The sequence below is a fragment of the Quercus suber genome, unplaced genomic scaffold (assembly GCF_002906115.3).
Source record: "Quercus suber isolate HL8 unplaced genomic scaffold, Cork oak 2.0 scaffold_56, whole genome shotgun sequence".
Lineage (NCBI taxonomy): Eukaryota > Viridiplantae > Streptophyta > Magnoliopsida > Fagales > Fagaceae > Quercus > Quercus suber.
This window is the reverse complement of record NW_027069521.1, coordinates 1,300,951-1,373,039: the sequence shown is the minus strand read 5'-3', so window position 1 is coordinate 1,373,039 and position 72,089 is coordinate 1,300,951. Positions and strand designations below refer to the sequence as shown.

The following is a 72,089-nucleotide window of genomic DNA, read 5'->3' as shown; positions in this document are numbered from 1 at the left end:
GAGCGCGTGTGATGAGACTAATTAAGGTTAATGTTGTGGATTCTTTAAACTTATTAATTTACATTGTATTTTTCATCAAATTTGGTTGAATTTGTGGTTAGATTTCATGACGTTTGCCTATAGGAGTTTTCAAATGGAGTGGTTGGTTACTACTAATTTCTGTTAACAATTTCAAAGTTACAAAATATTACTTTGTAATATGATTTAATAAATTCATATTAGTTGTCAATGTCATTTGGTGTGGTGGCAGAGTCAGATAATTTTATCCTAATTCTAATTTTCTTTTTATTTTATTATTATTATTATTATTTTTTTATCCAGCACTAAGAAATGGGGAAAGAAAAGCCAAAATGAGGAGGAGGGAGAAAATAAAGTGTGTTTATCTCCAAAAAAAAAAAAAAAAAGGCTTGAACTCCACGCTAATCTTTGGTATAAAGGGATTTTTTATGTTAGAACACAAGGACAAAATGAAACTTCAAAAAATAAAAAATAGATAATGAAAATAAAAAAAGGGGATAATCTGATAATCTCACACACACACACATAATATCTTCTAGGCTTCATCTTTCCGTTCTCTTCTTGTACCCAAATTTCATTATATATTTTTTTATTACGGTTGTTTACCATTTATATGAAAAGTCCTATAGTCTTTTTAATTATGATGAGCAAAATTAGTGTTTATGAGGGTATTGAAAGTTTGGGCTCTATTTTTTTTTGGAGGAAAAGATAGAAAAGGTTTGGGCATTTTTTGAATGCATTACATAGAATCTTTGGATTCGATCTTATCATAGCGAAAACTTTTCTTGTAACTCAAATCTCATCGATTCAGTAGAATAAAAGCATCTAATTATCTTAAAAATTAGTAGAGGCTCATCGCCACATACCTTTGGTGCGATGGTTACTTCACAAGTATAACTATTTGTGGAGTGTGGGGGGTAAGGGTCAAGGTTCAAGTCTCTAGGAAGGAGCTTTACATACATATACACTTATATTATTCTAGAATAAAATTTTTATCTTTGTATATATATATAAATTAGTAGAGGCTCATTTCATTGTCAGAGAAGTGACACAATAACACATCTTGAACCCACCAAATTTATCTCCTCCTTTCAAGTTTTGTCATAGACTCGTAATTTTCGATTATCAACTAGGACTTGTTGATGGGGAGTACTAGGTTAAAACTAGCAACTATATAATGCTAAAGTACTAACTAACCAATACAAATCTTCTGTGGTTTTTTGGTGTACCACATTATAGTTTACCGATTAAATACAAATTTTTGTACTATTTTTTTTTTTTTTTTTGTATTTTATTTTATGTTCTATCAATCATAACTTGGATATTTGATAAGGATAGTAAATAATATATATATATATGTGTGTGTGTGTGTGTGTGTGAGAAACACGGTGAATAATGTTTCTTTATCTCATATTCACGGTGAGAAGTGAAATTATCATTTTATTATATTCTAGAAGTAAATGTAGTAAAAAAGATTTTATCAATTAAGTTTCCAAACCTTTCATGCTAAAAAAAAAAAAAGAAAAAAAAAGAAAAAAAAAATAGAAGTCATTAAAACTCAAATCATTCCTAAAGAAAAGGAGAAGAATTTATTGGCCATAAGTTGTGATTTTTGACTTCTATTTTTAAAGACCAAGATGCAAGATACCAACAAAATTAGACACAGCAGGTGTTTTTTGTTTTTTGATAATCAGACACAACAGGTGTTACCTTGAAAGAACCATTAAAGCTTATCAAGTAGGACGTCAAGGTTTCGGTGATGCTTACCGTTTACATATGGAAATAATATTTCAAGTGGGTTTGCTTGCGTGACAAAAGGAAAGGTCCCACATTCTTTAGTCTTCTTCTAGTTCTTCTTCTCTTTGCTCTCTCTCAGATCTAAAACGCAATCCATGGTTTAACCTTATATAGTTTTAGCAGTAAAAAACCTCCACCCAAAGCAGCTTCTGGGTCTGTCTTGTTTTTCTGTTTTCTGGTTGAAAAACAGGCAGAGAAACAAATAAAAGTGAGATGGGGTTGGTGGGTGTTCAAGAAAATGGGAATGGAGAAATGGGGTTGTCTGGTCTTCCATTGGGGAGTAAGAATAAGTATAGGAGGATGAACTCTGAGCTCACAGAGGATTACGATGATGCTTCACACCAACAACATCAAGAGGACAGGAATAACAGTACCAGGAAATATGTTTTGGCTTGTGCTGTCTTTGCTTCTCTCAACTCCGTTCTTCTTGGCTATGGTATATATGCCTTTATCTCTGACTCTGAGTAGTTTTTATTTTATATTTTATTTTTGTTCTCAGTTCTTTATATAGTCAAGTTTTTATTTTTATTAGAAATTCAGCACAACCATTTTTTGCTGTGAAAATTTCGCATAACTTTGCAGCATCGCTTTTGGTAAGGTTTAGTTTGACATTGTTTTTGTTGTTGTTTCTTTTATGAATTCTCTCTATGATCTGCTATTTTTGGTTGACCGTCTCTCTTATTTGGCCATAGACTCGTCTATAACATGTAAATTTAATTAGAATCAGTCATATGTGCTTTGTTTGATTTTCTTTTTAATATATTTCGTAAAAGATTAAATAATATTTGTGGTGGGAGATCTTATTGCCATTGATGTAGGGGATAATGGCAGTTATCCAGGAGAGATAATTTGAGGGAGTAAGAATGGGGGAAGGATGAGACATAATAGTTGAATTTGTTGCAGAAGTAGAAGACATATTTGACTTGAATCTATGGCTCTGATACCATAAGAGAATAAATAAGATTTTGTGTTTTGGTTTTGCTTCCTATCCAGACAGTGCAGATAAGATTTGTTTTACAGAAAAGAGATAACTATGCTAATGTATTTGAATTACATGACAAAATTCTAAATGCTGTCAAATCCTTTTGGAGGGAGATCTGGCTTCTGTTGTAGACTGTTGATAATGATAATCAGCTAGTGGCGTGGATGAGGTTGGCTCAACGTTTCGCTTTTGATTTTTGGATTATTAAAAGAGAAATTATCGATTAGCAGAGAACGTTGACTTTGGTATCCTACGATGATAAATCCAAAGATAACATCTTTATATGATTCCAATGTTTATATCATATCTTTTGCTCTTTTGCCAATCAATTTAAGGAACACTGAGAGGGCTCTTTATCACGTTTTGCTCTGTATCACGTTTTGTGTAAATTTGAAATTATTAAGGTTGTTTTTGATGGTTCTTTGTTCTTAATTAAACATAACTGCGTGCATCAAAATGAAAAAAAAAAAAAATCGTTAGCTTTTGGATTCATTTAGAATTCTCAATCAGGGCTAGTGGTGGAATGCGACTGACCACCAACCCTTGAAATTTTTTCATTTTAACTAGTGATAATCTGGAACATATTATATAGGTGAGTAGTGAAAATTAATCTGGTATTTTGCATGAGCCATGCTTTCTATGGATTTCAGAAATAAATTGCAGCATGTTTATAGACCTTGATGCCCATGGGAATAAGAACCTTTTGAAGTGACTAGATATAACAGGAGTGGAAAATGATCAAGCCCAAATATATATATATATATATATAATTTATTTTATATAGGACAATACAATTAAATTACTTGCATATATTCTTTTTTTGGTAAATAAATATAAGATTCAATCCAAGTTTTGCTTTAAGTTATGTTATGCTTTTCATGATGATTACAATTTTGTGGTAAAGTGCAAGAAGCAATTAGGGACTTTGCAGATAGTATTGTCCCATTCATACAATTGATGGCATGTATTTATGCATTGTTTTTGTCAATATGTAGATGTAGGGGTCATGAGTGGAGCAATTATATTTATTCAAGAAGATCTAAAGATAACTGAGGTGCAGGAGGAAGTACTTGTTGGAATTTTGAGCATTGTTTCACTTTTTGGAAGTTTAGCTGGTGGTAGAACATCAGATGCTATTGGTAGAAAATGGACAATGGCTTTAGCTGCTGTCATCTTTCAAATTGGAGCGGTCATAATGACTCTTGCTCCTTCATTTGAAGTACTAATGATTGGAAGACTCCTGGCTGGGATTGGGATTGGCTTTGGAGTCATGATTGCCCCCGTCTATATTGCTGAGATATCGCCCACCATCGCTAGAGGCTCCCTAACTTCATTCCCAGAGGTTTTTATAAACTTTGGAATTCTACTTGGTTATGTCTCGAACTATGCATTTTCTGGGCTTCCGGCACACATAAATTGGAGGATAATGCTTGCTGTGGGAATCCTGCCTTCAGTCTTCATTGGGTTTGCACTTTTCGTAATTCCTGAGTCACCAAGGTGGTTGGTGATTCAGAACCGAGTTGAAGAAGCAAGATCAGTGTTGCAAAAGACTAATGACAATGAGAAAGAGGTGGAGGAGAGGCTTGCAGAAATACAACTAGCTGCTGGAACTGCTGAAGAAAATCTTGAAGAGAAAGCTGTATGGCGTGAACTGTTGAGCCCTTCTCCTTCAGTTTGCCGGATGCTGGTCACTGGTTTTGGGATCCAGTGTTTCCAACAAATCACAGGAATTGATGCAACTGTGTATTACAGTCCTGAAATCTTCAAAGATGCTGGAGTTGATGGGAACACAAATCTCCTTGCTGCTACTGTTGCTGTTGGTGTTACAAAAACTCTTTTTATATTGGTTGCTATTTTTCTTATTGACAAACTTGGTAGGAAGCCCCTGCTCTATGTGAGCACAATTGGAATGACTATTTGTTTGTTTAGTTTGGGACTCTCTCTCTCTTTACTGGGGCAAGGACAGGTTGGGATTGCCTTGTCAATTTTGTCTGTTTGTGGGAATGTAGCTTTCTTTTCAGTGGGAATTGGCCCTATTTGCTGGGTTTTGACAACTGAAATCTTCCCTTTAAGACTACGTTCCCAAGCAGCTGCACTTGGGGCTGTGGGAAATAGGGTGTGCAGTGGCGTGGTTGCCATGTCTTTCCTCTCTGTTTCCCGTGCAATTTCTGTGGCCGGAGTCTTCTTCATCTTTTCTGCAATTTCTTCTCTTGCTGTTCTCTTTGTCTACACTTGTGTTCCAGAAACTAAAGGAAAATCATTGGAGCAGATTGAGTTGCTATTTAAGGATAAACATGAATGGCAAGTAAGTGAAGTGGAGATGGGAGATGCTGAGAATCTTGTGCAGAAAGAACAAGGAAGTGAAGTGGAGATGGGAGATGCTGAGAATCTTGTGCAGAAAGAATGACTGGTTGAGGAGGTTTACAAGATGATCCAAAATCTTTGAGGTCTATTGACTAACTGGTTTGAATGAGGATGAGGAGCGATTTCCATGTGATTGGAATCTTCCTATGACTACTGGAATTGTTGCTGTGTTAATTTGTGCAGGATGTGGGTTTTCAAAGTGGAACCTTTTCTGGCATGAATAAGCCTCTGCAACAAAAGAAATTCAGTATCTATTAGTTAGCAACCGAAGGGAATACATACCACACTATATAAATTTATTCTTCTTGTTCTGCTGAAGAGTGTATTGAGAGCTTATGAATTGGTCATCTATTCTTGTTTGATTAATTTACCTTAGAAACCATGAGATAATTGTATTCAGATTTGGGAGATTAAGCTGATCTGATTTTGCTGCCTTTATTACTAATACTAGAAATATATACATAAATCTTAATAAAGTGTACCCTCCAAGGGATGAAAGGTAAGGAGGGATCGTGCAGCAGAAGTAAATTACTACTACTATTGTTTATCTACCTGCAAGATCTCCAGTTTGCTATTTTTATGGGCCTGTTCTTACACTTTAATTTTTTAGTTTTTGCTCAATAAACATTTGAGGAAAAAAAAAAAAATCATAATGTATCACTGGGATTATTTGGTTTCTGTATTTAGTGAGAACCTAGTTGGCTTCCTCAAGTTTAGGAACTTGCCACCTGGCTTTCTTTTCAGATTTTGGGGAATCAAACTATCAATCCTAGAGCATTCAACAAAACAAGTCTCAAAACAATATGGTATTTTAATAATGTACCGTTGATTCTCGGTATAGAAGCAGATTTATGGACAATTTCCGGGGCAGCCTAATTACCTAAAGCCATATATGTTCTTTGCCAAGAAAATGATAGCAGTTGCAACTGAGTAAAGTTATATGTGTGGTTCTTTAGTTCCTAGTTTTTGAGTTTTTCCATTTTTTTCAATAAATTAGATCTTTCATTCAAAACAAAGAACAAGAAACACATTTGTCAATAAAAGCAACTCGAGCTGCAAGACTACAAAGATCTCTGTTTTGAATGGAGTTCTTAACCTTCTAGCAACAAGTCTACATTTGACATCCATTTTTAGGTGTTAACGACTTGACTTGAAGCAAGCCTTGTACTGTCTTGGCGTGCCTTAAATTACATACCTATCTAACCACAGGTGGTAATTGGTATTAATCCAAAAAAAAAAAAAAAAAAAAAACTTAATATGACTTATTTTAAGTTACAATTATAAACAACTCTTCAACTAAATAAAGCTTATTTTAGGGAATCATATAGCATTTTGCCTGCCTTAATTAAACCAGTGCATTTTCCTCCATCTTAAATCATATTGTTATATGATTGAGTATAATTATTATATAAGCTACATTTAAAATGTCTCATTTTTATTTGCTAGAATCTATTTTCGTTCTATGACTTGTCTTCTCCATAAAATCAAAATTTGGACAATAAATTCCACATAATATTCTGATCATATATGTTATAATTTCATAAATGAGTAGTAGGACAATTTGAACTGGATATAATCTAATAAAACATGTTTGTCATGGTTTTCAAAGCATACTATTATGACGATTAGATCACCCTTCCTCATATGTTCACATTTTGAACTCTTTTGAGTATACTTGAGTTTTGTGAACAATCACACATTTAAATAAAATTTATAATGAAACTTTCTGACCTTAGCTAAAAGACATTACTTAAAGTAACTTAAATGTTCTTATACCTCAAAAATTGACAATTCTTAAACCACACCTTTTGTGAAAAAAAAAAAAAAAGAAGGTTTTTAAGAATAAATTAGTTTATATATTGAATTATATTTACTATAAAGGTGTCTAATCATTCAATTTTATATAAGGCACAAGGGTTTAAACGTAAATTTTTATTCTGAATTTAACTTAAATATGAAAAACTTTCTAATGCGGAACAAAATTGATGTTTAGGAGATTTTTTGAGAAAATTTATGGCGATGATGATAAAGTTGGTTATCCTTATTCTTGTTGCATTGCATGCTAATAATCTTGCAATTACCTATAGCCATCCCTCTAAACTCGATATTGTTCGAATAACATTTATATATTGCCTTGTACTAAAATTTGAGTATTGTCATGAATTTTAGAGGGAACACTTGTTTTCCCCTTATTGATTGTGCTTATCGGAAACTTGAGGACTGCAAGTATGAGCACGAGTTGTCTTTTGACCACCCACTGGTCAATGTAGCAATAGGGTGCATAAAATCTTGCATCAATAAGAGTCGTTTAAAACCTTTTCGTTTGGAGGCTTGTTTCATTCATAATTTGTTATGAAGAACATATGAAACATCATGGAATGCACGAAGAGCAAACCAAAAATCATGGAGAGTATGCCAAACAACATTGAGATTTCTATTATATGCAAAATCCAGAGCTAGCTCTGAATTTAGATTTGGTAAACTGATCATATACTCTCTCTCCCTGCAAGAATGTGCATACAAAAGAAAAAAAAGAAAAAGAAAAAAACTATTCTGAGCAACCATGACCATTTCATAGGTCTAAATCTTTTTTCTAAGTCACTCAATTTGGTACACAATAAATACATATCAATTTTCTTATATATAGAAAAATAATACACTTAAATTTTCTATTATTAGGTTAGCCATAAAAGATTAACTGTGAATCACTAAAGCAAGGCCTAGTTTTCATTCGCCATAGTTGAACATTGTTTCTTCTACAAGAATCTTAGTATTGCAATAACAATTTATATGTAAGTAGTCATTTCAAAATTAGAAAAAAAAAAGAAGATGCTAAAAAATTTGTACCACTTTTATAAAATACTGATTTCTCTTTTTTAAGTTAACTAAAAAAAATCTCTAAACATTTTTCCCATTTTTTGGCCAGTTCAGCTATGTAAGGATTTTTCAGGTAGTCTGACCTATTACTAACAACCTTAGTTTTTACTTTTTAGGGAAACTAAAATTTTAATTTTTAATTTTTTTTTATCTCTACCCTAATTATAGTTGGATTAAATAACCTTTTAGCTTCTTTTTATTTGCTAGTGCCTAGTGGTTTCAATTTGACGCTTATTTTACTATCCTCAATAAGCTTTCATATATTGTTGTAAACCATTACAATGTAATCCAAGTAAGGTTCTTAAATTTGACAAGGTGTCATCTATCTATATAATACTAAAAGTTGAAGCATGACATTTAATGTTGTTATGCTCACGTTGAGCCACGCCAGTGGGCATGTCATTTTCATCATATTTTTGTATTTGTCCAACAATTTAAAAATAATTTCTATAAATTTTAAAATACTAAAAAATATAAAATAAATCCCACCCCTATCTCCACCATAAAGCCCACTCCTTATCTATATCTCTCTCTCTCAACTCATCATCTTCCTCTTCTCCAAAAAAAAAAAAAAAAAAAAAAAAAACACATCATCTTCCACCAACCAAATTGCTAATTTTCTCCAATTAATGACTTTCACCATTAAATTCATTCCTAAATTCACCATTCACCAAAATCTCAATCCTAAATTCAATCAACCTCTCTCTCTCTCTCTCTCTTCTCTCTCTCTCTCTCTCTCTCTTCTCTCTCTCTCTCTCTCTCTCCTTTTCTCCCTCCCTCTATCATCTCCTTATCTACACCATAAAACCCAATTCTTATCTATATCTCTCTCTCAACTCATCATCTTCCTTTTCTCAAACAAAAAAAAAAAAAATCATCTTCCCACCAAACAAATTGCAAATGTTCTCTTATTAATGACTTCACCATTAAATCTCAATTGCCTTAAATTCAACAATCAATCCTCTCACTCTCTCTCTCTTTTTGACTTGTCATCTCCTTATTTTATGGTTTGTGCTAGATTTTTTTTAACGATGTTGTAATACAGTGTTCCTTTTTTTTTTTTTTTTTTTTTTTTTTTTTTTTTTTTCACTTTTCAAATTTTTAGTCTTTTTTCTTTATATTCATGTTTACAATTTTCTATACATAATTGCATTTTAACCATTGAAATTGTTTGTGTCTAAAAATTGGAATGCATTTTATTGATTTAGTACATGTGAAACAATTACTCTTTTTTTTTTTTGGTTTGGTAATGGTTTGTATTGTTGTTACTATGTCTGGATTCCATAGATAGAAAATAAGAGTATAGTTTTAATGGTTCCATTTTTTTTTTTAATCTATGGCAAACTAAACCTTTCTCCTAGCCTCCTCCACTATAAAATCATTTAATGCATGATGTTATGTTATGGTATCTGTTCTATCAATATTAGCCCAATTGAAGGAACTTTCTTACGGACTAGCTAATAAGAGTTTTTTTTTTTTTTTTAATTAAAAAAAAAAAGAGAAGAGGCAAATAAAGAAGTTAATAATTGATTATGGTAAGGGAGTCATAAATTAACACATGGCAGCCATTTTAAAACGGCTTCTCTCCCCATCAAAACATTCATTTGCCTTCTTTTGTATTTAAAACTCACTAATTTAATTTTTTTATATATAAATTTTGAATTGCTCTCTTTGCACCCGATAAGTCACCAAATTTCATATAGAATTGGAAACTCCCTTTGAGTTTAGTTTTTTCTTTTCTTCCTCCTCAACTTCTTTTCTTTTCAGTTGCAAATTTTATGGTTTGTGCTATATATATATATATAGGACTATCTGGGCTTTTGCCCTTATTATTATTATTTTTTATTTAGCAATTTGCCCTTGTTTGCAAACTATATAGGAATATGCCCCTGTTTCAATACTCGATAATCTTAAAATCGAGTTTCTATGAAATACTCGATCTATAGAAAATCGAGTTATGCCCGATCAAATTAAAAATTAAAAATTAAAAGAAAAAAAAGAGCATGGAACTCGATTTTAGGGAAATCGAGTTTAAAAACGCCACTATAAGGCTTTAAAATGTCACTATAGGGCTTAAAAACGCCACTATAGGACTTACTGATGGGGTAATCACACTTACAAAATTTTTTGCAGGAAAACGCTGCTATAGAGCATTAAAACGTCACTATAGGGCTTAAAAACGCCACTATAAGGCTTCCTAAATGGTATCACACTTGTAAAAAATTTTTGCAAGAAAAATCACAGTTATAAGAAATTTTTGCATAAAAATGCCGCTATAGGGCTTTAAAACGTCACCATAGGGCTTAAAAACGCCACTATAGGGTGCTTGGACCACTATGGCGCGATCCCACCTATAAAAATTTTGCAGGAAAACGCCGTTATAGGGCTTTAAAACGTCACTATAGGGCATAAAAACGCCACTATAGGGCTCCCAATTATAATTTTTTTTTTCATGGAACTCGATTTTCTTATATTCGAGTTCCATGCAAATTTTATTTTTTATTTTTTATTTTTTATTTTTATTTTTTATGTTTAANACAATAGCAAGTCTGAATAGAGAACTTTTGGACTACCATATTGGTTTATGGAAAATTAGAGACTTTCCATATTCATTATATTTTTCCCAAATTTTTTTATGTGAGAATGAGATCACATCGAGGTATATGCTTCAAGTAAGAGTAATGGATATTAGTATTATCATGGAAAATATAAAGCAATAGTTAAACATTGTAAGCATCCCAGAGTTGTTTCCTTAAAAATTATAATTGGTAAGAATTTGTTTTTTTGAGATGATAAATAGTAAGAATTAGAGATTAGATCTTTAAAAAAAAATAAAATACATTAGTATGTATGACTTGCCGTAAAGTTATTTACATCATAAAATTAATGAGAAAACAATACAAAGCTAAGTTATAATCTCAAACACAAAGAAAAAGAGGAACACCATATGCTCCATACCTATCGATCATAATATGTAGAAGATCTTGTTTCTTCTTCCAAAGTGTTGATGCTCATTTTGGGAAGCCCAATAGAAAGGAAAAAGCCCAACAACATGGGCAAAAAGGAGTTAGTGATTGGATAGAATAGCCATTAGCCCAAGCGACAGGAATAATGAATCATAGGCCCATAAGATAAACAAATAGGCCTTGAGGAAGCAAATGGGCCTAAAGGAGCCCAGAAAGAGAGAAGTAGCAAACCCATGAGCAGTATATGATGTAGAAAAGTGAGAATGGGCCACAGCAAGCCCGAAGTAATGAAAGCAAAAAAGTAAAGGGCTGATGGGAAGTTCATGAGCCTCAAGGATGAAGGATAAAGTAATTGGGCTATGGAAGCCCAAACGAGTTAGTAAAAATCCATGAGAATGCAGAGTTAGAAAGAGCCAAGAATGCCCAAGGAAAGTAAATGGACCAAGGATGCCCAAGAGGAAATAAATGGGACACAGGAGCCCACAAGTAATGTAATAAAATGCCCAACAACCATACTGAGTCATTAAGAGAAGAATAAGCACTAGGCCCAAAAAAGCCCAACAGGCTTGGGTTAAATGATATCACAGCAGGAATGACAGAGTGGTGCTACAGGAAATGGTAGCAAGATTGTAGAAAGAGCAAAAGAGTGGGTTGAATGAAGAAAAGCCCATAATCAAACAAAGCCCATCCCCTAAAGGGAGCAAGCCATAATAAATGGGAAATCAGAAAACAGCTCACGCCATAAGAGGTAAAGGATGGATGGCAGAATGTGCAAACAGGCCTCCAAACCACAGCGAATGCATGAGCAGCAAGCAGGTTTTTGGCATACATAGAAGTGAAGCACATGCAAGGCCCAAGCGTCACTAGCCTGTACCCAAGCGTCACCAGCCTGTACCTAGTCAATACAGGAGGTGACGGGTCATGGGTTAGAGGTAAGAAGGCATGGTCTGGTGGTGGGGAGAGGGGAAAACCTATTCTGAGGTTCCTGCTCAGGCTTTTTTCGGGAAAATGTCTTGCTGAGATGACATACCACCCAAAAGAAGTAAGGACGAGTTGGAACCACTAGGTGTATGCCATTAGGGATAGGGAGAGAGAGAGCATTCACACCATAGCAGGTAAGAATGCCACGGCAAGCAAACAAACAAAATAGTCTTCTTTGTTTGGTGATGAGAAGTGGCACAGCCAGTTCAGGTAAGTGGTGATGGCTCGGTGACTGACAAACTAATAGTGGTCGGCAAGGACACCCAAACCAGATAAAGGTAGTTAAAAGCTAAAATATGGGCTTCCCAAAATGAGCATCAACACTTTGGAAGAAGAAACAAGATCTTCTACATATTATGATCGATAGGTATGGAGCATATGGTGTTCCTCTTTTTCTTTGTGTTTGAGATTATAACTTAGCTTTGTATTGTTTTCTCATTAATTTTATGATGTAAATAACTTTACGGCAAGTCATACATACTAATGTATTTTATTTTTTTTAAAGATCTAATCTCTAATTCTTACTATTTATCATCTCAAAAAAACAAATTCTTACCAATTATAATTTTTAAAGAAACAACTCTGGGACGCTTACAATGTTTAACTATTGCTTTATATTTTCCATGATAATACTAATATCCATTACTCTTACTTGAAGCATATATCTCGATGTGATCTCATTCTCACATAAAAATTTTTGGGAAAAATATAATGAATATGGAAAGTCTCTAATTTTCCATAAACCAATATGGTAGTCCAAAAGTTCTCTATTCAGACTTGCTATTGTGTTACCACATTTAATTCGATGAGTTTATATATATATATATATAGACACACACACACACACAAACACCCATATATGCAACTTAGCAGTTACAAATACAATTTTTAATTACCAAAATATACAAAGTCTCTTCCTCTTCCCTAACCTTTCCCCTCCCACAACACTTATGTATCATTTATACCTTTTCCCCCTCCCCTACATATTTTAAATATAAATATATATATATATATATATATATATATTCTATTTTTATCTCTTTTAAAACCAATAAACTTAGTATTTGTGATGGAAAAATTTCAATTATCAATACATGTTTGTTTTTTATATCTACTACATATCAAAGGTACCTCTCTCTCTCTCTCTCTCTCTCATTTAGATTTTTCTATAATCTTGACATTCTATTTGTTTTAATGCTTTATGATAGGCATTTTACAAGTTCTAGAAGTTCTTGGATTAATTAGAATGGAGAAAGTTAATATATGAAGATTGATAAGTATTGTCAACATAACAATAGTTTTTTATGTCAGTAAAGCAATTTGAATAACATAGTTTAAATGATAAATGGTTGTTAGGTTGTCTATATGCTGGTATTACTAATCAAATTTGATATTTCTGGAAAATCAGTGGGTTAGAAATCTTCGGACTTCGACAATCTTCAGAGTCAAATCCTGCAAAACCAAATTTAATCAGAGAAAAAACCGGTGGAGATCGGCCTATGGTCCTCCGATGGTGAAGTTAGTGGGCTGGAATCAAGAAGAAAAGTTTCTAAATGTTTATCCTTCTCTCTCCAAAGAAAAAAAGTCCGGATCCCTTACCTCTATGCAGAGAAGTGTTTATATAGTGTATGGAACGGTTATTTGCTCTGATAACCGTTCCTATTGTCGAGGAATTCACCAAAATCGGAGGTAACTTCCATAACTTCCATGGAAGTTATTTTATCTGAACCGGTGCTTTATCACGAGCAATGGAGGTTTTGATTTATAGGTTAGGTCCAAGTCATGAATGTTTGGCTCATCCGTCCCTAATTGAGGGCGGACGTGCCTCAGCATAAAAATTCTTGCCTCGTCCGTCCTCATCCAGTTTATGACGGACGAGGTAATACGGCTGCACCCGTCCTTCTTTCTTTTTCCTAGGACGAGCCATATGGACAATTTTTAAGGTGATATTTTATAGCATCATCAAAATTCTCTTACATTATTTCACTTTTCGTATTACTAAATTTTTTTTTTTACTTTCACATAGGTCACACTTTTTAGTAAGTTTTCCTGACCATATATATATATAGTCATCTATTTGGATGATTTCCTTAGCAATACTACAATCATCAATGCATTACCCTTGCAATATAATTATAGATTATTGCATTGTTTGTTGACACATGATAATTTATAATTCAAGATCTTTTCCTACTATTTTCTTGGCTAATTTGTTAGAATTTAGAAATTGTGTTTGGCTTCATCTTGTTAGGTTCTTTTTTCATGATCATTGGTTTATATGCTATGAGTTGGGCTAAAGTTAAAGACCTGGGAGAGATCAAACAAGATACAGTTGTACAACTACTACATGAATCTTTTAGAGAACGTGAGTATTAAATGTATAAATTTCTCAGTAGCTTAACATAATGAGGTGATTCCATGGTATAAAAAAACAAATATGGACATGTATAAACAATTATATCATGAATATGTTTGCTTTTATCTACCCCTTTTATGTTTTTTATTGATTGAGACTAAAATCAACTACACATTTAGCTTCTTCTCAAAAGAAAAAAAAAAATACTACACATTTAGCTTCCATAGTTTTTCAAAAATTTTAAATTTTGTGTAAAGGAAAAATATAAATCAATATATGTTTTGGGGAGAAATTTCTTTGTAATAGTTGATTCTCATATATGAGTTTAGTGATTATTGAAATATAAACTGTTATAACTTTGTTTAATAGTTCTTATGCAAAAAAATGAAAAAAAAAGTTTGGATAAATTGCTCATTAAATGCAAAATAATGTTAGCTTTCATATGAAATCATCAAGATTTATTTTCATGTTCTAATGAAAATTATACATTCTTTTTTTATTGTGTTGCATTTTGGGGCATATCTCACTATATTATAACGTATTACAAAATATTTTGTCATATATAATAATTAAAAATAAAACACAACATGTTTCCTTGGCCAAAAAAAAAAAAAAAAAAAAAGATATAGACTTCTTTAATTATAGAATATATATTAGATATTATAGTGTAATCACATTATTGTGAGATGGGTTTGGGACTATTATTTATAAGTCTTAACCACAATTTTCATTTTTTACTTATTATAAAAGAATATGATGTCAAATTTATCACGTACCGTGTGGGTCTATGACTAGTGTTTTTATAATGTGGCACACTCACTTCCTAATGTGGCATTAAAAGTAGGTTGATAGAGTATTATTGTACATGACTTGTAAGCCATCAAAATTGGTGGACCATGTGGCTATTGCAGTATATCTCAATAAGAAATAAGAACGGTAAAAAAAATTANTTTTCTCTTTTTTTTTTTTTTTTTTTTTTTTGGTGGAATATTTTATTTTTCTTACATCTCTACTTTGGTTGATGATTTTTTGCATTATTTGGAACTCTACTTTGGGTTGATATAATTAAGTTATGTTTTTAAGTTGTAATTTTTTTTTTTTCCTCTTTGATTCCATAGATGTTATGTTATTGCATTATAAAGATAGTATATAAGAATATAATGTTATTTTATTACGTAATATAACATGACTTGGATAATTTGGTGTTTATTATTATTGTGGGGGAGAAAAGTCCAACCTTACGTAGTGGGCCTAGGGCCTTATTTGAAGATTACTGTGTGTCTGAAGAGAAGGAACCGGTTGAGATGGAGTTCGTTTGGAAGAAAGATACCTGGAAATGAAGGAGGAGTACAATCCGAAGAGGTCACTAGTGGTCCAAAGAGATCTAACTCCTCGGATACGAATAGACTTGTTTAATCAAACGTGTGGAATGTCTGAATGATCTTCCTGGCAACCTCAATGATAAAGATAAGCTCTGGGTATGTTTGGAGACGATAAGAATGGAGAAATATCTAAAGGAAAAGCTACTACCACCGTATTAAATGCACTGTAGCAACTTTTTTGGCCGCATTTATGTGGAGAAGACCCCTGAACAGTATAACTTCAGCTACCGCCACTCACAAAGAGCTAAAGAAGATACATGACGTGATATATATTCAAGTAGGTGCACAGATGAAGAACAAGTAGACGATGGGGATGATGGGGAAGGATGCTATATAAAGGAGAAGGGCTCCTGATAAAAGAGGGAGAGAGAAAAAGAAAAGGAGGAGGATAGAGGAGAAGAGAAAGGCTTTAATATAGCTCTAAGAACTGTAATCACTATTCGATTTATTATAAGCCTCTTCGGACTTCAATTCATTTCGTCTTTACTTATATCTTTATGCTGGTTTATACTTGGAGGTTGTAATTAACCGTTGTTAATTCCATAATCAACCTATCTCTATCATCCACGTTCTACAAATCTATTGTTTTGGGCTTGGGCCATAAATCCTAACCCCACAATTATATTTTTTATTTTTACTTTTTTCTTCTCATGTTATTTTCTATAAATTTCTTACAATTCTCTCTTTAAAAAGTGGTTACTCTCTCCCTCTCTCTTGATTTTTTATTCTTTTTTGCAACTTTATTTTATATTGATGAATCATTGTGATTTTTTAAACTCTATTTTGGGTTCATATGCTTTAGTGTTGTATTTTTTAGTTTCCCTTTACAAGTACTCTCTCTCTCTCTCTCTCTCTCTCATAGTTTCAGTTTTACTTTTGTTTGATTTAATACTAGATTATTTTGGAAGTAAGAATTTGAGTTTATATTTGTAAGGTTGAAATTTATCAACCATCTTGTTGGCTTTATTTTATGCCAATTTACTTGTAATTTAGCACTTAGTAACTTTGTATTTAGGTGGGATTATTGTAAGGGGAGTGTGTGAGAAGATGTGAAGAAAAGCTCAAGTATGTGCAAAGAAGCAGAGCTTGGTGGCTAGGACTCGTGGGTGGCTCGCGGCTACAAGCCGCCAAATGCAGGCACGTGAGATGCACACAGGGAAGCTGAAGGGTCGCGCCAGCTGTCGCACTACAGGACAAAAGTCCTAGGCTGGCCAGGCCGTTACATTGCGACTTGAACTCGCGACTTGGACAAGCTGCGAGACCAAGCCGCCAATTTACCTTGTTTGACAAAAACTGTCTCTTCGTATTCCTTTCTCACCCCACTATATATAGACCCTTATACCCACGATTTTAAGAGAGCTTCTAGAGAGAATTTTGTGAGAGAAACCCTAGAGAAAAATAAGATTGCCTCATCTCCAATCTTTACCTTAGAGACTCTACAAATTCTTCTACTATTTTCATCTCCATTGTCACATCCTTGAGAGGCCATTGACCAATTCCTTATCTCACCACACCCACGCTTGTGAGAAGATTCATTTGGTGCTAAGGGAAGCAGTTTGGAAGGAACCAATATACATTAGTTGATGCTATGGTATAGTAGCGAAATCCGAGAAGCTAAAAAAGAAATAGGTTCGGCGTAACCCCGTTGGATCAAGAAGCTTGGAGGGCTTAGGTACTTGGGTAGATTAGGCTTGGAGAGTCTTCTGTTGTTCCTGTATCCCAACTATATTCTTTAGTGGATTATTTACCGCTTGAAGGGTGGCGGAGAGGTTTTACGCCGAGGACTTCGGTTTCCTCTTCGATAACAAATTGTGTGTTGTCCGTGTGTTTACATCTTTCCTTCCTTTATCTTTGCCTTATATTTACTGCTGTGGATGTGTTTATATTTGACTTAAATTGTTTATCAATTCTGTTGTAAGATTGTTATCATGTTCCGCACATTAACTGTTTGATATAAAGCTTGAATTGATAATTTTGTAATTGGGGGTCCAAATGTTCAAAGGTGTTATACACGTTTTTGAACTTTCAATTGGTATCAAAGCGGGTACACTTGTTGTGGTTTAAATACCTGAGTATGATTCTTGACCCTATTTGAGATGGACTGGTCTCAATCGCTTAATGTTCCACTATTTTTTTATGGGAACAATTATGCTTTCTGGAAATTCAGAATGAGAGCATTTTTATGCTCTATAGATGATACCGTTTGGGATGCGATTGAGATAGGTTGGACTAAGCTGATAGATCCTAAGTCCACTTGAGATAAGGCAGCTCTCACAGCAGCCAATGCTAATAGTAAAGCGTTAAATGCTATTTTTTGTGGTGTGTCTCTTGATGAATTTCACAGAATCTCTCATATGACGGTAGCCAAGAAAGCTTGGGAGATTTTGGAGACGACATATGAAGGTACGAAGAAAGTTAAGGACGCAAAGTTTCAGATGCTTACCACCAAATTTGAAGAGCTCAAAATGGGGGATGATGAAGTATTTGATTCATTCTATGGGAAGCTCAATGAAATTGTAATTTCTAAACTCAATCTTGGGGAGAAGATTGAAGATACTAAGGTGGTGAGAAAAATTTTGAGGTCCTTACCGGAGAGCTTTCGGGCAAAAGTCACAACCATAGAGGAGAGCAAGGATTTGGATGAAATTAAGATCCAAGAGCTCATTGGATCACTTCAAACGTATGAGCTTGGACTACCTTCCCACAAGACGAGTAAATCGCTTGCTCTTAAAACCATCATCGAAAGAATGAATGATCCTTCTGAAGAAGATGGAGTGGAGAAAGAAGTAGTATATCTTGTAAAAAACTTCTCAAAATTTCTGAAGATGAAGAACAGTGGAAAACCATTCAACAGAGGGAAATTTTCATCTTCAAGAGGTGATAGGAAAGAGTTTACGAGGAAAGAAGGGAAGGATTCTCAACCTTCTTCAGACATTGTGTGCTATGAGTGTAATGGCCATGGACATCTAAAGAAGGAGTGTCCAAATCTTCTGAGGGGAAAAGGCAAGGCTTATGCCACGACGCTCAGTGATTCAGAATCTTCTGACTCTAACTCGGAAGAGAGTTGTGACGGAGAGGAAAACTACTCCGCCTGCATGACCATTGCTCATGTGGACTCATCGGATGATTTGGGTGCACTTGTGAAGGAGCTTGGTGAGCATTCTGATTCAGAGTCTATTGGGATTGTGGAAGAATCAGATGCTAAAGAGGAAGAAAATACAGCTAATCTTTAAGAAAATTACTCCTTACTACTTGAGAAGTCTGGAGAGTATGCAAGGGTAGCCAAGGTAGCTGTGAGGAAAATGAAGAAAGCTGAGAAAGATTACCGAAGTCTCTTGGTCAAATATAAAGAGACTTAGTGTGAGATTGAGACATTAAATGGCGAGTTGTCTGAAGCCTATACGAGGGTGAGGTTTCTTGAGCAATAGGTAGTGCAAGCTCATGCCAAGATAGAAAGAGTCTCCTCTCAGAAGTTAGAAGATGTCATATCATCTCAAAAACCTTCCTCAGACAAGTCCGGGTTGGGGTACACCGGAGGGAGTAGCACATCAGCCATGGCTGACAAAGAAGTGAAGCTTGTAAAGGCTAAAGAGATAATTGTGAATAAGTCCATTCCTGAGAAAATTAAAGCTGAGAAGATGAACAATGTGGCTGATCAACGGGTGTTCAATAAGTCCCACAGTCACTCAAACTCCAGATATGGAGCTAGAGGAAGATCACTTCCAAGATCTCAGCAGGGTCCTAGAATGAACTATCTCTATCACTATTGTGGAGTAAAGGGACATACACAATCCAATTGTCACAAGCTGAGAGCAGTGAACAACGCAAGTGCTTCTCGGTCATGAGGAAGAAGAAACGACAATAGGTCTTGGAGTGGTGAGCAACTAAGAAGTCAAAACCGTGATCCAGGAATGATGGACGTGATGAAGATGATCAGTGCCTTCACCAACTGCCTGGAAAGCTTCACATGAAGGTTTGATAGTCCTAATTCTCATACCCAATCCGTTAAGGATATCACCCCAAACGCACGTGGCGTGTGGGTGACAAAGGGTACTCATGCATAAGCATTACAACATGTCCATGCATCAATACTTTCCATGTTTGTGAATATGCTTGATTGTGTGCTTCTTACTAGTATTTAGGTTGTCTTTTTGTGTGTGGTTCAAATTTTTTCCCTTTTTTTGTTATGTTTTTGATCAATCTTTTAATGCTTTTATGTCAAAAATCCAAAAACACATAAAAAGCAGAAAATCCAAAAAGTTTGATCGGTTTTGTTGAGTTTTGTCTCAAAGCATGTTTTGCCTTATACCTTTGTACTAATGACTTTGTGTATTTAACGAGCGTAGCTTATCTCTTATGCATTCATATCATTGTGGAAGAAATTCTGAAATCTATGTGACTGTTGTAAATAGATCTTCAACCTTGTCATGAATGATTAGTGAATGGTTTTGTTGATCTTGAGACATGCATAGACTCATGCCTATATATCTTCCCACTTTTTATTTTTATACTTAAAAGAGCTCTCTAATTGTAAATCTCTAAATGAAAAGAGATATAGAGCTGCAAAAGCCCGTCGCACATACTAGTATTCAATTAAGAAAAAGAGAAAGCGACCAATATAAAATGTTTGATGCCCAAAAAGTCAAAGACTATCTCATCAATTGAAATATCAAAAATTTCAGACATCTATCTCAAAATGAGATTCTCTTTGCTCAAAAATGCAAATGATATGTGAATATGGAGTCAAATGAAAAGTTTCAAATAATTGTTATTAAGTGCTTGTGGGAGGTCATATATGCATGTTTCTATAATTGAGATAGGTCACATTATCTAGTGCTAGTTGTGTATGCCTTGATTGAATTGATCATTGAAACTTCACATTAAACTAAGTACTATCCCACTTTTGATATCCACACACAACACATAAGTCTATGTTCAATGAATGTCATATTCATTTGTGTGATTGTACTTGATTAAATGTGTTTTCACATACTCAATCTTTGTTGATCAAACACAAAAATATTTTTGAGTGTTTTAGTTTGTTTTTGGAAAGTGCTTTTGTTTTTACAAAAATGTCAAAAACTTCAAAAACAGTGTTGCCCTATTTTGGCGACTCAGTCGTGGGTAGGCCTAGTTGCATGCTCCAGTCACGAAGCTCACTATGAGAGTTTTCGTGAGTCACTGGTGGGTTAGCATCCCAGTCGCGAAAAAGACTTAGAATTTTTTTTTTCAAAATTTGTGTTTTTGCATATTTCGCGGCTCATTGTGGCGACTTGTTCGCGGGTGAAAGGTCCAGTCGCAAGGGACATATAGAGATTTTTGGGGCTCAGCTCGCGACTTCCTCGCGGGTATACCTTTCAGTCGTGAAAAACACTTAGAAGATTTTTCAAAAATCATGCTTCATAGTGGTTCGCGGCTTATCCTGGCGACTTACTGGCAACTTGATCCAGTCGCGAAAAACGCGTGTTTTGTGTTTTATGGACAATTTTTAAAATTGTTTTTCAGTTTTCCCTCAAATATCAGTGATTGTTCATTGTCTTCTTTATTTCTCTCTCTCAAACACTTTGAGTCTTCTGAAAAAGATTTCATTTTTGCATCATGTCTTCATCAAACACCAAGAAAAAGGTATGGGTTTTACTTCCTTTGCTTCATTCTTCCTATTTTGACCTTTAGTTTCTTGATTTGAATGTTGCATCTGTGTTCTGCAATATATTGTGTTCTAACATGGGTTTGCCTAAAATGTTGAGAATGGCTTTGTATAGTGTTCTGTTTTGTTGAAGATTTTATGGGTTTAAACTTTGTTTGAGGGTGTTTGGTTGTTCCTATCCTGCCTTTACTTTAGTTCTCACTATATGAGTGCGTTGTTCATGTTTCTATCTTTTGAGAGACTGTGCTTTTTAATGTGGTTCATGAATGTGTTGCTCCATTCATATCTTGTTCCTAATATTTTCGTTATTTGTGTCTTTGTGTTTCACATTTCCCTATTGTCTCTAAGTTGTTACTGATTGTTTTGATTTTGTAAAATCTCTTGTCACACTGAAACTAATCACTCTGATGTTTGCTTCTGGTGGTACTGTATTTTGGTTCTTTTCTGTGTGTCAACTTTATTGCAAATAACTCGTTGTTCATCCAGAGGGAAAGGCATTGTAACTGATGAACCCTCAACTCTGGTTGCTAAATAGACACGATTATCGTCTAAGTCATCCAAGGACCCTATCATTGAGAGATTTAGGACTCCCACTGACTCAAAGACCTACACAGACATCTTCAAAGAATCCTCTCCCATTGTGGAAAGAGTTGTCAAGTTTAACACACTGGGGGCAACATTTATCCCTAAGATTTTTGAAGAAAGAGATTGGCTGATCTATTTGGAAATTTTGAGGATCCATCTAAAGAATTGGTCAAGGAATTCTTTTCAAATGCCAGATACACAGGGGTCGAGTTGAAATGCTGGGTACGAGGAAAAGAATTTTACATAAATACAAATTACATTGCTAAAGCTCTTCACATCACCAGACCAAAAGATGTGGATCGAACTCCATACGATGACCGGGAACTTCAGGCACAAGACATCCTTCATGTTCTTGGGAATGAACATGAAGTGGGAAGCACAGGATCATCTATAAACACTGCATTGTTTTCACCTGAACTGACAACTTTAAAGCTGATCATGTTCTCCAATCTCTACCCACTTTCAAATACTACCTCATCAATCTTGGAAGGGCTAAATTCCTGTGTGACCTCATTACTGGTGCATCGATTAACATCTGTGCTCATATATTCCAAACCATTGAGAAAACATCGGCCCGTTCAGCAACACGAACAATTCTTCCTTTCTACAGTCTAGTCATGAATATTGTTCTTAGTGAAGGTGTCAGTCCTTCATCAGATGAGAGACTCCTGCCCCGTCCTTGACCAATATCCCAGTACTCTCTCCAAGCAAGCAAGAGCCACTCCTCCAAGAAACCTAAGAGTGAGCCATCCACACATGCATCTCCAACTGCTCAAACTATAGCTACTTTTGTTCAACCAACTGGGACTCAGTATGTTCCTCCTGGATTTCATATGCCCAAGCAAAGTTACTTCATCGAGAATGTGTTTCATCGGATTTCTGATCTAGAGCGGCTTCTCAACTCCTTTCACAATCAAACTCAGATGCAACTCACAACCATCGAGACTCAGCTAGATGTTATACAACAGAAGCTTGACGATAACTTTTAGCTATTCTTGACAAAAAGGGGGAGATAGACAGGGAAATAGAAAGCATAGCGAAAGGGGGAGATTTCTTTATAACTTGATGTTTTATGCATAACTTTGATAATTTTTTGTCTGTTTTTACTATTTTAAAAACTCTGTGGTGTGAGTTGTTTATGTGGTGTATACTCATAACTCCTGAATGTTTGGTTTATGTTTATAATGTTGATATTATTCAGCTGCATATGTTCTGTTCTGTTAAGATGATTTGTACCCATGTTGCTTATGTAAGCTTTAAGGGTTTGGTTTCATGCACTCTTGTAGGCCTTTGTGGTTTGTGTCGTGCTTTATGCAGCCTTTGTGCTTTGTTAAATCAGTACTTCTAACCTAATGCTATGCATTCTTTGTGAAGTACTGTAACTCTTGTGCCCGTGTAGGATTTTTCTTAGATGCACATATTTCATGTATTGTGCATTGGTTGAGTGTTAGTCATTCAAGTGATTTACCTTGTGTTTGTCAACTTGAATGTCCGGATGTTCGTTCCAAGTGTGAATGAGCATTGTGATCACTTGGTTATAGTGATTGCATGTTTTGGTCTTGCCATGGTTTATTACTTTACTCCATTGTGCATGATTCCATTGTGCATGATTGCATTTTGCTTGCTCCATATGCATTACAAGTTTCTATATACAATGAACTGATTGTGTTGTTGTATTTCAGGAGATACTTATTCTTATAGTTCAAAAGTTTCACAGATTCTAGAGTTAGGTGTGAGTGAGTTTTCCAACTATTCCCAACTCACGCGTTAAGTCTAGAGTTTGTTTTAGAGTTTTGTCACGGAATAGCTAAAGGGGGAGATTGTAAGGTTGAAATTTATCAACCATTTTGTTGGCTTTATTCCGTGCCAATTTACTTGTAATTTAGCACTTAGTAACCCTGTATTTAGGTGGGATTATTGTAAGGGAAGTGTGTGAGAAGATGTGAAGAAAAGCTCAAGTATGTACAAAGAAGCAGAGCTTCGCGGATAGGACTCGCGGGTGGCTCGCGGCTACAAGCCGCCAAATGCAGGCATGTGAGATGCACACAGGGAAGCTGAAGGGTCGCGCCAGCTGTCGCACTACAGGACAAAAGTCCCAGGCTGGCCAGGCCGTTACATTGCGACTTGAACTCGCGACTTGGACAAGCAGCGAGACCAAGCCGCCAATTTACCCTGTTTGGCAAAAACTGTCTATTCGTATTCCTTTCTCACCCCACTATATATAGACCCTTATACCCACGATTTTAAGAGAGCTTCCAGAGAGAATTTTGTGAGAGAAACCCTAGAGAAAAACAAGATTGCCTCATCCCCAATCTTTACCATAGAGACTGTACAAATTCCTCTACTCTCTTCCTCTCCATTGTCACATCCTTGAGAGGCCATTGTCCAAATCCTTATCTCACCACACCCACGTCTGTAAGAAGGTTCATTTGGTACTAAGGGAAGCAGTTTGGAAGAAACCAAGATACATTGGTTGATGCTATGGTATAGTAACGGAATCCGGGAAGTTAAAAAAGAAATAGGTTCGGCGTAACCTCGTTGGAGCAAGAAGTTTGGAGTGCTTAGGTACTTGGGTAGATTAGGCTTGGAGGGTCTTCTGCTGTTCATGTATCCCAACTATATTCTTTAGTGGATTATTTACCGCTTGGAGGGCGGCAGAGAGGTTTTACGCCGAGGATTTCAGTTTCCTCTTCGATAACACATCATGTGTTGTCCGTGTGTTTGCATATTTCCTTCCTTTATCTTTGCCTTATATTTACTGCTATGGATGTGTTTATATTTGGCTTAGATTGTTTATCAATTCTGTTGTAAGCTTGTTATCATGTTCCGCACCTTAACTGTTTGATATAAAACTTGAATTGGTAATTTTGTAATTGGGGGTCCAAACGTTCAAAGGTGTTATACACGTTTTTGAACTTTTAATATCAAAACACAATCTTGGCTATGCTAATTACAAATCAGTATTCGGCCTATTTCAGTCCACTTCACTTCAGTTCAATTAGGTCCATTCGGTCTATTTGGTCCAGTTCGGCCCATTTGGTTCACTTCGGACTATTTTTGTCCATTCGGTCTACTTCGATCAATTTCGTTTTATTCAGTCCAATTTGGTCCATTACGTCCAATTCAGTTCAGTTTGGTCCATTCTGTCCAATTCGGTCAATATAGTCTATTTAGTCCATTCGGTCAATTTAATCTATTTCATATCACTTCATTCCAATTCAATGTACCAACTTAAGAATGGGAAAATACAAGTTTGGGTTGAGAGTATAGTCAATTATTTGAGAAATATCAATTGTAATTATATAATAAGTTTTTGTTATCATAATAATCTCCTTAAGAGAATGAGAATTTGAATAATAATTCTAAAACCTAGAAATTTTAATTCTACCAAAAAAAAAAACTAGGAAAATATAATGCATAATAACAATAGTTAGAAGATAAAAAAATATATATCAATCAAAAACATCAAAAATAATAAAATTATATATTTGTAAAAATAGAGTGATGGAAATTACTTTTTGAAAGTATTTAATTTTAGGGAGAACAAATTATCTACAATAAAATTTAGAGAATAAAATATACATATTTAGTATGATAACCAAAACTTATCATATAATTAGAGAATAAAATTTTGATTATCAGAATAATCTCTTTTAAGAGAGAATAATTTATTTAAATAAAAATTAATTTTATATATATATATATATATTATATATAACGAATTTCCATATTAGTTTGAGTTGCAATTCATTTAAAAGTAATGACTTTAAAACAAATGAGTAAATGCCCTAAAGATTAGATTTGTATATTCATAGTCTTCATGTCTAGAAAGGCTTTCACTTAAATTTAACTGGATCGAAGTAGACAAAAATGCTATGTTAATGTAGCTCAACAAAAGTATAATAATAATAAATGCTAAACTTAAGATTTTAGATATTATGAGTTTGAGATTTATATTTTTTTCAAAATAATTTTTGATTTAGAATAGATGCTCTCAACTCAAACATGTCTTTTCCCTATGTTTAAGTGCACAAAAATGGACCAAAGTAGACCAAAACAGATCGAAGTGGAACGGACTGAAGTGGATACAAATGGACCGAAGTGAACCAAATAGACAGAATAGGATCAAATGGGAACAAGGTGGACCGAATAGCCGAATAGGACTGAAAAGGACAAGAGTGTACCAATGTGGACCGAAAAGGATTTAAGGGGACTGAAGCGGACTGAATAACAACGAATAAACAAATTGGTGCCAAAGTGGACATAATGGATTGCATGGGAACAAATAGAACCAAACAGGACCATTTTGGACCGAATTAACCAAATAGGACCAATGTCGACAAAATAGGACCAAGGTGAACAAAATGGCCCGAATAAAACTGAAAGGGACAGAATAGGACCAATGTGGACGAATTGACAGAGTAGAACCAAAAGGGACCGAATAGGACTTTTGAATATTTACTATTTTTATTGCATTTTTAGAGCTCATATTTCCAATTTCTAATGTCAAACCAATGTGGACAGAATTGACCAAATAGGACCAAAAAATGGACCGAATAAGACTTTTGAATATTTATTATTTTTAGGGCTCATATTTCTAATTTCTAATGTCTATTTTATTTGTATTGTTTTACTCAAAACTAAAAAGTTTAGCCCAAATATAATAAAATTTCATACTTTCTTACCCAAAAATTAAGGGGAAAAATGAATTTTTGAACTAAACATGAAAATGCAACCTATAAAAAGAATCAATTAAGGCCCAATTAGTCCAAAATGGACTGAAGAGGACCAAAATTGAACAAGTTGACCAAATTGAATTGAATGGGACCAAAGCAGGCTTAATTGGACCAAATAGAAATTGTCTAATTTTTACAGAGGAAAAATTATCTTCAACAAATTTTAGAGAAAAAAAATTATACATTATATTACAATTACAAAATAATTATTTATTCCCACGCATCGCATGGGTCTGCAACTAGTTATTATATAATAATTAAAGCATCGTCCTATTCGATATAAGTTAGCTCCATATTCCCTTAATCATAACCAAGTAATCAATTATTTAAATGCTAAATTGAAATGGTTGATTTATTATCAGAAACTTGTTGCACAATTCACATGCTAGTTTGACTTGAATGTCTGACTGCAACGATGATAAAGTATTTACACATAACCAATGGTCAGAGAAAGAAATAACAAACAATGATGCTTTCAGCCTGTTTTTCAGGTTCTCCCATTGCAATAGTGGATGCCATTGCTCTGAGCATCCTTGCGCTTCATATTTAGTTCATTTAGACCCCATATCCGAATCGTACGGTCATCACTGGCTGATGCCAACATGTGGGGGTTCACAGGATTCCAGCTCACACAATTAACAGCTCCAGAATGACCTGGCAATGCCTCTATCAGCTCACCTGAGCCTCTGTGCCAAATATAAACCTGCAATCACATTTTTTTTTTTTTTTTTTTTTTCCAATCCTATAAATCAAGAGTTACATATACTTTTGAAGTTTGAAGGTAACCTTCATTCTCTGCATCACAATATGAAATTAGTTACACGGTGCAAAATCTGTCCCAAACTTACAATGTATATCAAAGACTCCCCTCAAAGGTCCAAATAATTCAGGGGTCCTGATAAGACCTACTATATATACGGTTCAGGGATCACGATGTCCTGAATTATATATAACATTTGCAAGCACACGCATGACTATGCATAATATCCTTGTTTTAATGAAAATAGAAACAGTTACACCCAATGAACATGGAGCAGAATTTTTCCTTGTAAACAAAGAAAATTCTTCCTCCAAATAACCCAAAAGGATAAAATTAAAACCATACCTGTGAGTCCTCACTACCACTGGCAATAAAAGCTTGTGCAAGTCCACCAAAGCAAGACCTAATCACAAACCGGGCACGTTTATGACCTACATACTTGGCAACAAGCTTGAGGTCACCTTCAATGTTCCACAGATGAATTTCTTGATTTAAAAGATTAACCAGTAAGAACCTATTATCCCTCGATAATGAAAACGATGTTATTGTTTGATCCTCTTCAATATATCTTTCGACTTTTGCTTCCCTGTCAAGTAATAGTATGGCATTTTCTTTAAAAATACTTATAATCTGCTTCCCATCACTTGTTATTTCCAAATCAGATATCCTTAGAGTTCTTTGCCCTTTCCAACACTCCAGCTCTCTCCCATCTAGGTGCCACATGCAAATACTCTTGTCATTGACGCCAGAGAATATCCACTTGCCATCTGGAGACCATCCACAAGACACTAGACCAACGCCAGCTTTCTCATAAATATGAAGGCACTCACCAGAAGAAACATCCCAGCGCCTGACAGCTTCCTCCACTCCACAGGTAAGGAGCTCATTGCAATCGGGACTCCATGAAACAGAGCAGACAGATTTCTGATGACCACATAATCTATGCTTCATAGACACACCACGATTCACATCAACCTACAAACAAAAATAAAATACAATATGTATGAGAAAACTTAGACCACCCTTTGCAAATATTTCCAAAGGCTAATACTTCAGATCTACTACCAGAGTAAAAAGGGCTGAGTGCAAGAAAGAAAGCTCTAATGCTTTTGGGTTCTTTTCCCTTTTTTTTTGGAAAGGAGATTACAAATTTTCAGATTCTTTTGATGCATAGAGATACAAAATAATGATCCCAGATTCTAAATACTTAAAAAGTAAAACCCTATCTTTTTGACAATAACAAAATGGTAATTTTCTCCTACCAACGGATAGATTTTAGAATGATAGGATCTTAATCCAAGCCTTCATGATGCAACACAAAATTCTCAAAGGAATTTACAGCACAGGAAACAAAAACGACAAAAATGGATAGAGCTTAGGAGTTAGCACCAAGATGGGAGGGATAAAACCTAGGAATCGGCAGAATCAACACTTAGGGTTGCTCAGAGTCAACATCAAGCAGTACATAGCAAGGTTTTGAATTCCATTTTGGTGACTGTTCTGGATTTGCTACTGGAATGGAATATTTTGATCCCAGTGTGTACTGGTACACCATTTCGGGATTATGCACCGGAGATATATATATATATTGTAATAATAATAATAACAAAGTTATTTTTTATTAAAAGAGAGATAATACTAAGGTTATTACTTATTATATTATTGTTAAACTAAAATTTTCAAATTGATTATCAAGTAAATTTTTTAAAAGAATTTTTCTAATGAATTGATGAAATGGCATTTTTGCAAATAAGAAAGAATATAATGACATTTATAAAAGGGGAGCACCTTCCTAGAAGCTTCCCATTTACTCCTCTCACGTAAGTATCACCTAATTCATCTCTTTTACCCTTCTTTTTATACAACTTTTTCATTTCTCTCTCACTGTTCCTCTTCTCCCAATCCTATTCCTTATCTTCTTCTTCCAGATCTGTAACTCCCTCGTTTGACTTCTCGTCCTTTTTCATCTGTTTTTGTATTTTTAACGTACCCCATATGACATTCTCAATTCAACTATTTCATCATATTTGATTTTTTTTCTTTTAGCTTTTCACTTGTCCTTTTCTAATTCAGTTTGTTTTCTCCATGTGTAAACCCACCATGAGATCCAAAAAAAAACCCACCCAGTGACTCAAAGCAAAGCAGCAGAATCCAGAAACGGAATGCCGGTACAATCTGGCATTTAGGATGAAACGGAATAAGGGGGTTACCTGCACTGGGACGGAAAATTCCGGCCATTTTGGTCAGAACAGAAAGGTTTTTAAAACCATGGTACAAAGAGAGAGAAAACTTAGATGTCAGCATCTTGGGTTGCCTAGAGGCAACACCAAGCATATAAAGAAGGATAGAAATCTTGACACTGGAAGGAAATTCCAACCAAAATTTTGTATTAATCCATGATCAAGCCTCTACAACCCAAATTTCATAAAATAAGGAAAGGAAATAGCTTCATAACCAACTAAGGAAAATGAATAGCCTGTAACCAATTCATTAATTTATTACTTCATTGTCCTATTGCTACGGAGTTGTGGCCAGTGGTGTTTGGCTTGTTTGGAGTGTACTGGGTTATGCCAAAGACAGTCATCGAGTTATTTGCTTCTTGGCAAGGGCAGTTTGGTCATCATAGAAATGGAATTATTTGGAAAGCTGTTTCTCATTGTTTGATTTGGTGTATTGGAGGGAGCGGAATGCCCAAATTTTTAAGGATTTGGAACTACATTTGACAGACATTAATGATTAAGCTAACCTTGTTGGATTGGATGTCTGTTGTGGGTTGTTACTCTTTATGTTCGATTTTTTTCGATTTGATTGATCATTGTAATCTGTGTGCATGATTGTATTGTCCCCATTTGTATACATCATGTATACTCGGGTGGCTGTTTTCTGGTTTCAATAAAATTTTCATTACTTAAAAAAAAAAAAAAAAAATTTAAATCCTAAAAATTCTTAACATTTATCAGTTTCAATGTTCTCAACAGTCAACATCCATCAATGTCAACAGCATTAAAATCGTTCAGGTCCAACAAAGTCAATCAGCACCAACCAGTCAATAGGCATATTTGGTTTCCACACTGCATACCACTTCAATACCATTCGCATGCACCACTCACATACTCCTGAACAGATTCAAGCCACAACCTGTTTTCACCCCCTCACAACCCCTCAAATATTTTTTTATTAACCCTAACAAAATCCTAAAACACGTTGGTAATTTCTAGCTTTTTTACCACTGATTAATCATAGAAACAAACCCTAAAACACCTAATTTCCCCTGTTGCTAAAATTTTCTGCAACCTAATTCTTTCAAGAAATAAACCCTATTGGCCTCTTATATCATACCTTTTCAAGCTGGCTGCAGCTACAATCTCTAAATACCATAATACACCCCAAAAATGCAACCTGTCAGCCCTAAAGACCAAACCAACCATATGCAAAAATCTATCTTACAGCACCACTAGCACCATTTTTGACGTTTGATGCTCTTCCTGCCCATACTTTTGCCCTAATAGCTCCTTTGAGTCATCTTGATCTTGTTACAAACAGCTTCCGTTAACAGAGACCACATCACCAACTATCTTGAGTGATTTTATCTCTCACCTTGACCTTGATTGGTAACAGCACAAGTGCATTCATTTCTAATTCAATATCTTCATCACTGAGCCATCTTTAACCAGGCCAAAACTTCACTCCATCTGGCATGGTTTTCTTTCAAGCCATTCAAAATCAACACAACAACCACCAAGGCTTAGTCCCAAATTTTTGGGGTCAGCAATTGATCCTGAACAAATTATTCAAGGTCGATCACTTGTATTCTAGAAGACATCTTGAAAAATTAGCCCTTTGTGGAACCAACCTAATATATTAAGACAAGATGAGCACAAGGATATACATATATAAAATATCTCCACTCTAAACGGCTATCCTGTCCAGGAGGTACAGGTTCCACCCTATCTGAACAAGAAGAGCTACTAACAGAAGTATAATATGCTAAGCATACTTTAGTTGGATGTCCAAATTGGTTTAGTATTTCAGTTCTTTTAGTCCAATGCAATTGTTCCCTGCTTAATTGTAAAATATTTATCAAATGATTGCAGCTCCAGAAAAGGTTAAAACCACGACTTCAAAGTCAAACTCTTGATTTTTGGGACCAAACCTCAATTTTAAGTGAAAAAAGGAGAAAATTACAACAGAGACAAAGAAATACTGTTACATCTGACCAAACAACGCCAATATCAGAATGTCACCACACCGTACCAAGAATTGATGTGAGATTTAATCCAGAAACATGGAGCAAACAGCAATTAGGAACTCTGAAATGTAAGTGTGGAAGAGATGCAAATCATCATCAATGAGAAAAAAGAAGAGAGATACTCTTCATAACTACAATCACAAAGCTATAATTCATGACAGTGGTGCACTTCTCAGCGCTGGTAAATAACTAAATATGGAGGGGCAAACAACAATAATGAACTCTGACATGTAACTGCAGGAGAGAGATGCAAACCATCATAGATAGGAAAAAAGAAGGGAGATATTCTTCATAACTAAAATAAGAAAGCTATAATTCATAATAGTGTAGCATTTGTCCATGCTGGTGAATGTCTGCTGGACATTTGTCCATGCTGGTAAATGTCTCCCCAGCAGGATTTTTTAATAACTTGATAAGTCTTAATGCGAGGTGATTCTCTCTGACCGCTACTCTTCATTCAGGTTTTGAAGGTGTTGAGTAAAATGTTGAAGAGAACCAAGGCAAGGTAATCCTCTCTCACTGCTACTCTTTATTCTGGTTTTGGAGGTGTTGAGTAGAATGTTGAAGGGAACTGAAGCAGGGAGTTTCATCTCTGGATTTAGAGTTAGGAATGGAGAAAACAGCCTTTTGGTTTCCCACGTACCATTTGCTGATGACACAATTCTGTTTTGTGATGCTACCCTATGTGTAACGGACATGGACACGACACGAACACGGACACGGGAATACGGCAATTTTTGAAAAATAAGGACACAACACGGCGGGGACATGGCGGTTAAATAATTAATTAAATTTTATATTTAGACATATTTTTTAATATTTTTAGACATAAAATACATTTATGTCTAGAATTTAAATTACGTAAGAACTATAAATAAGTAAACTAACACCCAAAGTAGTACAATAATACACATAAAATGTTTAGTAACATATTTTCATAGAAGAGCAGCTGTCTCAGCTGATGATTTTTCACTTTCAATATTCATTTTAGTAAAATCACCTACAATATTTAACTTTAATAAATAAACAAAACTATATCAGGACACACAAAAACAAAAATCACTAAATTCATAATAAACATTATAATTTATAAGGCAAAAAAGGCTGAGTAAAGAAACACAGTAACAGTGACACTGTGAGAGTGGGATTAAAAAAAAAAAAAAACACTTTATAACTTATATAACTCTAGAAAGCACCGACGCGGGCGTCCTGCCATGTGGCCTCCTTGACTCGCGTCAACACGGCGCGAATCGGGCCGTATCGGCCGAAACCCGAAATGGCCAGTTCAAGCCGAAACGGCCTAGTTAGGCCAAAATTCAAAATTCAAAAAAAAAAAAAAGGGTGCGAAACGCACCGTTTGAACCTAACCTAAATCCCTCAGACTCTCACTTCGTCCAAAAGACTCTCTCTCACTCCGTCCCTCATCTCTCTTCTCTACGCTCTCCGCCTCCGGCCTCTCCCTCTCTGCGGTGTGCTCGGCTTCAGGTGTGCTGTGCTCTCTCTTCTCTTTGCTTCCCTTTTAGTCTCTGTTTTCCACGATTTCTCTCTTCTCTGTGCTGTGTTTGCTATGTTTGTGTGCTTGTTAAAAACCGATTTCGTCCAAACACTCTCTCTTCTCTATGCTGTGTTTGCTGTGTTTGTGTGCTTGTTTTTTGGTTCTTGTGGGAGTTAAAAGGATTTTGTAGTTGCAGGTTGTAATTTTAATTGTAGATTAGTGACAATGTTTGACTGCTTTGTACTACTATTGCTCTTAAATTTGGTATATGTTTATATAATGTGAAAAAGTATGCTTAGCAATATATTAAAAATATAAATAAAAATACTTTTAATAATTTTTTAATCGCCGAGTCCCACCGCACCCGCACCCACCTTTTTCAAAAATTGCCAAGTCCCGCACCCGCACCCGCACCCAAGTCCCGAAACGCACCCGTGCTTCCTAGATATAACTAAGTGAGTAGCAGTACACCCATGACCCATTCACCCAAAAAAAAAAAAAAAAGAGAGGAGGACTAGAGAAGAGGTCAACCGGTCCACGCCGAGAGAGATATCGAAAGGGACAGGGCACAGCGTCAACCAGTCGGCATCTATGGAGCTCACCGATCGACCCGATCTAGCTCTAGCAAGGGACAGAAGGCAACAGCAGGCTGGCAGTGGGTTGAGAACTTGAGAAGTTGAGATGTGGGTTTCTCAAAATGACTTCTCAGACTCTAAACTTGCTTTTTTGTTCTAAGGTATATCACAAAATTAATGGTATTGATAAGTCCATCAGTCAAAATCTGTGATTTCCTTTTTTTTCTTTTTTTCTTTTTCACTGCTGGCGTGTCGGGTGTGTCAGAGAAGCGGAAAAAAAAATGTAACTATGAAACAAAAATGGCGTGTCGGACACCGGAATCCAGCGAGTCGTACCCGTTCTGGTGTCCGACACGTGTCCGACACCGACACGACGCCAAAAATGGCATGTCCATGCAACCTAGATGCTACCATGAAACAACTTCTTCACATTAGGATGTTGCTAACATGATTCGAAGATGTAACAGGCCTAAAAATGAACCTCAGTAAGAGTGAAATTGAACCAGTGGGAGAGGTAGGAGGCATTGATGAAGGTTGAAGACACGTGTTTTGGAGAACATTTTTGTTGTATGATTGGCGTAAAAAGAGAGGAGAACTAGAGAAGAGGTCAACCGGTCCACGCCGAGAGAGATATCGAAAGGGACAGGGCACAGCGTCAACCAGTCGGCATCTATGGAGCTCACCGATCGACCCGATCTAGCTCTAGCAAGGGACAGAGGGCAACAGCAGGCTGGCAGTGGGTTGAGAACTTGAGAAGTTGAGATGTGGGTTTCTCAAAATGACTTCTCAGACTCTAAACTTGCTTTTTTGTTCTAAGGTATATCACAAAATTAATGGTATTGATAAGTCCATCAATCAAAATCTGTGATTTCCTTTTTTTTCTTTTTTTCTTTTTCACTGCTGGCGTGTCGGGTGTATCAGAGAAGCGGAAAAAAAAATGTAACTATGAAACAAAAATGGCGTGTCGGACACCGGAATCCAGCGAGTCGTACCCGTTCTGGTGTCCGACACGTGTCCGACACGTGTCCGACACCGACACGACGCCAAAAATGGCATGTCCATGCAACCTAGATGCTACCATGAAACAACTTCTTCACATTAGGATGTTGCTAACATGATTCGAAGATGTAACAGGCCTAAAAATGAACCTCAGTAAGAGTGAAATTGAACCAGTAGGAGAGGTAGGAGGCATTGATGAAGGTTGAAGACACGTGTTTTGGAGAACATTTTTGTTGTATGATTGGCGGCTTGACCTTGAATTATTCAAGTATGCATTTGAGATTGCCTTTTAAAGCAAGAGTGGCGCAAAATACCATTTTAGAGGAAATGAAACATAGACTATCGAGTTGGAAACATTATATTTGTCAAAAGGGGGAATACACTTTCCAGTTTACCAACTTATTACCTTTATATTTTATAAGCTTTTTCTAAGAGCCCCCAATGGGAGATTCAAACTAGTAACCTCCACTCAATAAGGCTTTGTCCCCAGTTGATGTGCTACCCGTTTGGATTTGATAAGTAAGTTTTCACCATCCTTTCTCTTGGGGCAAACATATTGGAGATATTCCAAAGGAATTTCTTATGGATCTGCCTGGGTGATGAGTTCAAACTCAATCTTAGGGATTGGAAATGAGTATGTCCTTTTGCCTCTAATGGGAGTTTGGGGGTGTGCAAGCTAAGCACTTTTAACCAAACTCTGTTTGGAAAATGGCTATGGTGATACCAAGATCTATTAGTAAAACTGCTATGGTGATTTTGGCAGGCAGATACTCATTTGTGAAGACTGGTTGTCAAGTAAATGAGGGAGTTGAGAAGCACATAGAGTTGTACCTTACGAAGGAGTATTAGCATGGGTTTGGGATCATGTACAATTTGTGTTAAGGAATGGAAGTCAAGTGAGGTTTTCGCATGACAAATGGTGTGGAAATCAATCCTTGAAAGAGAAGTACCCAGAGCTATATGTAATTATAGTTGATAAGGATGCTTCAGTCAACTCTCACTTAGAGGGCACACTCATATTATTATCAAGATTATCCGCGATGTTAATGATTGGAAGTCAGGTGAGGTTTTGGCATGACAAGTGGTGTGGAAATTAATCCTTGAAAGAGAAGTACCTAGAGCTATTTGTAATTATAGTTGATAAGGATGCTTCAATCAACTCTCACTTAGAGGGCAGACTCATGAAATATCAAGATTATCCATGATGTTAATGATTGGAAGTCAGGTGCGGTTTTTGCACGACAAGTGGTGTGGAAATCAATCCTTAAAAGAATGGGAATTTTGATGTCCGATCATTTTACAATAAGATAAGAAGACCTTTGCCCATTATCTTTCCGTGAAAAGGTGTGTGGAAGGTTAAGGCCCCTAGGTGTGTATCCTTCTTTGTGTGGACTGCTACATGGGATAAGATTCTTATAGATGATAATTTGAGGGGTAGTGGGATGGATTTTGTTGACTGGTGCATTATGTGCCGTTGTAATGGGGAGACGGTGAATCATCTGCTCCTCCACTGTGGTAAGGCTTATAGGCTGTGGAGTTTAGTGTTTAGATCTTTTGGGATTCTATGTGTCTTGCCAAGAACGTTGTGGATAGTCTCTTTGGTTGGTGGAATTGGCCGGGAAAGCATTCATCTAGCATTTAGAATTTAGTTCCTTTGTGCTTAATGTGGTGTCTTTGGAGGGAGCGAAATCGGAGGACGTTTGAGGACTTGGAAAGCTTGGATGACTAGTTATTGGCTTCTTTCAGTGGCTCTCTGTTTGACTGGTCTAGGGCTTGGGGACTCACCTCTAGTGACTCTCCCTATGTTCCTTAACTCTCTCCTTTGTAATTAGTATCTTTTCCTGTCTTTTTTCTTTCCTCTTTTTCTTATCTTTCTGCAAGGTCGACTACATGTATTTTTCTTCACCATTCTATCCTATCCAACTCTCTATCATCTCCTTAATTAACACAACATTTTATTTACTACTACCAACGGACTATCTAAACGCAACTATACATTAAAAAGATAATTCATTCAATATAAATTAAAGATCACAAACTAAAATACACAATCAACTCAAAGTATCCAAAAACCTCCATATATGCAGGAAAAAAAATCAAGATAGTATATATAAAAGAGTTTCAATCTCAAATAGGACTACCCTTTTTCATTAAATAGTAGAAGAAAATTACTAAGTGGTTTATGCGCATGCCTAGGAGTAGCCGAAAAACAAAAAGATTATAGATGAAAAAAACAATAGAAGATAAAAACAGAGAGAGGGGGGGGGGGTGTGTGCAGAGCGTAGTCTCTTGGATGGCTATTGTTTACATAGGTAAAGTCTAATAAGATGTTCTGAAACTCTAAAAGACTAATCTTTTTGGAAGGAAAAAAAAATGAATGAAGAAAAAAAAGATCAAAAGGATCTTTTTTTTTTTTAAGTTGAATAAGCAAAACCTCAAATATGTTCAAACACTCTAAAAGACTAAGGTTATGTTTGGTAACAGTTATTGTTTTCTATTTTCAAAAACTTGTTTTGGGAATATAAAGAAATAACAAATTTCTTGTATTTTTGAAATCAAAAACATGAAGAAAAAAATAGGAAATACTAAAATATGTTGTTACTAAGATTTGAACTCTAATGCTAACTCATTAAATGAGTTTGATTCATTAAATTAAATACATTTTTTCATTAACTTTTAAAAATTAGAAACTGAAAACGGCATTTTGCATGTTTTAGTTTCCTTCACAAATTGAGTTTTAAGAACAATTTTTGCTTTCTGTCCATTTTGGATTGTCAAACAAGTTTTTTAGTCTCAAAAATAAAAAATTATTTTTGAAAACAGAAAATAAGGAGAAAAAAACAGTTACCAAACATACCCTAATCTTTTCGGAAGGAAAAAAATGAATGAAAGAAACAAAAGATCAAAAGGATTCTTTTTTTTTTTTTTTTTTTTTTTTTTTTTGAAGTTGAATAAGCAAAACCTCATGTACCATATAGTACATTACAACTCACCGATTCGAAACAATTCACATCATAAGATTTATGAGCATCTTTGATACATCCAAATGATTCAGAACTTTTTTTTTTTTTTGATAAGTAATATATAACTTCATTGAATAAATAAAAGAATACACAAAACCAAAGCACTTAGGCAGTGTAGTAAGGAACCAGAAAAAACAGCAAAAACTATAAAGCAGAGAAAGTACAACTATCTAACAAATCTGTCAAAGAAAGCATACCCAAATGATTCATAACTTTTTGCAAACATTTGATACATATCTTACAATACTCAATACGATTCATCGGATACTAACAACTACGCATGCAATAATCTCATGGAGAAAGGAATTACGCTAATAGATTGGTGTTGCAAGTGTAGGGAAACAGTGAGACGGTGGACGATTTGTTGTTGCATTGTGATGGCACAAATGGACTAAGTGTTTGGAGTTCATTGGATAATGCCTAACAGAATTGTTTTTCTATTATATGGATAGAGGAATCGGTTAATTGGTTTAGGAAACGTTCATCCTTTGTTTGGAAACTAGCCCATTAATGTATGTTGTGCAGAGAGAGGGATCATTGTACATTTGAAGATCTAGAACCTTGGTTGTTTGACTAAAGTTGTCTTTCACAAGATTATGTTTGAATAGCCCCCATTCCCTAGGTTATAGTAACAATCTTTCTATTGTAATTTCATTGTTTTGTGCTTGTAACTTTTATTCTTTGTAATTCTTTAGGACTACATCATGTATACATTTGTGTAAATGAGGTAGTGCCTCTTTACAAATAAAATTTATTACTTATCCAAGGAGGGAGAGAGAGAGAGAGAGAGATCACAATACAGTCAAATCNTTCTTTCCTCTTTTTCTTATCTTTCTGAATTTTGCTCTCTGCCTTTTGTTTTTCTGCATAAGGTAGTGTTTTTCAATATATATATCCTTATTACTGATTTAAAAAAAAAAAAAAAGTTCTTTGTGTGGACAACCAACATGGGGCACAATTTTAATATGTGATCATAGTTGTCAAAATAGGAATCGAATTGTGCATTGATTTATCAATTTTTTGTGTACCGTGTATCTTAAGATACATGAACATTCAATAAAATTTATAAAGAATTATAACTATACACATATAAACTTGAAACACAATCAATTATTGACATATTTTATCATCATTTATGAGATAACATTTAAGAAATATAAATAGGCAAATGAAAACGTATTTGCAACTTCCGTGATTTAGTAAATTATTAATTTATTATATAATTTCAAGTAATAAGAAATAGATAATTAACAGTTCACATTTAAATGGATTATACTCAAAAGTCAGAATATTTAAATGGACTATCTAAAAGTAACTATAACAACAAACCTTGGTCCCAAAGTTGTCCCAAAACTTTGGGGTCAGCTATGGATTCTCCACAGACTAATCAAGGTCGACTACATGTATTTTTCTTCACCATTCTATCCTATCCAACTCTCTATCATCTCCTTAATTAACACAACATTTTATTTACTACTACCAACGGACTATCTAAACGCAACTATACATTAAAAAGATAATTCATTCAATATAAATTAAAGATCACAAACTAAAATACACAATCAACTCAAAGTATCCAAAAACCTCCATATATGCAGGAAAAAAAATCAAGATAGTATATATAAAAGAGTTTCAATCTCAAATAGGACTACCCTTTTTCATTAAATAGTAGAAGAAAATTACTAAGTGGTTTATGCGCATGCCTAGGAGTAGCCGAAAAACAAAAAGATTATAGATGAAAAAAACAATAGAAGATAAAAACAGAGAGAGGGGGGGGGGGGTGTGTGCAGAGCGTAGTCTCTTGGATGGCTATTGTTTACATAGGTAAAGTCTAATAAGATGTTCTGAAACTCTAAAAGACTAATCTTTTGGAAGGAAAAAAATGAATGAAAGAAACAAAAGATCAAAAGGATTCTTTTTTTTTTTTTTTTTTTTTTTTAAGTTGAATAAGCAAAACCTCAAATATGTTCAAACACTCTAAAAGACTAAGGTTATGTTTGGTAACAGTTATTGTTTTCTATTTTCAAAAACTTGTTTTGGGAATATAAAGAAATAACAAATTTCTTGTATTTTTGAAATCAAAAACATGAAGAAAAAAATAGGAAATACTAAAATATGTTGTTACTAAGATTTGAACTCTAATGTAAACCCATTAAATGTATCAATCTTACCTCCCATATGATAACTGAACGATCATTTGATGATGAAGCCAAGTATTTCCCATTATGTGAAAACTGCAAGAACCAGACTTCATCGCTGTGGTCTCGTAATATCTACTCAAATAGAAATAAAAAGAAAGATTCAAGATGGAGATCCAATGACATATAGACACCAAATTCACAATAGCAGCTGTAACTAAAGCAAATGCATAGTCCACTCAAGGTTAACAAATTCTCCAGAAAAGAAACAAAACAGAGAAATTGGAAAAGATCATGAAATATTATCAATAAGTACAAATGTGGAAATTACTCAAAAACATGGGTCACAGAAGTTGTAGGTTTAACCCAAACCAAAACCTTCATTCCCTCCCTTGAGGGACCTCACTACCATTTTTTTTTTTTTATAGGTAATCAAAAATCTATTATAAATGAGAAAAAAATGAAAAGTACAAGAAGTTCATGATGATGAACAACAAGAAGTAAAAGAAACAATCAGCACAGTAAACATAGGGTAGTCAGGAAACTAAGCTAAGGGAAGACATAAACAGAGAGAGAGAGAGAAGAACAATCAATAAAACCCCAACAACGAGACCACTCCAAAAAACTATGTTGGCATAAAACGTTTAACTCATCCAACGTCTTCTCCTTGTCCTCAGAGGAACGATGATTTCGCTCCAACCACACAATCCACATTAAGCACCTTGGAACCAAATTCCAAATGTCCAAATTATGCTTCCCAAGCCACTAATGCCAACAAGATAACAAGCCCGCCACTGATCCAGGCATAACCCAATGAATACCAAAAGCCTAAATCATAAAGGTCCATAAGGAATGAGTAACAGGACAATGAAGAAGAAGGTGGTCTACCAACTCCCCATCACAGCAACACATACAATACCAATTAACCAAAGGGCGACCATTAATCATTAGATTATCCAAAGTGAGGATCCGACCATGTGCAGCTGTCTACAAAAAGAACGCCACGTGCTTAGGAATCTTTGATTTCCAAACACCCTTCCAAGGAAACAAAGAATTCAAAGCACCCCGAATCGCATAGTAAGACCGGGTGTCAAACTTACCATCACCTTTTAGCCGCTAGCAAAAAGTATCTCTCCTATCACCCCGAGGAATACAAGTTTGGATAAGCTGAAGTAGAGAAAAAGATGCAGCCAACTCCCAATCTTCAAAAGCTCTATAAAACCTTAAATTCCACACTCTAATAGTACCCACTTCTGAAATCACAAAACCTTAGAGATACAAGTATACTTGACCGCTGAACACACATAGAGCTTAGGATAGAGATCTTTTAGAGTATTATCACCAATCCACCTATCATGTCAAAAGTGGATACGAGTGCCTTCACCCACTACAAAGGACAGATGCTTAGAAAAGCTCTCCCACCCTTCATTAATGCTTCTCCATAGGCCACACCCATGAGTCCTCCTACAACCATTAGTACTCCACCCCCCTTGACCCTCACCATATTTTGTAGAGATAACTCGCCGCCAGAGATGGGTAACTTCATGACCATATCTCCACAGTCATTTCCCTAACAAAGCTTGATTAAATGGCATCACACTTCTTATCCCCAAACCACCCATCTCAATGGGTAAGCACATCTTTTCCCAAGCCACCAAAGGATATTTGAAACTCCCCTCAAAAGATCCCCAAAGAAAATTCCTCTGAATACTGTCCAATCTAGCAGCCATAGCTTTAGAAATAGTAAAAAGAAATAAAAAGTACGTTGGGAGACTTGAGAGAGTACTCGTAACATGAGCCTAAAAAGTTTCTTCTTATGCATAAAGAAACTTTTCTCTCTTTTTTTATTTTTTATGAGGGTTTATAAAGGGTGGAAAATAGATATAAATCAACATCTTGAAGCATTTGTAGCTAACAACTAAGTGCGCTTACCACAATCAAGTAAAGGATATCTCTTAAGGTATTATAAACCCTCTAATTCGCCTTCTTAACTAAATGTATGTGTTCCAAGTGAAACAGAATGTCATCAAACTGATGTAAGCTGAACACCTAATCAAGAAATCCTCAATTTCGTGCATAGCACAGTGTTTTTGAATCCTTATTCATTCACTTTTAGCTGCCTTTATGGGCCTTCTAAAGACAAGTTAGAACTGCATAATGCCACTTTTTCTGACATTGCTGGATAAGAGTCCTATACTGATTCTATTTACCTAGCAAAGTTGTAGAATAACTGAATCAATTTTTTTTTTTGTTAATTAGGACACACGATAACTTTAGGAATCTTAAGCTTATAAGGTGTCTTGTAAAGTAATAGTTAATAATAAGTGGAGAGAGATTACTGATAGGGTTCATGGCAGAGTCTGAAGGTAAAAGTCACAAGAATTCCTAAAACCACATAGCTGAACCTACATTTTGATTTGGGACGTTTCAGTGCAGGCCTTACGGTCAATAGACATTCTAGGATTATGAAAAGAAGAGGATGAGAGGATGTAAAAGTCAAAGAATCTAGAGACCATGTATTCATGAATTTAACAAAAAACATTTCAGCACCATGAAACTATTATCATTTTGGAACAATGGACCACATCTGCAAACACTAGAAAGTGTAAGGCAAAGCATTAGCCCCATCCCCCACCCCTCCCCACCTCCCTAAAAAATTAAAAATAGAACAGGCGTAGAGAAAACTTTGAAAAAAAGAAAACAGTTGTGAATTTGTAAATAAATCCTCAAGACACAAGTTGTTTCTAAGAGATATGAATCAGAGAAGCAGTTATAATTCTTTTAATCATCTACATACGATCATGAATATAGTTTCTAGGGTGGAAGTGTAACACAAAGCATTAAACCCTGCCCTTTAAAATAATAGAAAACATGGAAGGACACAAAGTAACTCTTAAAATATTTATTAAAAGAAAATCAGAAAAGGTTACATTCATATACTTTCTCGAACATGTAAAGAGCATAACTAACCCACCATTATAATTTATTTGGAAAAAATAGATGGACAGAGAGAAGGCATAAGTTGAGAAGTTGTTCCCCTCAAAAAGCAAGGTTTGAGAATTGATGCATAAGGTGCATAACCCCTTCTATTTTATTTTTTAATTAAAAAATTCATCCAAAAGTGTGTGTGTGTGTGTGTGTGTGTGTGTGTGTGAGAGAGAGAGAGAGAGAACTGAACAATAACTAGGCAAGGCAAATGCCTCTAGAGGCCCTTCTTTTTTCTTTTTCTTTTTTGTGCGCATGGGAGTTAAGTTACGCACATACGCCATAAGTCTTGCCTCACGATCTTACCCTTCATCACATTATTAAAAGAGGAGGAAGTTCCATTTGAGCTAATTCTCATTGGCAAGGAAAATGCTCTAGAGATTGTCATAGAAACTATAAAAAGGTGCACATTCAATATGGCTTGGATTGACAAGGGTATGCCCTGGAGGTGTTGCTCAATGTTTTAACTTTTAAGCCTTGAGGCATTTTAGAATCACCACATCTTGAGGTAAAGAAGAGGTCATTGTCAATCTAGAATCTCCAACTTGATAGCACAACCATCACATGTTATTACTTTAGTCCTTTTTTCTTCATATCTGTCATTACTATATTCTCATTAGTAAGGAAAAAAGTTGAACAAACTTATCCAAAAGATAAAAAGAGGAAATAGGTTGAACAGAAATGGAAGCACTCACTTAAGCTGCCATCATTGCTTGATATGGTTGATATGCCTAGTAAACTCTCCATGTTAACCTACATTATAGATAGTTTGGCAAAAAGAAAGGAAATATACCCTTATAAGCAATATGTTGTCTGCTTCAGGTATGGAGTAAACAAAATTGTTTCAATGCAATGGAGTAAGCTCTTGACTACCTTAAGTTGAGGGGTGCACATAGAGCTAAATCATGCTCCATAAAATGACTTAGTTCCAGCATACTTATTACCGATACCCACATCAAAGTCAACTAGCTAATCCTTATCAACCTAGAACTGCCCCCTCCTCCCAAAGCAACAAAAAGAACTAAACCAAGAAAAAATAACAATAACAACCCATAGAGAAAACACCAAATTCTAGGGATCTCACTCTGGCATAAACCTAAAAACATGCACGCTATTCTTTTAATAAAGGTCTATCTGGATTTATTCTCTCTTGAAAAGGAAGGAATAGAGTTAGCATGATTCCATCAACACGAGGTTCCACTAGCAGAGGACAAAACATCGCCAATGATATCCTCTGGAAGAGTATCCCTTCACCACCAGCCTTTATATATAGTTCTACCATGCCCATATTTTCAATCTGGTGGATGAAATTTGTATTTGAGCTGCCACCCTCAGTAAAATTTATAAATTTTATGCCAAACTAACTACCCTGGGATTGACAACTTTTAAAAACCCCTTTATGAAATTCTCATTTTAGTCAAATGCTACTCCCTCTTCAATCATTTCAGGCTTCAAACTTACACTAATACTCTTCCTCCTCAGATCTATACTTCAAATGCTTATATGTTCATAAAATCTCTCCATTTGAGTCTCAAATTCCTTGCTAGACACGAGCCTCTGAAGGATTGGAGTCATTGGACATTCCACCATCCACATATCTTGTAAGGAAACCAACTTCCAAGAACACGTTCCTGATCCTAGCTGGCCCTTCAGAACAGACATGAATATGTTTGGAAGCTAACATATTCATGATCCTAGCCCTGATTGGATCATGGGCTTCCCCTAAACCTTTCATCCTGAAACTTCATTCGTGAGGCTGCTGCAATACTTCTGATCAGCCACATAAGAAAAATAAATTCATCTCCTTTACGTCAGCTTCAAGCAATAACATCAACCTTCGAAAAACCTCACAAAATAAATAGTCAATTGATAACCAATAACTTTTTGATAGGTAATTGATAACCAATAACTTGCAGTTAATTGATTGTACACTGGGTAAATGACTTGTGATGTTACATATCATGAGAAAAGTATACTTCTCGTGACAAAAGAGAACAATAATGACCCAACACATACATTACATACTACTAAGACTGGTTGCTCCTAACAAGTACATCACATCCGCAAAGAAAAGTTTCAAGTGCATCAGGATACTGTCAACCAAGAACAAAAGGTAAACATGTATAAAAACTATTTATGAAGCTTACACCGTCGAACAGAAAAGATTTTCTCTCTAACCTGTAAAGTTTGAGAAGGAATCTGATCTCTTCCACACTGATGATCAGTATACAATGACATTTCCTTATCCAAAGAGTTGTGAAAAGGGCAAGCATCTCGTTGCAAAAGAAGTGCCTGTTCGACTAAGTGTTCCAACCTTCTTTCAGGTATCATAACTGTTGGGGGAAGCAGTTTCTGCAATTCCTCCAGTAGCTTTGACCTAGATTTTGCCCTCACAATGTCTTGACTGTGAGACCCAACTAGAACAAACTGTGAAGGGGCAACTACACGGGAAGAAAGTTCACGAACTCTAGTACTATTAATGCATAGAGGAGTTATCTCAGTCCTCAATGTATTCAAGGCATCCATGACCTTTTCTGCATTTAAAAGTTCAAGAAACTTCTGCTCCAAAATAAGAAAAGAGGCTGATTTAACAATGCTTTCATCTAGTAATCCAATTTTTTTTAATGTGGCAACACTTTCATTCCAGTTGCCATCAAGTACTTGCTGCATAAACAGATTTACCACAGAGGAGTGTAAGGGTATTCCAGACTCTTCCTCTAGACGTTCACCACTCTTCTTATAACCAAGAGAATATAATGCTTTGGCTATTATACGGACAAACTCAACTCTTTTAATAACTCCTTTTGAACCAACAACCTCTTCGTCCCCTTCAGATGACAGGGGTCGAGCCATCAAGTCACTTGAAGAGTCAGATACGGGCTCTATAATAGATGAACCGTTAGAAAGACCTCTCAATTCTTCAGTGGACAATTTCACGCGTTTCGTGGCTGGTTCTTCATCCTCTACACCTCCCATGAAATGTGCACCTCAGCCCATATATTATTACCACGTAGAAAAACAACAAGGAGAGATAACTTGAAAGCTGCCTCGAATAAATCACAAGAAATAAGTCCCTGCATAAAAAGTCAAAGGATTGGTCATAAATTCCTAAAATAGAATGTAACAAATAAAAGAGGCAGTCACAAAGACCCCCATCACTATCAACAAATGCAAAACAATAACTTGGCTATTTTCATCAAGTACAATATTGACAATAAATTTCTAAATGTAAAGAGAAAATTAGATTACTTGGGCAAAATTATTCATCTATGTTGGTGATGTTTCTAAAGTTCAGTATAAATGTACCACAGTTCTATGTTGGTTGCACACATTGCTTGCTATCATTTCAGTGACAACAAATTACATCACACATATCATATATTTTTTCCCCAAGTTGACAGAAATAATGACTTATATTACAAATTCTTAAAAAAAAAAAACATATAAAAGAATACAGATATAGCAGAAGTTAAAACCTTTGATGGCATATGTTATACTAACCAAGTTCAGAATGATACATAGTACACTCATTGGAGCATTATCCATCCAATGTTTTTCTCCTTGTGATCTAGATAAGGATTATTAAATCCCAGATCTAAAGCACAACATTTTTTTGAAAAAATATGATGGAAAATTCTTTGAACTGATAAACATAAAAAGGAAACACGAATTTAGATCTTTCAGAATCAAAAAGTGTATTTATAGTTGCTGTATTAAGATCTTTGCCAATGCCCAATAAGCAAGTGGCACCATTTCACCTACTAATATAAGCATAAGGGCAGCCACCCTGTCTCTTGAATATTGCTATATTTACGATATCCCTTTCTGCAAGATTTTTTTTTTTTTTTGGGCATAAAGTAATTCATTCACCATTGTTATTTCTATAATTTATAACATTGAGACATACTACAACTTAATGACACCTACGTGATCTTCTTTTCTAACAATTCCACTCAATTATAGCATCCAAGTACACAATAAATTCTATATAACTTAAAAAGCTTACCACTTTTAATTATTTTCCAAAGAATATACATTTTTATCACTATACTGAAAAATTATAAAAATCAAGATGATTATACATGCATAGCCACATATCATTCATACCATATCAATACATTCAAAGGTGGATGTTTTATAACTAGGTATTCTTGAATAAACACCGTTCTATAGCAATAATCCTTGCAATTTTCAGTTTCCCCAAGGAAAAGATAACGGAAGGAAGCCTATATCTCCAGCAAAGGTTTACTTTCCAAATGAGAAGTCCGATCCAATTACATAAGTTACATGTAAAAGTCAACAAATCTTCTATAAAACCAATTTAAGCCCAAGTGATAACCAAAGAATTTAAATTTTATTTTATTATTCGATAGTTACAATAGGGGAGGGTGGATTTGCACCTTGGACATCTCTGTTGAAAACAACAGGAGGTGCAAGTCAAGCCACAAGGCTCTTGGCTAAATGATAACGCAAAGACCATATATGATTGATGATACATCATCATACAAACTCAATTACAATGGCCTTACATATTACAAACTTAAAGAATGCAACTTTGTCAAATCAGTTCACTCATTTCAAGGGCAATAAACTCAAATTATCATCTAATTAGATAAAAACTGAGCAATTCAACAGCCAATTAAGCGGATGATCCACAATCTAAAAAAGAACTAACTTCTTTACACATGAAGCTGAAGTAGTTTATGCAAACACATTGCGTTAATTACATGATCTTGAAGAAAAAATCATGAGCCAAATGTTACCCCATTATGTCCTCCATAGAAGCAAATATTAATCAACAAAGGAAAAGAAATTAAATAAAATTGAAATCTGCATACTTCTTAGCAATAGTTAATTAAAACCCACACCAGAAACATTAATAAAATGGCAAATCTACCATAACTGGCAATCAAAACCAACAAGAAAAAGAAATCTGACACAGATATGAGTGAGAAAGATATGTTCATAGGTAACTACAATAAATTTAAGCACTAAACCAAAATCAGAAAACAAAAGATGCAGCAAGAAATGACTAACAAAATCCAGGAACATACAGAATCAGTACAGAATTGGCCCAAATTAGAGGTAATTATGTAGTAAGAAAGCAAAATCTTCAACACCCAGAAAGCGATTTAGCTTTGGGAGCCGATTTGTATCAAAAGCAAATGAACCCAACACAGGAAAACAGATTGAGAAACCAAAGGAGCAAAGCACACAAAGACTTTCTTTTTCTTATTTTGTCGGCACATTAACAGTAAAAATAGAGGTAGGCAAGCACCAGATTGAGCATAAATTTGTGAAATATGCAGATAGAAAGGTGAATCCACAATCGGGAAACAGGTTTCTTAAAGGTATTCGTACCCCTTGAATCGGAGGAAAAGTGTTCGGTACCTTTCTGGGTAGAAAGAACTCACTGGGTTTCTCTTTGCGTGGAGGAAACCAACTCACAATGGTGGCTTATGGGGGAAGAGAGAGAGAGAGAGGTAGAGAGAGAAAGAGAGCAAGAAATGGATTTGTGTGTGTCCTGGTAGCAGTAGTGGGGCTTTTATGCCTTGGCAAATCCGGACTTTGTGGCAACCTGGCTCAATTAGTCCAAATTTTGGCTAACCCAGCCCAACTAGCCTAAAACATTGACTAAGACAAGCCCATGGCTAGTCAAAGTTTTGGCCAGCCCAACCCAACTTACAATGACATGGGCTGAGCCCTGATTGGAGAAATTAAACTTTACCACAGTAAATGATTTAAACTATACGCCAGATTACACTTTATATCCTAAATTATTTGAATGCACATTTTGCATCCTAAATTATGACATTTGTTATACTTTACACTTCCAACGTTAGTTTTCTTGTTAAATTAGATGAAAATTTATTTCACGGGACTCGCACATAATTTTTGCTTAAGTGGCATATAATTTAAAGATAAAAACACTTAAAACAAAAACCTTTTTTTTCCATCTCTCTTGCGTGTGTATAAGTGTAGCTTGCTCTCTCTCTCTCTCTCTCTCTCTCTCTTATAAGTGTAGCTTTCTCTCTCTCTCCCCCCCCCCCCCGACGATCTCCAAAACAAACTATCTCATTTGAGAAATGCTACATCCACGATATTTTTTATAACAAAGCTTAGGTTGCAAGTTGTTACGAGTTGTTACTATTCGGTTAGAAAGTAATTTAAGTGGTGGACTCGAATTAAAAACCCATAACAACCTACCACTTAAGATTTATTGTGAAAGTGTTGCGAAAATATTGTGGACATAGGACTTCTCATCCCATTTACACCAAATTTTGATTTTTACATAAGAGAAGCAAAGTTCAACAATTTTGTTGGAACCTTTGTCGCTTGCTTGTTAAGAAATGATCGTTAAAACTAGCAATTGAAGCTAGCCGCCTCACATTGTTTAAATATGAGCTAGAAGCACCACTAGCAAAATTTAACAAGGTTGTTGAGAAGTCCCATGAGACATTACAAGATATGTTGATGAATTTAGTAGTTTTTGAACCATGTAGCCAGCATTTGTAGGAGATTTAGAAGAGATAACAAGAAACAAGACAAAAAATACAAAACACAAAAAATTCCTCTAATACTTTGTACAAAATTTGATTATAGGACTTAGGGATTTTGTCATAGCGGTGAAGCAATGGGGTCATGGTGGTGGAGTAATGGTGGTGCCGTTGATGATTTTTGTTTTGGGGATTTAGGGTTACATATTTAGCAAGATCTAGGGAGAGGAGCAATTGAACACAAGGAGAAAAAGGAGAATAGCTACTAGTCGAGAGAGAGGGGAAGAGCTGTTTTGGACTTAGGGTTAAGATAGATTTTGATTTGGGGAGGAGGAAATGCTAGTAGATGATAGGGAGAGCTTTTGTTAAGTAGAAATAATAAACGAGAAGATTGGTGAAGACAGAAAGAAAGGAATATCAATTGCAGCATTCGAACTCTAAATATCTTATTTAAGTATAATCATCTCTACGGTCAAGCTACCAAGAACAATTACGGGAATGAATTCCAAAAACAATATAAAAGGCTAAATACTAGCGCACACTTAGTTTTTGCATAACTCGCAACTTCAATGCAAAGTGTATGTGCAATTATGTGCAACAATTGAGTGAAGTCACGATTTTAGTATAAAATGCGTGGATGAAGTTGCGCGCAACAATAATTAATTATTTATTTAATTTTGATAAATGTCGCATGCAACAATAATTGAGTGTGAAATAAACGTTATTTTTGTTGTAAAATTTAAAAATCTAAATATAAAAGGGTGGAGGAGATCCCGAATCACCGAAGACCGAGCAGCAGAGCCGTTGCCAATATAATGAGCAAAGTATCAAAAGCATATACTTAGGGCAAAAAGAGCCGACACGTATACGAAGCAGAAGAAGGAAACCCCCAAAAAAACCAAAACAAAAGAAAAAAAAAAAAGGAAAAAGAATATGAAGAAGTAGTAGAAAAGAAAAGAAGCCTCTGAAAACAAAACCCAAAGAGTCGTGTCTCTATCATCAACTCTTGCCTTCTCTTCTCTTCTCTTCTTGCATTCTCTTCTTTTCTCTGGGGTTCTACTGTTTTGGCCACCCAAAAAGGTCCCCAGAGAAAAGAGGTTTTTAGCTTTGTTAAGATGGCCAGGAACAAGAAGAAGAAACTGTGGAAACGCGATAACGTGGACGTTTCAAAGCTTAACATTGCTGAATCCACAACGATTCACATTACCCAACAACTTCAGAAGTTCTTTGAATCCAAGGCGGAAGGTATTCAAATTTCTTTTCAATATAATTTTGGTCACTGTTATGTGGGTATTGCTTTTTTTTTTTTTTTAATGTATTTTGGTTCTCAGTTTGATGTTGGGTCTGGGCTTTTGATGTTTCTTATTCAAGTGTTTGTCTGTTCATAAAGATATTCTAAATGCTCATTAATAAAGACTGTTTTTTGGCAGTTTACTTTTGCCAAGACTTTTTATTTTTGGTTGGGGGGCAAGTATTTTTCATGCCAAAGAGCTTTATTTTGGGGAGGTATATAAAAGTTTGAAATTTGAGATGAGTTTTGCTTTTATAACAAATAAATATTGTGTGGGTATTGATTGGTTCTGGGTTGAGTGTATTTGATGGTGGGTGTGGGTTTTGGTTGGTTATAATTGTGTTTTTCTTACTTCATAAAGCTATGTGAAATTCTTAGAAATGAGTGTTTTTAATTTGGCCTTTTGTTCTGAAATTGAAAGAAAAAGAAGGTTTGAAAAACTCAAAAACTTATATCCCCTCCGAACTGAATATGAAGACTAGTAGTCTATCTCAGTGAATGGATATGACTGGAATATACTTGCTAGAGAAAAAGAAAAGAATTGAGAATGTTGTTTTCTTCTAGGCATTGTTATTTAGAAATTCATTTATACTTCTTGCATCTGCTGTTGATCCTATTGCAAATTTGTGATCATTTTTTCTCTTATATTAGGAAATTTTTTACCAAGTATGTTTATATTATTTTGTGGACTTTTGGATATTGCATGCAGTTTACAAGTTTGAAGATAACCTGTCGAGCAATGAACGTGCGGCGGTGCATGAATTATGCAGGAAAATGGGTATGACGTCCAAGAGTAAAGGGTAAGGCTCTTAAATCTGTTTATACTTTATTTTACCATGATGAATGCAACATTCAAAATTAAAAGAATCTTACCTGCTGCTGGATATCCAGCTTTGCACTTTTTTTCAATAGTTACAATGTGGGGGAGGAGGGATTTGAACCTTGAACTCTCCATAGGAAACATTAGGAGGTGCTACTTGAGCTACAAGGCTCTTTGGTAGCTTTGTATTTCTTATAAAGAATGCATTCTTCCTATATTTGGATTTAGCTTGAGTTCTTTTGTTTTGATATGCTTTCTTTTGAACCTGAACTTTGTGTAGGCACGGGGGCCAGCGTCGTGTATCTGTTTTCAAACCTAAAAAGCAGGTTGCCACCAGGAAGGGGCTGAACAGTCTAACTCATTTGACATTTTCGGAAGGGGCAAAAGTGGTTTTACATGATTTGTTTACTCAATACCCACCTGATGATGAAGAGGTGGACAAGGAAAAGGTTGGGAAGAAAAATGAAAGAGTTGATAAAATGCGACGGAGTAAAGTTGATATTTTCCTTAAGCCTGTAATGAGCAAAGCAGAAATTGCGAAGAAAGTGGAGTCACTTGCTTCCAAAATTGAGAGGGCCGCAAATTTGAAACAGGTGTTTCTGACATTATGAGCTCAGTTGAAATTTTATGAATATTGTTGGTTAGATGCTCTCTGTAATTTTATGGTTATAATTCTTGTAATGGGGAGTCTCACAGTGAAAGGTTTCTTGGATTTTGTGCATGCAGGTAACTGAAGGCAGGTCTAAGCTTCCAATTGCATCCTTTAAGGATGTCATTACATCAACAATTGAATCTCACCAGGTTATTTTAATAATTTACATCTCTTAAAAATTTATCTGCTTGGTAACTGGCATGCATATTGCATTGTGCATGACTTTATTGCTGATATTTCTCATATGAGTTAGATATATCCTCATCCCAATCTATTTGAGTAAGGTATTGGTTACTAGAAATTGTGTTTATCCTACTATATTGAGCTGTGGTTCGGATTATTAGTCTTCAGACTGATGACTGAATACTTACTGATTGTCACTTTTCTGAAAGCAGGTAGTTCTCATATCTGGTGAGACTGGGTGTGGAAAGACCACGCAGGTTACAAATTCTTCTTTATCTTCTTTGTGGTATAATTAACATAACTTGTTTGAAACTTAGCCTTTAATTTAGTCCTTTTTGATTATATGGTTTTTGTAATTACCCAATGCACCTTTGAGTTTTGTGCTTATATAATTATACATGATGCGTGAAGCATTTGATCGTTGTACTTGAATGCTCATTTTTGTCTTTTATTTTATGAATAGAAAGAAGATTACAATCCAACAGTTGGCAAAATTTAAAGTGGGTCACCTTTTAATCACTTTGGAAAACCGAAGTAGCTTTACTGAAGAAGAAAATCCTTTAATGAGTAGGCAGCAACAAATTCACAAAAAGAGCAAAATTAAGAATTGAAATTCTTCAGGAATCTTGTCTAGTTTTGATCTGTAGGCTAAATTAGCTACTGCTGAGTAATTTTTGTTTCTCTGCATCAGAAATTTTTCTTCTTTAGTTTTATTCTAATTTATAGAGTATTTTTTTTTTATAGGTAACAAAAATTTTATTCAAAAATGCTGAACATCATGTTCACGATGGTGAACATTCTGATGAAGAAAAAAAAAAAATACAAGAAGATCAAAAACTTAAGCTAACAGAGTTTAAGAATTCAGAAATCGAAATACAATTCGTAAAACCCCAAACACATGCCCACTGAAACAAAGTACTGAAGAGAAGAGCTTTTAAGAGGTCTAAGGGTCTCTCATCGTCTTCAAAGATGCATGTATTACATTCCTTCCAAACCAACCACATTAAACATGTCAGGACCATATTCCATACAGTTGGCAGTTGCTTTCCATACCAATTTCTCCAAGCAAAGAGGAGAGAACTAACTATCTTTAGCATTACCCACTGAATCCCGAATATCTCAAAAACTGCACTCCATAATGCATGAGAACTTGCAGTGGAGTAGAAGATGATTCACAGATTCCCCATCACAACAACATAAACAACACCTATTAACCAAGGACTGACCTCTCTTTGCTAGATTATCAATGGTGAGTATCCTATCCCTAGCTGTTGTCCATAAAAAGGACACATTGTTAGGCACCTTTGCACACCAAATACACTCCCAAGGAAATACAATGGTGAGAGGACCAGACAACAACTTATAGTAAGAGCGCACATCAAACATCTCAGTCTTAGTCAACTTCCAAGTCAAATTATCAGCCCCCACCCCTCGGCATAGAGGAATAAAGAAACTCAATAAAAGAACATACAGTATCCAGCTCCCAATCCTGAGAAGCTCAAGGGAATTGTAAATTCCAGCTCCTACTTCCCCCTTTTGAAGTGGAGACAAACAGGTCAGAAATTTAGGCTTCTTTAGACAGAGAACAAGCAAACAAAAGAGGAAAAAGCTCCTTTAGAGGAGTATGCCCACTCCAAGGATCATGCCAGAAACTAATACAGTTACCCTCCCCCACATTATACACAATCTGTCCAAAGAACTTCTCTTCTCCTTCTCTAATGCTTTTCCACATCCCACACCCATGAGTACCTTTTACAATTCTAGTGCACCAACCTCTTCTAGCTTCACCATACTTGGTAGTTATATCTAATTTATAGTCATGGATAGTGTTTTTGTAACTTTCCATGTTTCTAGATATAATGTACCTGTGGCCCATGGGTGGTATTATGGATTTTCATATGTTTGTAGGCTATTTTTTTTTTTTTTTTAATTAGAGAATAATTTATTAGAATGAAGGATTGCTCAAATTCGAGTGTACTTAAAGAATTACAAATGGACACTATGAGGTCCAAAAAAATCAATGATAGAAACTACAAGAGACCCCATCCAATTGAAGTACAATATTCAAACAAAGATACCAAAAAAACCATTCTTTATATCTTGCATAGATTGCTCTTTGTTTTCAAAAGTCTGGCGATTCCTCTCTCCCCATATGGTCCACATAACAGAGTGTGGTGTAGCTTGCCACACAAGTCCTGCTAGGATTAGGTTTAGTTGGCAATTTATATTGATCTATTCAATAAAGGCCAATTTTATGAAAATTTTGCAGGATTCTTGCTTTTGAGATTTGCATGCTACAGTCCACTGAAGTTTTATTTGTAGGAAAACTAGGTATGATGCATGGATTATCTTCTCTTCAATTTACAGCAACTTTATTTCCCTTTAAAACCTAAGATCCTTTAAATAGAAACCCCAAATCACCCATTTTTCATGTCAACAAACCTCTCAATTTCCTTAGAAGTCCATATCCTATTCCTGGGTTATTGTACACAGTCATGAAACAGCAGCCCAAACCTAAAATTTTCTGCTTTGTTTCTCCAAATTATACCTCTTCCTTTATCTTCTTAGGAGCCCTAAATCTCCTAGCTTTTACCAACTGTAATCCACCATTAAGCCCTAACCCCAGCCCTCCAAACTCCAAGATGCATGCTGTGAAGAGAATCCAGTAACTTGCCTCTTATTTCCAGTTGTTCAAAACTTGGTCATTACCAGTCAGATTTGAACCCGTAAACTACTTTCTATTCCCATATTTAGAAAGGGAAGAACCTATCCCAATTATTTTTTTTTTAAAAATCCAATTAAGAAAGAAAGAGATAGAATTAGGAAACCTTGGGCGAATTGATAGATCATTTGTTGCTACATTTCCCAATAGCATTTTCTTACTTATCCAAAAAAAAAAAAAACATTTCCCAATAGCACAGGAACTATGGAGTATCAAGTGTGGTCTTCTGTTTGGTTGGAATTAATTGGGTGATGCCACGAACGGTGATTGAATTGTTGGTTTATTGGAAAGGACATTAGGGAAGGTAAGACTTTTTAATGAAGCTTTGCTGGGGAAGTGGCTTTGGAGATTTGGGATGGAGAGGGCTGCACTTTGGAGGCAAGTGATAGAGGTGAAATATGGCAGTGAATGGGGTGGTTGGTGTACTAGGCTTGTTAATGGTCCATATGGTGTTAGCTTGTGGAAATATATTAGTCGGGGATGGCCTTCTTTTTCTCGCCACATTCTATATGATATTGGGGATGGGTCTAGGGTGAAATTTTGGCAAGACCATTGGTGTGGTGAAGCTTCTCTTGCAGTCAGCTATCTTGAATTGTTTAGAGTTTGCCGAGACAAGGAGGCTAGTGTGGCAGAGCTTATGAAGCTTGATAATGGAGTCCTTTTGTGGGATGTAAGTTTCTTTAGGGTGTGCATGCTCGGGATTTAGAGGCTCTGGCTGGGGCTGGTTTCATGGATACCATTTATGGTGATTCGGTGAAAGGGTTTGGTGAGGATAAGATGTGTTGGAAACTTGATAGAGAGAAAGGCTTCCTAGTTAAAGACTATTATAGTCTCTTAGTGGGCTCTAATGATCATTACTTTCCTTGGAAAAGTTTTTGGAAACAGAAGATTCAATCTCGAGTAGCTTTCTTTGTTTGGACTGCTGCTTTGGGGAAATGCTTAACGATTGACAATTTAAGAAGAAGGAAGGTTTGGATATTGGATTGGTGTTACATGTGCAAGTGTAATGGTGAATCGGTTGATCATCTTTTTCTTCATTGTCCGGTTGCAATGGATATGTGGACTATGGTGTTTGGTTTGTTTGGAGTGAGCTGGGTTATGCCGCAAGCTATAGTGGGGCTTTTAGCATGTTGGAAAGGCAGATTTGGTTGTCATTGAAATGGGTATATATGGCTGATTGTTCCCCACTGCTTATTGTGGTGTCTTTGGAGAGAAAGAAATAGTAGATGCTTTGAAGATAAGGAGAGATCAAGATCAGATTTGAAGCTATTTTTCTTTAGAACTTTGATGGATTGGTTGGCTGCATTGCAGAACCAATCATTTTTATCTTTTCTTGATTTCCTAAATTCTTGTAATTTTTGTTCTTGATTGTTTGCCCCTTGTACACTCCCTGTGTACTAGGGTGCTTTCCCTTTTTGATATCAATCAATAAACTTATTACTTAAAAAAAAAAAGAAGGACATTAGGGAAGGTGTGAAGGATTTTAAAGTTGGAAAGTTATTCCTTAATGTTTGATGTGGTGTATTGGAAGATAGAGGAATGGATGTATGTTTGAGGAAACGGATACAACAATAGAGAATTCAAAGCATCTATTCCTAAGGATTCTCTTTGAGTGAGCATAATTAGGCTATGATCTCAGCCATTGAGTTTTCATGAATTTTTAGATAAGTTAAATTTTAGAAGTTAACATTTTGAAACTATATTGTAGGTTTTATTCTTGTATGCATCCTGTGTTGGTAAAACCCCCCCCACTTCTTTTTTTTTTTTTTTTTTTTTGTTTCAATGAAATTTTATTACATATCCAAAAGAAAGAAGGAACCTTGGGGGTCTAACCAATGTGATCTAGGAGTTTTACCTGGAAGAATTTTGATGGAGTAGCACCATTAGAAGTGCAAAAAATTTTGCTATTCAAGTTCTCATACTTATTGTAATACCACAAGCCTTGCTTATTTGGTAGTTAAAGTCCTGACTAAATATGGAAAAGTTAAAAACTCTTAGAAAAGAAAAGACTTTTAATAACTAAATAAGACTCATACCCCCAGTAGGCATCAAAAAGATGAATAAACTTATAAAAAAAAAAAAGATGAATAAACTAGAACTTATAAAAAAAAAAAAAAGATGAATAAACTAGACTCATAAGTCAACCAAACAAGACAAACTTTGAAACCAAGCAATCCAAAATTGTTAGTCTTCCAAAATATCCCTAATATAGTTTTTTTTCCTTGTTAAAGAGTCTGCATATGAATATAGATATCATGATGTGGCATCTACATTGCTTGTTTGAAGATACCATACCTCATCATGTTTGTCTGTGTGTTGCTTGCGAATAATATTTTTTTTTAGTAAACAAAATCAAAAGTAAAGGTTCATGGTAGTATAACTATGGAAATGAGCTTTGATTTTAGTTTAAAATAGGTATGCAGTATCGTAATGAGAAAAAAGGAATATTATTGTGCTAGATTGGTGCTGCATGTGCAAAAGGCTGGGGAGACGGTTATTTACACCATTGTTCTAATGTGAAAATTCATTTTAATAAGATTGGGAAAAGAATGTGTATAATGTGAAAATTCATGTCCAAGAATTAGCGTACTTACTATCTCTTTGCTGGTCTTTGGTATACTCCCTATATACAATGTTTTTCCTTTTCAATAAAGTACACTATTTATCAAAAAAAAAAAAGAAAAAGGAAGTTGAGATTTATGAGAACATGACGCGTGAAATTAGAGCAAATTGGTTGAAATGGAGAAGTGCAATTTGGAGGGTATATGGGTGTTAGAAGTGCATTTTTTAATAGTCTGGAGATACAAAATGTACTCACCTATAGCCTAACTTTTTTTAATAGATCTTTAGTTGAGTAGTGGACAACAGAGGTTAATGTATAGCAGGCATATATTATATAAAGAAGAGATAAATTATCATTCTTTTTCACATTTGTTGGAGTTTATTGATTTCTTAAATTTTAGATGCTTGATTTTGTTTCTAGGTGTTTCTCTTGTATACCTTTCATGTATTACGGTTGTCCCCCCCTTTTTTTTGCCCTTTTGTTCTATCAAGGGGGAAAAAAAAGAACCTTACAAAACCTGATCTGCTTTATGATTTTCTGTTACTGAGCACAAATTCAACAAAATTGTAAAAGTTCATGATGCTGGCTTTTCACTGCAAATATATATATCTGTGTGTGTGTGTGTGTGTGTGTATTACTTTATATATTAAAATACAAACATATTTAAATTTTCAAGCATTTTCTTGGTGTTACTTTTACTAATATTCTCATCAAACATGATTCAGGTCCCTCAATATCTTCTAGATAATATGTGGGGTAAGGGTGAGGCCTGTAAAATTGTGTGTACTCAACCTCGACGTATCTCAGCGACATCAGGTGTGCGCTCTTTGCCATGGCCTCCAAAGTGCTTAGTTCCCTTAGTTATTGTATAATTTTTAATTTCTCAGCTTAAGGTGAACATGATTTTGAAACTCTGGGTAATTTTTGTATTTAGTTGCTGAGAGAATCTGTTATGAAAGAGGAGGGAATATTGGTGATGATGTTGGATACAAGGTAATGTTCACAACTTCTCTTAATGTACTGGGATGCCCTCTATCTTCTGTATACACTTCAATACAACCATTTTGAAAACAATTTTGCGGAAAATTGCATAATGAACATTTTTTAAAATATAGTTTTCTTTTCTAAACCGCATGCTATTCATACCAGCAAAGGAAATTTATTATTTATTTTTAGGTTTTTGGGTCACGTAAGATCAATTGTATTAATAAGAAATTTACAAAGAGTAGAAAGGGGACAAATAGAGTATACCAGCTAGATACCCGTAAGTTCCCTTGCAAGATTAAGAGTAGAATGAATCCTTGAAATTACACAAATTTGATGGTCCATCCAAAGACATTCAAAACAAAATAATTAGGTTGGGATTCTGCTGCTGCGGATTCTTCTTGTAGGAATAAATATCAAAATATGATATCTTGATTTTTCTGTATGTAATTTGGTACGTAGCTTACTTAAACAGTAGCAATGGAATGTTTACATGGAAGCGTAAATGTACTTTATGTTAGTACAAATTACCTATCCTGGGTTTGCACAACAAATATCTGAAATTTATTACTTTATTGCTATTTTTTCCACCTCTTACATCTGTGACCAGCATTATTTAGTTTGATTTCTCATATCCTTTGTTTATTTGTTTTATCTTTATACATTGAGCTATTACAGTTACTAACTGTATCTTTGTCTTCATGCTAGATACGATTGGAAAGCAAAGGTGGGAGGAACTCATCGATTGTGTTCTGCACAAATGGGATTTTATTGAGGGTGCTAATTTCTGAAGGGGCTGGTAGGTCGAAAACAGAAGGCGGAGCGAAATCTGCAAAGCGAGAGATTTCTGGCATTACTCACATTATCGTGGTATGTATCCTTGGTTAACTAGTAGTTTCTCTCAAAAAATAAAAAAAGGTAGTTTCTCTCAAATAGAATACATGGAGTGTAAGTTTGTAAAAGTAGAAATAAAGATAAAGGGATTTTAAATCTTGATTTAATAATTCATAAGGATGGAGAGATTGAAGAGGATGTGAATTTTAGGATAAGAGCAAAATGGATGAAGTGGAGAAGTGCGTCTTGAGTGTTGCACCTTAAGTTTTTTTCCTTCTTGTTGTTTGTTGCTTTTTCTTGTGTTCACCATCATGAACACCTTGTATTTGCTTTCTTCATTTTTTTCATCTTGATTAATATTATTCTTATTACCTATCAAAAAAAAAAAAAAAAAAACTATCAAGTTAAAAGGGGTTGTTTTACCAAACATTGAGGAAATATCATTGTAATATAACCTGTAAAAGATCGTCTTCAAAGCACATAAAGGATTGTGCTTTGAAGCGCGTAAAGTATCATCTTCAACTTCATCCTAGTCCTCTAGGAGCCTTCAAACACACTATGACTACGCTCCCTCCAAACAGTCCACGTAAGGTATAAGGGTACTGCATTCTAGACAGTAGGAATACTCTGTCTAGTAAACCTTCCCTTCTAGCATGCCAACACCTCAAAGACTGTGCAGCATAACTCATTGTACCCCGAATAAACAGATGCTGTGTGCTAAAAGGCCTCCATATATCTACAAGGGAAAAGATTAAGAATCTAAAAAATCTGATAAAGATGCAGCAATGATGTCCACAACAGGCAATGATCTCAAAAAGAAACTCTTCAGCCTGTTTTGAGAATACTCCACATACCACATTCGTGAAAGGCCACATATTTCTTTCATACCATATTGTCCATATAAGGCATGACTGCACCTTATTACAAGCCATATTGCTTTGATGATGTCCATATGGTATTGCCAAAAAGTGTTTTGTTTTGGGGAAATTGCTCTTTACTAGAATCCTTGAGGAAGATCAAAATAATAAATGTTGTAAAGTTCCAAGGTATTTTGAAAGACCAAAAGCAATAAATGTTATGCAGTTACAAGATATTTTTCAAGTGAAGCTCATGCAGTTTAGTATGAATATATGTTTCCAGTTTCTCTCCTCTAGTGAATGGTTCGTTGAGTTCTACCTACTTCCTTATTTTGCATTTCTCCTTCAAAAAAAAAAAAAAAAAAATAAGTAATGAAAAATATATTGATATGAAAAAAAGTGTCACCTAAGTATATAGGAAGTATACATCAGGGAAAAATTACAATCAAGCTCTTTATTTTGCATTTCTCCTTTATTACTATCAACAAAATTTCATATGCTGATCATGCTTAGTTAATGAAGGGTTCTTATCTGGGTCAGCATGTTTGTTGGGAGTGTTTGGCTTTGTCTTGGTAAAATTAACATCTAGACTGGGCAAGTTGTCTTCTTTATTTATTTACTTTTTTATTGGCTGGTCACTGTTTCCTTTCCCTTTCATTTGTGAAAGGTTCTTATTGAGCTAGGTGTACTTGGATCTCTTAGACTATTAGCATCTTGACCAAGTTGTATCATATGATGGAGAGTAACATTTGCTATCTGCTAATAATAATCCTACTTCCTCCTCCTGCAAGAATGGACTGAGGATGGGTCCATGGATTCAAAACCCACTGAATATTTGTAACATACTGATAAAAAAAGAAGAAATCAATAACTTAAGATGGATGAAATACCGTGTAAAGAGAACTTTCTTTCAGAGAGAAACTTGGGGTAGCTTCAAATAGTTGTATTTTCTTAGACGGTGAATTGTTACTAGGGGAAAAATATGTAGATATGATTAATGGGACTGCAAAGACTTTTGATATGGTATTGGAATTTGTTAAGTTGATGATGTTTGACACTGTTTCCTTCTTACCTTTTTGTGTACAATGATGACAAGAGTGACGAAATCTGAGATTAGGTAAACTGTAGTGGTGAGGCATTTGACTTGATGGTGACATGTGACACCTAGATTGCTTAGAAAAGGCTTCTATTTTGGAGGAGGCTAGCTAAAAGAGTAGCTAATGTGGTGTTGTAGAGACTCACATGAGAAGGGAGAGATTTGTTGAAATTTTCAAGTCAAGGTGGTGTAATTGATTAACTGTTCAAGTCTCACATTGGGTAGTATAGACAAAAGTGAGTAGTTAATTGATTTGGTCCATGATCCCTCATTGTCTCATGTGGGGTAGTTGGCGGGAAAGGAATGCTCATACTTTTGAAGGAAGTGAGTGATCAATTCATGACTTGAAGCTGTCTCTCTTCTAGACCTTGTTTGAGTGGACAAATGCTTTTGGTGTTTTTACTTCTAATTCTTTGGCTGGTTTGCTTGATAGTTGTAATTTTCATGCACTGTAGCTTTGCTGCACTGCTGGTTCCTAAGTAGTTAGTGCACTGATTGTGTGCTTTGGTTCCTTATTTTTATTCATTGAAGCATTATTTACTTACCAATATATTTATATATCTAGAATGCACTGATACTCTATTTTTGCTAATGTACCTGTATTCAATACGTATTGCACCGGTATCACACTGGATACCTCTAATATACATACCAATTATTTATTTATTTTTAAAGTGCCAATACGTCCAGAATATGCCCGTGATACGGCTTGGATACTGTTGTAACCCAACCCCAAATAGTGAAAGATAGCCTAAACTTGTAAGAATTTTATTTATATTTTTTTATATATTGGTTTCAATGTTAAACACTTATTTAGTTATCTTTTATTTACTCTTTGGATCTTGGTTTGTATTCTAAATATCATTTAAGTGGCCATGGATTCACTTTATTATTCATTATTGCTCTTAAATTGATATATGCTTAACAATAAAAAAAATTTATTAATAAGTAATTAACACATGTATCTGAATCTGTACCCTAGATTTTTCAAGAAATGCTGTATCCTCGTACCTGTACTTGTATCGTATCCATACCTGTATCCATACCCATATATATATATATATAATTTATTTATATTGTTGGAAATTAATCCATTGGTTCAAGCTTTTATTCTAAGGTGATGTTCCAATATCTTATATCAGATGCTCACAAAGAGACCCTCCAAGATGTTAAGTTTCAACTCTCATAGACCCAAGAACCCAACAATGATCATTTATTTAATATTTTTGGATATTTCGAAGCTAGCTTAATGTATTAGTTGTGGGCAATGTGCTAGAAATGTAATCTTCTAGCAATCCTCAAGGGTTTTTTTATTGATGGCTTTCAACTTTTCTTATATTTATGTTCCCTAGGATGCTTGTAAGTGGTAATTAGAAGAGAGAGAGATGGGAGAATAATAGACTATCACTGGAGAGTGGTGGCTTTGTGTATATATATCTATCATTAATTAAAGTTTAAAATACACGATTGCTCCCCACTAATGCCTAATTCTCTTAACATATCTGAATTCAAATGGTTATGTAATGTTTTCCATGGCCTTGATTTTACTTTGCAGGATGAAATTCATGAAAGGGATCGCTACTCTGATTTTATGTTGGCAATTCTCAGGTACTCCATAATTAGGAGAAACTCGTTACAAGTAAACATGGATGTGTGGCTTGTAACATGAATTGAAAATTTTAAAATGCATTTTTTTGGTGAGTTAACTTTTAAAATGTGAAAAGGTTGTTTCATGAAATGTGGCATTAAGACATCAATATCTGATATTGAGTCAATTATCCAATGAGTAGAAGTAGTTCTGTGTTTTTGCATTCATTTTATTTTTTCAATTTTATTCTTCTTTGATTGGTATGTGACTCATGTGCCCCATGGGATTTGAACCCATCACTTTAACTCTGTGGGGTTGGAAGTGCCATTGAGAAGCTTGCTGCATCATTGCATTCATCTAGGATTTTTTTTTTTTTGGGGCGTGGTATGGGAGATTTTTATTCTTTTCAAACTGAATACATAATGGACAAAAGAATACAGTTGGTAGGCATAGGTTTCAGCTTTGTTTTCATATTTATTAGATGGTAATTTTCTTTTGGTTTTTAATTAATTTCTCTGGTAACTCTTTTATTTATTTATTTGCAGAGACTTTCTTCCTTCCTGTCCTCATCTGCGTTTGGTTAGTTCTAATTGTATTTCTTTGCATTGAATGTTATATGGTTGCTTCCTATTTTATTTTACATTTTAAAATCTTTCCTGTTTGGGACCTCTGATTTTATGAGGGATTGTCTTATGGTATGAAAACCAACAGATACTTATGAGTGCTACTATTGATGCTGAACGATTTTCGCAATATTTTGGTGGCTGCCCAATCATCCGTGTCCCTGGGTTCACTTATCCTGTAAAGACTCTCTGAGATTGTTAGTTTTCAATGCATCTTGTGTTGATTTTAGTTGTAATACTTAGCATTTTCCTCCCCTTTTGCAGGTTAACATTTTTTATTTGGAGGATGTACTTTTGCTCCTGAAATCAGTGGAAAATAATAATCCTGATAATACTTTAGCTGTTGTCCCTAGTGAGGACCCAGAGTTGACAGAGGAAGAAAAGCTTGCTTTAGATGAAGCCCTGAATCTGGCTTGGTCAAGTGATGAGTTTGATCCACTCTTGGAGCTGGTTTCTTCTGAGGGTACCCAAAAGGTGTTCAATTACCAGCATTCTTTGACTGGGCTATCACCATTGATGGTATTTGCTGGAAAGGGTAGAGTGGCTGATGTTTGCATGCTCCTATCTTTTGGGGTGGATTGTCATTTACAGGCTAAGGATGGATCTACTGCATTGGAGTTGGCTGAACGAGAAAACCAACAGGAAGCAGCTGTAATAATTAAAAAACATATGGAATGTTCCATTTCCAACTCCATCGAAGAACAACAAATACTTGATAAGTATCTAGGAAAAATGAATCCTGAACTTATTGATGTTGTTCTTATAGAGCAGTTGATACGGAGAATATGTACTGATTCACAAGAAGGAGCAATCCTTGTTTTCCTACCAGGATGGGAGGATATAAATAAAACCCGGGAGAAACTGAATGCATCTGCATTTTTCAAAGATGCTTCCAAGTTTATGGTATTATGTCTCCATTCTATGATTCCATCTGTGGAGCAAAAGAAAGTTTTTAAACGTCCAGCTCCTGGATGCCGGAAAATTGTTCTTGCAACCAATATTGCTGAAACTGCCATTACCATTGATGATGTTGTGTATGTTATAGACAGTGGTCGTATGAAGGAGAAAAGTTATGATCCTTATAATAATGTATCAACCCTTCAATCTTCTTGGGTCTCAAAAGCAAGTGCAAAGCAAAGAGAAGGACGTGCGGGCCGCTGTCAGCCTGGAATTTGTTATCATCTCTATTCAAAGCTTCGAGCGGATTCTTTGCCAGAATTTCAACTTCCTGAAATTAAGAGAATCCCAATTGAGGAACTATGTCTGCAGGTACTCTATTCTCCTTCTAATGACTTCCTGTTTATGGGCCATAGTTGTTATGGTTGATAGTTGTGTGATAATCCTTGTAACTGTGATCCAGATTGTGTGAACCTCATTTGCAGTGCATTTCCTATGTATGTTTTATCATATCAGTGCAGAGAAGCAGTTTTCGGATTAAAACCAATTAAGGAAAAACTACATACACCATTTGTGGTTTGTTTCCCTACTGTTCTACTCATCGATGTTCATCCATTCTCAGTATTATTATCATTTTAAGATATATACACATACCACTGACATGCTACAGTTACCCAGTTAGTATTGCAAGGTGAATTATGACCTGGGTAGTGACCTAGGTCTAGGCCCAATATATCTATGTACCAGGCAAAGCATTGTATCTGATTCCCATACTTGAAGTCTTGAACTGTTTGAGATAATATTGTTATAAGCAGGCTGGTGCTTCAGATACTAGGAACTTTTATTAGAGGATGAGTTTCCCCTGTGGTTATAAATTTCTCTCTTTCTTTGATGGAAGATGGTGAATTTCTATTGATGAATATAAGAAATGCCTTTTCTTTTGCTTTCTCAAATGTTGAACTTTTGGAAATGAAGCAGTGCTAGTTTTGATTAGTGTAATATCTGTGATGTTTTATTTTGTTGATTTTGTTTGTCATATACAGGTGAAACTGCTCGATCCAAATTGCAAGATAGAAGATTTCTTGAACAAGACATTAGATCCTCCAGTTTTTGAGGCCGTACGAAATGCAATTTTAGTTCTTCAAGATATTGGGGCTTTGTCAGTTGGTGAAAAGCTTACTGAACTTGGGGAAAAGCTTGGTTCTCTACCTGTGCATCCATTGACGAGCAAGATGCTTTTCTTTGCTATAATGATGAACTGCCTTGACCCAGCATTGACTCTGGCATGTGCCTCTGACTATAGAGATCCATTTACTCTTCCCATGTTACTGATAGATAAGAAGAGAGCTGATGCTGCTAAATCTGAGCTTGCATCATTGTATGGTGGGACTAGTGATCAGCTAGCAGTAATAGCAGCATTTGAGTGCTGGAATAATGCAAAGCAAAGGGGCCAAGAGGAACGGTTCTGTTCTGAATACTTTATCTCTAAAAGCACTATGAGTATGTTGTCTGGTATGCGTAAGCAGCTCCAAAATGAACTAATTCGGAATGGGCTTATTCCTGATGATGTTTCCCGTTGTAGCTTGAATGCGCGTGACCCAGGTGTACTCCATGCAGTCCTTGTGGCTGGTTTGTATCCTATGGTGGGAAGATTGCGTCCACCTCATAAAAATGCAAAACGATTTGTAGAGACTTCGGGTGGTGATAAAGTTCGTTTGCACCCCCATTCTACTAATTTTAAGTTGTCATTCAGCAAAACCAATCATTGCCCTTTGATTATGTATGATGAGGTAACTCGGGGAGATGGAGGTATGATCATAAGGAACAGTACTGTGGTTGGACCACTCCCATTATTATTGCTTGCAACAGAGATTGCTGTTGCTCCAGCAAATAATGACGATGAAGATGAGGAAGATGATGATGATGACAGTGATGGAGATGAAAGTGATGAAGATGGAATGGATATTGATAAGAAATCAGTTGGACGACATGAAGAAAAGATCATGTCATCTCCTGATAATTCAGTGACAGTCATTGTCGATCGGTGGCTCTTTTTTGGGTCTACAGCACTTGACATTGCTCAAATTTACTGCTTGAGAGAGCGATTATTAGCAGCAATCTTATTCAAAGTAAGTACTTCCATTGTTCGTACTTCTGGGTGTTAGTGAATTATACATTGCCCTTTAACTAATGCAGATGAGTTTCTCGAGTCCTGTAATCTATTGTGATCAATTGGTTTTACCCTTTGTTTATTTATTTATTTTTTTAATTTTTTTTAGGTAACACATCCAAGGACTGATCTTCCTCCTGTTCTTGAGGCCTCAATGCATGCTCTAGCCCGTATTTTATCTTACGACGGGCTATCTGGAGTGTTATTGCCATTAGAATCTGTGGATTCACTGACTTCAATGGTAAATGCTACTGAGATCGACAAGTATTCCCCAGGGAAGAAGAAAGAGATGGTACAGAATCCAAATGGGTTCCTAAGATCACTTATGACTCAAGGCACACCCAAGAGGTTTCCTTGCCATCATCACAATACTAAGGTACCTGCATCAAAGGGACCAACAAATTTGGGTGCCCCGTCAAGTCACAATGTTCGGCCGCCACTTAATTCAGCTGGCATGAAATTTGCACCACAGGGTTCCAGATTAAATGGGGATGGTTTGGCCACGCAGTCACATGGTCCTAGGGGAGACTCCCTTAAGCGGCAGCGTGAAAATGGGACTGGATAATGGTGACAAGTAGTCAAAACAGTGAGTTTGATAGGGACTGAGATGGTTGTGTGAAAAATGTTAGGGATAAGGGGTAGCTCAATTACGTGGAGACTTTACACCATAAATATGAAGCAAACATCTCTAGGCCAAATCTCTCACCTTCCTTCCCTTGTGACGGAAATCATTAAAAAAAAGTGTTAAAAATATGCCAAGATAGCAAGATATACAATACAGATGTTTTGCTCAACTTATTTTAAATTCTGTTCCATCCTTCGATTTATAAACAGAATCTCAAGCATATTACCATTTACCATGACTTATCTGTGGCTTCTAGTAATTACACAATGATAAAAATAATATAAAGCGTGAATCGAGTTAAATCTCCCATAATAATTGTAACATTTCCATAAGACACGTATAAGAGCAAAATAATTATTTCAATTTATTTCTTTTTATTATTTACTAGTAATGGGCAGAGCGGATGATGATGTAATGTGAGAAGGTTATATATAGAATATTTAAAATATTCTAAAGTAATAACATCTAGTAATGTTTTTGATAAGAGTAACAATTAGGTACAATATTTAGTTGCTGTTTTTTAAGTTTTTCTTTTAAGATTTTACTATATGACATTTTTTGTGTGCACTTTTTAGTTAAATAGTCATATGACAGAATCTTAAGAGAAAAATTTAAGAAATAACACTTTAAAGTACTATATATAAATTTTGTCATTTCGATAATATGAAGAGGTTTTTGTTAAATTAATGATGTAATACAAAATTATGGGATGGAGAATTCAAACTAGAGAGGAAAATAGAAATTAGTTATCAAGTGGTGTAATAAGTTGATTGTTTATTTAATCATAATTTTTTGTTACTTTAATGTGTTGAGTATGAGTTGGCATAAATATTTTTTAATATCATATTAATGTTTATTTGTCTTATGGAAATATCATAGAAAATTCCTGATGTCACATTTATGTTATTAAAGTATGATAGTGGTAGGTTAAACACTTTGTAAAAATAGTACTACCATACTAATAGAATTTTATTATAATCCAAAATAGGAAAAATTTGCTGAATAACAACATTTTAGAAAATTTTTCAGTGAAATAGCATACGGTTGAAGTTAATTAGTTAAGTAGACTGTTTTTAGAACTCGAGTTTGTCAAACTTGAGTTTGGGTTGGAACTTAAGTTCCAAAAACAGTCTACTCTCCTGTCTACCCATTAGGCCCATATGATCTTCGGGCATGGCCCACTGGTGGTGCTGTCCTCAGACCCCCCACACATATATACATTTATTTATTTATTAGAATATTATGCCTCGTCAATCAAAGTGATTCTTAATTTTCATTTTTCAAATATTAGATTAAAAAAATGTCAACAATAATAATTAAAGGTAAATAAATCCACAAAATATGAATTTGGCGAGGAAGAACTGCCATCAAAATGTGTGGAAAGTGAAGAAAGAGAGAAATCGCTTGATTATAAAAGAGTTCAATATATTGTAATTAGTCAAAAGTAATGAAATTGAGGGATAACTATAACCTTAAAGTATAAAGTGTCCATGAGCCATGAGATATGGTCAGAAAGAAGAGTTGTGCTAGTGCCACATAAAGTGGCGCAACTTGCTCACATGGCAAGTTGTGAGTGGTAGAAGGGTGATGGTGGGTCCATGTGAGGACACCCCTCTACTACTCATAACTTGCCACGTGGGCGAGTTGTGGCACAAGTTATGCCACTTTATGTGGCACTAGCATAACTCTTGGAAAAAAGGCGCAACAATTAAATTGTTTTATATGCCATGAGATATGGTCAAGCACTGATGTATTTATTTTGGTCTAAATGAACTTGTTAGGACCAAAAGTGCTCCTTCTATTTTATGGGGCATTTATAATGTGAACCTGAAATTATAAAATTTTGAAAGTTTCTGCTTCTAATTATTGTGCTCTATTATTATCAAATTAAGATATTAATTAACAAATATTTTACCATTTAAGTTAACTGGAACCCACATATCCTAATTTAAAATTAATTTACCTATTAATATATTAATAATTCAAACACCAAGTTGGACAATCTATTGAAATTTACAACATAAATACAATAAGGAAAATTTTAATTTTAAAACCTATACTGTAGGGACTGTAACAAATAAAACAGAGTCTCAAAAAGTAACAAAATATTAGTTTGTTACTATCATTACTATTTATATCAACATTAAAATACTAAATTTACGAAGCACTTGTTTGAGTTTTGGATTTTGATTATTGTATTAGGTGTATTTTTTATTTTCTAAAAAAAATTAAAAGAATAAGTAAATAAGTAATAGTGGATTTTATTAGAGTGTGATTACATATGGATATGGATGTACCAAGTGCATGTCAACTTCATTATCCATTGTTTATTAATAGGTTCATCTTTATCATCTCCCTTTATAAATTTTTATTGTTTGTGGCAACTGTCAATCAAATCAGGGGGAAAAAAAAAATGGCAAAAAAAGAGAAGCAAGTGATAATAATAGCAATGAAAGGGCACCCGGGAACAGGGAAGACGACCTTAGCTGAATCCATAGCCACAGCTCTCAAACTCCCTCTTCTTGATAAAGACGACGTTCGCGATTCCACTTCAACTCTTCAACACACTCTACCAGCCTCTTCCGCTTCCAAGCTCCTCAACGACCTCTCCTACGACGTCGTTTTCAGTATAGCCTCCACGCAGGTCCGCCTCGGCCTCAGCGTCATCATCGACTCTCCGCTGTCTCGCAGGGCCCACCTGGACCGGCTTGTCCACGTGGCGTCTTCAGCTGGGGCCCGCCTGTTGGTTGTGGAGTGCAAGCCGAAAGATGAAGGTGAGTGGAGGAGGAGGGTCGAGTGGCGAGGCGGCGGCGGAGGAGATGGAGAGGCGGCGAGCTGGCACAAGCCTGCGACGTGGAGTGATATGGAGAGGCTGTTGGAAGGTTACGGTGGGAGTACGGAGTACGATTTTGGGGATGTTCCGAGGTTGGTGGTTGATACGACGGCGGGTGTTCCGGTTGGGGACCTTGTTTCCAGGGTGGTGGAGTTCGTTGACTCTCACGCTGCAACTAGCGGTGGAAGTTTTGTAATATAGAAAAGAAAAGAAAAGAAAACGTACGTGTACGCCTCAGATGGAGACACGTGGTGAAGTTACAACATTTCTTACAGTTATGTTAGGATGATTTTCTATTAGTTCAAGTTCAACTAATAATAGAACATTTTGTGTATACGAAATTTGGAGTCCAAAACCGACCCGACCCAATTTTATCGGGTTGGTTTTTAACTATTGGTTAGTTGGGTTAGGTTGGCTTCTTTCTTTTTCTTTTTTTTCTTTTTTTTTTTAATAATATTTACAGCAATTGGGTTGGATTGACTCATAAATCCGCCGAACTCCACTTGGTTCACCCATTTTTAATATATATTTAAAAATGTATATTATATGGTTTTGTTATTTACTTTTTTGCCCATTTCTTTGAATAAAAAATCAATCTTATTTGGGTTGATTGTTTGTGTTAGTTTGATGTACTATATGCGGTTATTTGTGTTAGTTTGATACGTTAATTAAATAGTTTATATTGATTTGGTGCTATGCTTAGGTTTGATTAATACATCAAACCAATATAAATAAGATTATAAATTTGTTGTTATTTGTGTTGGTAATCTTATAAATCTATTGTTTTAAAATGCTCAGGTTTTTATTTTTATTTTTTTGAATGTACAAAATTTGTGGGTCCAACTCGATCCATGCGAGTTGGGTTTTTCTTAACCCAATCATAGTGGGTTGGATTGAAAAAATCTCTCAATCCAATCTATGCACACACACCCCTACTTGGGGCTGATGATAAAGAACAATAATTATAAAACTAATGCATGAATTAAAATTCTATAATACTTGTAAATATTTCTTTCTCAATGTACAATATCATTTCATGAATTTACCAATGAAAATGTTAACCAGCCTAGTTAATGATTCAATATGATTTCACTATTGATTTAATAGAAATTCTTTTTTCATATTATAAGATTGTATTAAACGTGGATTAAAGTTTTTATTTTTTTTTATTTTTTAACTTATAATTTGATAGCTTGGTGTAGGGAAGATTGAACTCTAAATATTTTTATTAAAAGATAAAAGTTAAAGGATGCCTGACCATGGGTTAAAGTTCAATTCAACAAATTCTGTAAAAAAAAAAAAAAAGGCTATAGAAAGGGATTTGAATCTGCTAGATAAATCCATTTAAATCCATTCATGACCTAAATTTATAATAAAAAAAAAAAAAAATCATTACAAAGTAAACATCATATTTTTAAATTCTATCCCATTTTGTATTACCCTATAGATTTTTTTTTTCTTCAAAACAGACCCCATCAGATTATGCACTCCTGTGGCAAATAATAGATATTGCTACAGTTAAAATGCTCCTTTCTAAAAAAAAAAAAAAAATCAAATGTACTCTTGCATATTTTGTTCACTTGCCTTTCTCTCTCCACTTGACTGGTTTGTGTTTTGCTTATAGAATATTTACTTTATATTATTTTAATGAGATGAGTTGTAAAATAAAGAATTGAATGTATGGTTTATTTTTAAAGTAACGGTATAAAATAAATAAAATGTTTTTTTTTTTTTTTTTTTGAGAATGAAAGTCATGAACTTTATTAACTTTAAAGTAACGGTATAAAATAAATAAAGTGGTTTTTTTTTTTTTTTTTTTTTTTGAGAATGAAAGTCATGAACTTTATTAACTGAAGCAAGCCAAATCAGCTTGTACAAAATGCTGAATGTGCGGTGGAACATTCTCCATCCACATTAAAAAATTTGGTATGCTAATAGC

General features: G+C 35.1%; 3 protein-coding genes across 7 annotated transcripts; 2 read left to right on the top strand and 1 right to left on the bottom strand.

Moving 5' to 3' along the window:
* The first annotated feature begins 1,697 nt into the window (after positions 1-1,697).
* Positions 1,698-5,599, top strand: LOC112003764 (probable polyol transporter 4). Its single transcript, XM_024035978.2, has 2 exons — positions 1,698-2,251; positions 3,793-5,599. The coding sequence occupies exons 1-2, from the start codon at positions 2,029-2,031 to the stop codon at positions 5,202-5,204; spliced, it is 1,635 nt and encodes a 544-aa protein (XP_023891746.2). The 5' UTR covers positions 1,698-2,028; the 3' UTR covers positions 5,205-5,599.
* Positions 5,600-27,025: 21,426 nt separating this feature from the next.
* LOC112005010 (WD repeat-containing protein 26 homolog) lies at positions 27,026-48,446 on the bottom strand. Of its 5 annotated transcripts, none has more exons than XM_065772292.1 (5): positions 48,194-48,446; positions 45,094-45,989; positions 39,964-40,065; positions 27,797-28,426; positions 27,026-27,394 (listed from the first exon to the last, which is right to left on the bottom strand). In XM_065772292.1, the coding sequence occupies exons 2-5, from the start codon at positions 45,889-45,891 to the stop codon at positions 27,179-27,181; spliced, it is 1,746 nt and encodes a 581-aa protein (XP_065628364.1). In that variant the 5' UTR covers positions 45,892-45,989; positions 48,194-48,446; the 3' UTR covers positions 27,026-27,178. The 5 variants fall into 5 exon arrangements, with proteins under 5 accessions (XP_065628364.1, XP_065628362.1, XP_065628363.1 ...); XM_065772290.1 differs by having other exon boundaries at positions 48,277-48,446; XM_065772291.1 differs by having other exon boundaries at positions 48,307-48,446.
* A 1,758-nt stretch (positions 48,447-50,204) lies between these two features.
* On the top strand, positions 50,205-67,549 carry LOC112005007 (DExH-box ATP-dependent RNA helicase DExH6). The gene is made up of 14 exons (XM_024037249.2): positions 50,205-50,657; positions 51,413-51,503; positions 51,804-52,116; positions 52,250-52,324; positions 52,571-52,615; positions 58,369-58,459; positions 58,578-58,636; positions 59,336-59,497; positions 62,970-63,022; positions 63,548-63,581; positions 63,714-63,803; positions 63,890-64,894; positions 65,566-66,651; positions 66,802-67,549. Exons 1-14 carry the CDS (start codon positions 50,528-50,530, stop codon positions 67,255-67,257), a joined length of 3,690 nt encoding a protein of 1,229 aa, XP_023893017.2. The 5' UTR covers positions 50,205-50,527; the 3' UTR covers positions 67,258-67,549.
* The last annotated feature ends 4,540 nt before the right edge of the window (positions 67,550-72,089 follow it).

What these genes read in the sequence shown, in the direction of transcription:
- LOC112005010 (XM_065772292.1), bottom strand. Translation starts at nt 45,891, where the DNA reads ATGGGAGGTGTAGAGGATGAAGAACCAGCCACGAAACGCGTGAAATTG. An exon ending in GTTCAGTTATCATATGGGAG is followed by an intron (nt 28,427 to 39,963) that starts GTAAGATTGATA and finishes TTTTGTTTGTAG; the next exon opens with GTTGATGTGAATCGTGGTGT. An exon ending in GTGGTAGTGAGGACTCACAG is followed by an intron (nt 27,395 to 27,796) that starts GTATGGTTTTAA and finishes ATGTGATTGCAG; the next exon opens with GTTTATATTTGGCACAGAGG.
- LOC112003764 (XM_024035978.2), top strand. Translation starts at nt 2,029, where the DNA reads ATGGGGTTGGTGGGTGTTCAAGAAAATGGGAATGGAGAAATGGGGTTG. An exon ending in CTCCGTTCTTCTTGGCTATG is followed by an intron (nt 2,252 to 3,792) that starts GTATATATGCCT and finishes GTCAATATGTAG; the next exon opens with ATGTAGGGGTCATGAGTGGA.
- LOC112005007 (XM_024037249.2), top strand. Translation starts at nt 50,528, where the DNA reads ATGGCCAGGAACAAGAAGAAGAAACTGTGGAAACGCGATAACGTGGAC. An exon ending in GTGATGATGTTGGATACAAG is followed by an intron (nt 58,637 to 59,335) that starts GTAATGTTCACA and finishes TCTTCATGCTAG; the next exon opens with ATACGATTGGAAAGCAAAGG. An exon ending in TAGCAGCAATCTTATTCAAA is followed by an intron (nt 66,652 to 66,801) that starts GTAAGTACTTCC and finishes AATTTTTTTTAG; the next exon opens with GTAACACATCCAAGGACTGA.